We start from the raw sequence: 72,089 nt of genomic DNA on the forward strand, positions 1-72,089 counted from the left end.
TTGTTGAAATATTTGTGAACTCTATTGGTGAAATGTACCTCTGAAATCATCATTCATCACTTCAGTAACCAGTGTCTCCCTCTTATACCCTACAATCACAATATGCCCTTCAAACCTTATTACCCATTGCTGGAGTTTTCTCATCACTTTACAATACATGCATTCTGACAGAGTCAAGACAATCAGTCATCAAACAAAAGTCCTAGCATCCTCAAGTTCATCATAATACAGCCCTGGCAGGACTTCAGTATATATGTTCAGGGTGTGCAGATTAAACATAAAATGTAATAACTTCAGACATAATTGAGATATTTAGTGGCAGTTTTAGCCATGTGGACTCCACAGCAGAAGATGTTCAGTGTACTTTCTCATGGAGCTAAAGTCTGCGACACTGGTACAATGACAGTTTTGGTGTGAGTATGGACTGCAACCCACTGACAGTGTTCCCACTTATGACATTGTTGTGGTCTTCAGTCCTCAGACTGGTTTGATGCAGCTCTCCATGCTACTCTTATCCTGTGCAAGCTTCTTCATCTCCCAGTACCTACTGCAGCCTACATCCTTCTGAATCTGCTAGCAATCAGGAAGTGAGACAAGTGGGTGTGGGAAACTGGGGGTTTGCTTTCAATACTGGATAATCTGCCGAGCACACACTTCCAAGAGCTGTTGTTGAATTAATATGTATGTCCTTCCAGCAGAGCCCTCATGATTCAGATGTAATAGTTGGCAGTCAGTAATCTACCAGATCTGTGCCATCACAAATGTTATGCCAGAATGCTGAAAAACACTTGGAGAGAAGTGAAACACACATTAGATGTCTTTTGCACCATTAACAGGGCATATGATGGTGTGTGTTTGGTGTAAGTGTGTGTATGTGTGTGTGTGTGTGTGTGTGTGTGTGTGTGTGTGTGTGTGTGTGTGTGTGTGTGTGTGTTTATGTAAAAAAAAATTAAATAAAAAAAATATTTCAATTACGATACATACTGAAAAATACTGCCAATAAATATCTCATATACTTCTCACATTATTGCATGTCATACTATTACATGTTTAAACCAGACACCCTGTATTTTTTTAATGCAATGACATATTGCAGTAAAAAAAAAATCAATGAGACCCTTGAAAAATTTTTCATAACCCATGAAACATGGCCTGAGTGGTGGAAAATGATACCAGAAATGGCAATAGGAACTCAACAAGGAGCATACAAAAGTGGGCAGAGCTAGCTTGACAGGAACATTTTGTGTACAGTTACTAAACCTTTCATTCACATCATATGGAAATACAGTTGATAAATCTAGTAGTATCATGGAGCTGATGAGCATCCCCTTATTACTACTTAAACCAGTACAAGTGTCAAAGGAACAGACTACAAATTAATTGCTCCAAGGAGGTGGAATTTGAAATGTGTTAAGAAGAAATTATCTTAGTGGAGATCTGATGAAAGCAGACTGTGAACAAATTGAATATAGTAGCATTTATTACCAATAACATTGTCAATTCAGAATTTCTGGAGGGAATAACCAGCTGTCTGTGTTCTTTTATTTATTTATGTTTGAGTTCCATGTATCCTCGATGTGAGCATATCACTAGTGTGTAGGGAACATCAGATAATTACAGTGATAACTATCTATAAATGGTGATAAGGCTTACAGTCTAAATCATATTTAAGGTGATACATGAAAAATGTGATTCAATTGCTCAGATAACTGCAGTAATAATAATCACACAAACAAATCACAAGTTTTACACTCTAATTCATGTTGTTGTTGTTGTGGTCTTCAGTCCTGAGACTGGTTTGATGCAGCTCTCCATGTTACCCTATCCCGTGTAAGCTTCTTCATCTCCCAGTACTTACTGCAACATACATCCTTCTGAATCTGCTTAGTGCATTCATCTCTTGGTCTCCCTCTACGATTTTTACCCTCCACACTGCCCTCCAATGCTTAATTTGTGATCCCTTGATGCCTCAGAACATGTCCTACTAACCGGTCCCTTCTTTTTGTCAAGTTGTGCCACAAACTCCTCTTCTTCCCATTCTATACAATACTTCATCATTAGTTATGTGATCTATCCATCTAAGCTTCAGCATTCTTCTGTAGCACCACATTTCGAAAGCTTCTATTCTCTTCTTGTCCAAACTATTTATCATCTATGTTTCACTTCCATACATGGCTACACTCCATACAAATACTTTCAGGAACGACTTCCTGACACTTAAATCTATACTCGATGTTAACAAATTTCTCTTCTTTAGAAATGCTTTCCTTGCCATTGCCAGTCTACATTTTATATCTTCTCTACTTCGACCATTATCAGTGATTTTGCTCCCCAAGTAGCAAAACTCCTTTACTACTTTAAGTGTCTCATTTCCTAATCTAATTCCCTCAGCATCACCCAACTTAATTTGACAACATTCCATTATCCTTGTTTTGCTTCTGTTGATGTTCATCTTATATCCTCCTTTCAAGACACTGTCCATTCCGTTCAACTGCTCTTCCAAGTCCTTTGCTGACTCTGGTAGAATTACAATGTCATCGGCGAACCTCAAAGTTTTTATTTCTTCTCCATGGATTTTAGTAACTACTCCGAATTTTTCTTTTGTTTCCTTTACTGCTTGCTCAATATGCAGATTGAATAACATCTGCGATAGGCGACAACCCTGTCTCACTCCCTTCCCAACCACTGCTTCCCTTTCATGCCCCTCAACTCTTATAACTTCCATCTGGCTTCTGTACAAATTGTAAATAGCCTATTGCTCCCCGTATTTGACCCCTGCCACCTTCAGAATTTGAAAGAGAGTATTCCAGTCAGCATTGTCAAAAGCTTTCTCTAAGTCTACAAATGCTAGAAATGTAGATTTGCCTTTCCTTAATTTAAGATAAGCCACAGGCTCAGCATTGCTTCACGTGTTCCATCACTTCTACGGAATCCAAACTGATATTCCCCAAGGTCGGCTTCTACCAGTTTTTTCATTCATCTGTAAAGAATTTGTGTTGGTATTTTGCAGCCATGACTTATTAAACTGATAGTTTGGTAGTTTACACATCTGTCAACACCTGCTTTCTTTGGGATTGGAATTATTATATTCTTCTTGAAGTCTGAGAGCATTTCGCCTGTATCATACGTCTTGCTCACCAGATGGTGCAGTTTTATCAGGGCTGCCTCTCCCAAGGCTATCAGTAGTTCTAATGGAATGTTGTCTCCTCCTGGGGCCTTGTTTCAACTTAGGTCTTTCAGTGCTCTCTCAGACTCTTCACGCAGTATCATATCCCATTTCATCTTCATCTATGTCCTCTTCCATTTCTGTAATATTGTCCTCAAGTACATCACCCTTGTATAGTCCCTCTATATACTCCTTCCACCTTTCTGCTTTCGCTTCTTTGCTTAGAACTGGTTTTCCATCTGAGCTCTTGATATTCATGAAAGAGGTTCTCTTTTCGCTTTAGGTCTCTTTAATTTTCCTGTAGGCAGCATCTATCTTACTGCTAGTGAGATAGGCCTTACAACCTTACATTTGTCCTCTAGCCATCCCTGCTTAGCCATTTTGCACTTCCTGTCAATCTCATTTTTGAGACGTTTGTACTCCTTTTTGCCTGCTTCATTTACTGCATTTTTATATTTTCTCCTTTCATCCATTAAATTCAATATTTCTTCTGTTACTCAAGGATTTCTACTAGCCCTCATCTTCTTACCTACATGATCCTCTGCTGCCTTCACTACTTCATCTCTCAGAGGTACCCATTCTTCTTCTACTGTACTTCTTTCCCCCATTCCTGTCAATTGTTCCCTTATGCTCTCCCTGAAACTCTGTACAACCTCTGGTTTAGTCAGTTTATCCATGTCCCATCTCCTTAAATTCCCACCTTTTTGCAGTTTCCTCAGTTTTAAACTACAGTTCATAACCAACAGATTGTGGTCAGAGTCCACATCTGCCCCTGGAAATGTCTTACAATATAAAACCTGGTTTGTAAATCTCTGTCTTACCATTATAGAATCTATCTGACACCTTCTAGTATCTCCAGGATTCTTCCATGTATACAAGCTTCTTTTATGATGCTTGAACCAAGTGTTAGCTATGTTTAAGTTATGCTCTGTGAAAAACTCTACCAGGTGGCATCCTCTATCATTTCTTAGCCCCAATCCATATTCACCTACTATGTTTGCTTCTCTTCCTTTTCCTACTATCGAATTCCAGTCACCCATGACTATTAAATTTTCGTCTCCCTTCACTACCTGAATAATTTCTTTTGTCTCATCATACATTTCATCAATTTCTTCATCATCTGCAGAGCTAGTTAGCAAATAAACTTGTACTACTGTAGTAGGGTTGGGCTTTGTGTCTATCTTGGCCACAATAATCCTTTCACTATGCTGTTTGTAGTAGCTTACCTGCACTCCTATTTTTTTTTCATTATTATACCTACTCCTGCATTACCCCTATTTGATTTTGTGTTTATAACCCTGTATTCACCTGACCAAAAGTCTTGCTCCTCCTGCCACCGAACTTCATTAATTCCCACTGTATCTAACTTAAACCTAATCATTTCCCTTTTTAAATTTTCTAACCTACCTGCCTGATTAAGGGATCTGACATTCCACGCTCTGATCCGTAAAACGCCAGTTTTCTTTTTCCTGATAATGATAATGACATCCTCCTGAGTAGTCCCCACCCAGAGATCCAAATGGGGACTATTTTATCTCTGGAATATTTTACCCAAGAGGACACCATCATCATTTAACCATACAGTAAAGCTGCATGCCCCCAGGAAAAATTATGGCTGTAGTAGGTACATGTACACACATGGTTTCTGTTTTCAATTACGGAGTGGAATAGAGTGTATCCCGACATGTCAGGCCAATAGATGTTCAATGTGGTGACCATCATTTGCTGCACACAACTGCAATCTCTGGCGTAATGAATGTCGTACACGCCGCAGTACATCTGGTGTAATGTCGCCACAGGCTGCCACAATACGTTGTTTCATATCCTCTGGGGTTGTAGGCACATCACGGTACACATTCTCCTTTAACGTACCCCACGAAAATAAGCCCAGAGGTGTAAGATCAGGAGAACGGGCTGGCCAATTTATGCGTCCTCCACGTCCTATGAAACGCCCGTCGAATGTATACCTCACCCCTCATGGTAATGTACATGTGCGCCAGTGAAAAAGACCAATAAAAAGGTGTTAGCATGTGGACGTAATGTGCTGTTCCAGTCTCTTCTGTACCTAAGGTCCATCACCGCTCTCTTTGGATCTCTACGTAATTCGGTGCTCTCCAATACACACGATCAAACAGTGGAGAAGTGGTACTCAAGCGTCAACTTTAGGTAATAATATCTCCGGATGTAATTAACATTTTACAATGCAACAAATGGCACTGATTACGTATTTGTTTATATGTTCAGATGTGCTAACAAAACTAATTGGGTTCCATTTAAAAAAACGTAGGTTTGTGTTAAAAACCATACTTCCGTGCGTTTTTTTATGGTTTGTATTAACCAATTACACTAGCCCCTCTCCTCACAATCGGTCTGTGGAATCAATTTGTCAGTATATGATGTGGTTTACGAAATACATCCAGCGGTAATGTTAGGTGGCTCACCCTGTATATATAAACATAAATGGTGAACAATAATCTACACAACACAAATGTGCGTAGTGGACTACACAACATTAGACCACATTGAAATAGCATGTACAACTTTGATTAATTACATTAATGTACGAGAAGGACTTTTTACACGGAATACACAGTTGATATTTAGATATAACACATGATAATTCTAACATTTTTGTAAATATTATTTATTTAGATCATAGCAACAGTAAGATAAAAATTACTATTGGCTCAGAGTACATAAATCTAATTGTTTTGTATGAAGCTATTCCAGGTAATCGTTTGCACTATAATAGCAGATGGTCATTAAAAATTTGAATACTGCTTCTTTAAATGAAGACAATTTTTTTATTTCTTTCAACTTTAGCAGTAGTTTGTTATACAATCTACTTCGTTGTATGTTTGTTTGTTTGCACTTTCTTGTGTTGTAAGTATGTTGATCTGAGTTGGATTTGAAATTGTCAATATTTCTTTTTACACTAACTACACTTTTTTGTATATAGAGGCACATTAGGGGTAGAACATTTAGCTGTTGGAATAACTGCTTTGAAGGAGTTAGCCTTGAGCTGTTGGTAATTATTCTAACAGCTCGTTTTTGTAGAGTGAAGTTGGTTTTGAGATTTTTCTTACTATGACCCCAGAAGGTGAGGCCATAGGTAATAGCAGAATGTATATAAGCAAAGTAAACAGTTCTGCTACATTCCCTACTATATATAAGGCTAATAACACGTAATACAAAGCAAGCAGAGCTTAACTTATGAGAGAGATACAGGATGTGGGATTTCCAGTCTAAATTTTCGTCTATATTTACACCTAAGAAGTTTGTGGTAGCAACTCTCACAATTTCTTTATTTTGTATTCTGAGATCCAGATCAGAGTGTGACTCTGTTTTCCTGTAATGGATATAATTAGTTTTAGAAATATTTATGGTTAATTTGTTCATTTCAAACCAATTTGGCAAATATTATATAACTCTAGTTGTCGATGTTGGCAGTACCCGGTTTACGTCAGTTACTACAATGTTTGTGTCATCCGCAAACAGGGTTATCTGAGTACCATTTACTGGAATCTTGATATCATTTATGTAAAGAAGAAATGGGAGAGGTCCTAGAACACTCCCCGGTGGTACCCCAATTGGCAGAGTCTGAATATCCTATCTGTAAACAATACTTTGGTTTTTACTGTTTGTTGTTGCAATTTCTACTACCTGTTTCCTATTATTGAAAAATGACTGAAACCACTTTTTTGCCACTCCTCGTATACCGACATATTCTAATTTGTCTAGGAGGATATCATGTTAGACAGTATCAAATGCCTTTGATAAGTGCAAGTTTATTCCTATTGTACTGTTGTTCCTATCTAGCCCCATTACAATATTTTCAATGAGTTGGGTGATGGTTGACTCTATACTCATTCCTTTGTGAAAGCTGTGTTGGTTTACAGACAATAGATTGAATTTCTCGACGTAATTTGTAATTCTGTTTTTCATCACTGTCTCTATTACATTTGAAAATACCGACAATAAAGCTATTAATCTATAGTTTCCCACTTCATGTATATTGCCCTTTTTATACAATGGTTGAATTTTTGAAATTTTTAATCATTGTGGAAAGATTCCTTCTGACAATGATATGTTTACGATGTGTGAGAGAGGTTCTGATATGACACTATCACATCTTGTCATGACTGAACAAGGTACCTCGTCAATCCCCAAGGACATTTTATTATTCATTGTTTATATTATTCGGTTAACATCCAATTTGTTCACGGGAGGTAGCAATACTGAATTAACATTTTGTTCTCCTGGGATTGATGTTCTAATAATCCTAGAACAATTTTTACTCAGATTGATTGGACTATTTATGAAGTGTTCATCAATGTAAGTTGCTAAACTTTGCCTCAAAGCACAGTTTAAACAGGGTTTGAAAGACTTCTTGCTAGACGTCTCCTTCTACGCTATAGATGAATATGTTAACAGAGAGTGTTAGACCAGTATCAGTAAAAAGGTCTGTTAGATTTCAGTTTTGACAGAACTTGGTCACGACAGTCAAGACTTGGTTTTTGTGTACAAGAGCTTCATTAAAAGTGAATAAACAGGTTTCATTCTCACAGTGTATTAATTCTGCACGTAATAGCAGTTTCAATATACTGTAATTATTCACATATTTTGACAGTCTCCTGACAAGTAATCAGGGAAGTGAGTATGATATTGAAATGTTCTGTTTTTTTATGTTATACTTTCTGCCATGTTCCACACTCATGAGAATCATCTCATTTTTGTCTTAATGAAACGAAAACTGAATTTAATCTAATCTCTAATCATAACTAATCTTAAGAATCATAAAAGGAGATTGCATAAATGGAAAAAATGGAGACACTGGAAGGTTTCAGAATGATTACAAAATTGTAGTACAGAGATTATGGACATTTTCAGGAGCAGATGTGGACTCAAACCACAATTTATTGGTTGTGAATTACAGATTAAAACTGCAGAATTTGCAAAAAAGTAGGAATGGAGATGAACCTGATAAGTTGAAAGAACCAAATGTTGTCGAGAGTTTTAAAGAGTGCATTAGGTAACAACTGACCAAAACAAAGGGAAGACAAACAGTAAATGACGAAAAAGTTGCTTAGAGAAATGAAATTGTGAAGGCAGTTGAGGATCAAACAGATAAAAAATACAAGGCCTAGCAGAAATAAACTGCAAAGTGGCTAGCAGGAATGGGTAAAGGAGAAATGTAAGTCTATAAATGCACATATAACTAGGGGAAAGATAGATACTGCCTACTGATATGCTGAAGAGGCCTTTGGACAAAAAAGAAGCCGCTGTAAGAATATCAACAGCTCAGATGGAGAACCACTCTTAAGGAAAGAAGGTAAAGCTGAAAAGCAGGTGGAATATGTAAAGGGACTATACAAGGGAAATCAATTTGATGGCAGTATTGTAGAAAGGAAAGGGAAAGCAGGTGAAGAGGAAATTGGAGATAAGATACTGTGGGAAGAATTTGAAAGGGCACTGAAAGACCTAATCCAAAACTAGGGCCCTAAAGTCAATGACGTTCCCTCAGAACTGTAGATATCCTTGAGCCACGACAAAACTCGCCCACCTGGTGTGCAAGATATGTATATTATACAGGGGAAATACTCTAAAACTTCATAAAGAATGTAGTAATTCTACATTCAAAGAAAGCAGATGCTGACACACATGTGAATATTACCCAACTACCACTTTAATAAAGCATGGTTGCAAAATATTGACAGGAACTATTTTCAGAAGAATAGAGAACTGTTAGAAGCCAACTGTGGAGAAGACCAGTTTCAGTTCTGGCAAAATGTTGGAACACACAACTCAATACTGACCTTACGATTTATCTTGGAAGATAGGTTAAAGTAAGTTAAACCTATGTTTACAGCTTTCGTAGACTCAGAGAAAACTTATGACAACGTTTAATGGTGCACACTCTTTGAAATTCTGAAGGTAGCAGGGATAAAACGCAGGTAGAAAAAGGTTATATACAACTTGTACAAAAAACAGATGGCAGTTATAACAGCCAAAGCGCATGAAAGGGAAGCAGTGGTTGAGGAGGGAGTCAGATAGGGCTTTAGTGACGAGAAAAAATGAATAGGATCTTCCTTGAAGAAAAGTTAATGCAATTTAATTTTGTACTGGAAAACGTTTTTCTAAATGTCACATTTTGTGAGATTTTCAAGGAAAACCTAAAAAAGTGACCTTTATACTCACACACACACACACACAGCCCACTGCACAGGATTTTTAGTACCTTGTTCATAACACTCACTACCACTGCACAAAAATTTGTGACTACACAATCTCTTTTCTCACGTCATCATTTTATGGACTTCATTAACTTGGCCATGCAGTAATCAGGTTCAAATGAATGTAGGTTACAGAAGTTCTTCAGAGGTGAAGAGACTTGTGCAGGATAGAGATGCATGGAAACCACATCAAACCAATCTTCCACCTGAGGACCACAACAAAAACATAAAATTCCATTCTTAGCCCTAGGCAGGATCACTTTGCCTGTATGAAAACTTTTAATACTTCTAATATTGTAACTCTGAATTATACATTTCATCTTAAATTTAATCTCATTATTAGCTTTCATTACCATTACAGAGAAACTATAGTGGCTGGTTGGTTGATTTTGGGCCAGGGGACCAAATGGCGAGGTCATTGGTCCCACTGGATTAGGGAAGGACTGGGAAGGAATTCGGCCATGCCCTTTCAAAGTAACCATCCTGCTGTTTGCCTGAAGTGATTTACAGAAATCATGGGAAACCTAAATCAGGACTGCTGGATGTGAATTTGAACTGTCGTCCTGAATGTGAGTCCAATGTGCTAACCACTGCGTCATCTCATATGGTAAACTGTATTGGTATGGAAGTGTAAGAATCATGTGGCAGTTGTGGTGAGTATATATCTGCTTATAGTCCCTTTGTCAGTCAAAGTCCATTAATGAAACATTCATTCATCATCAGCATTCAAATGACATGCTTCTGAGTCTGGTGTCTTCACAGAACAACATGCGAACAACTTTGTCCACAGAGGTTACAGTCATAAAAAAGACAAGAGGCAATATATGCTGCCTACAATTATAAATAAAACAGCATTCAACTATGAATTATGTATCGGTTTCTGTGTACAGCATGACAAGAAGACTTAGAATTGTAAGTACATAAACCTATATGGAAATAATTTTCTGGTTGGAAAAGAGAAATAGACACAAGAAATTTGATAAAAAAGCAGACTGGTTTGCTGAAATTAATCCCATATCTTTCATATTTTAATTTTTTGATACATTCCCTTACATAAAACATAGGTGTACAAGGATAAAATGTTAGTAAGATTAAATTAGATTAGATTAGTACTTGTTCCATAGATCATGAATACGACACTTCGTAATGATGTGGAATGTGTCAGGTTAATAAAAGGTATCTATACAAGATATTACATTACACAAAATACTACATGAGACTTAATATTTTTATTTTCTTTTGTGGGGGTTGGGGAAATTACCCACTTACTATATCCAAAAATTCATCTAATTAGTAGAAGGAGCTGCCATTAACAAATTCTTTTAACTTTTTTTTAAATGCTATATAGCTATCTGTCAGACTTGTGATGCTATGAGGTAAGTGACCAAAGACTTTTGTGGCAGCATAATTTACCCCCTTCTGAGCCAAAGTTAAATTTAACCTTGAGTAGTGAAGATCATCCTTTCTCCTAGTCTTGTAGCCATGTACACTGCTATTACTTTTGAATTCATTCGGATTGTTAATAACAGATTTCATAAGTGAATATATATATTGTGAGGCTGCAGTGAAGATCTCTAGCTCTTTAAATAAGTGTCTGCAGGATGATCTTGGATGAGCTCCAGCAATTATTCTGATTACACATTTTTGTGCAATGAACACTCTTTTACTCAATGATGTGTTACCCCAGAATATGATGCCATACGAAAGCAGAGAATGAAAATAGGCATGGTAAGCATAAGTAGGTGAACTGAAACATTTCAGCAGATCCTCAGCGTGTTTTTTCCAGTTTGTAGAGAGGCAGCCTACTCACGCTGTAGTAAATTCACATCAGTTTCCATTGTGTGCCAGCCAGTCTGCTGTAACTAGCTCTGACGTCATAAATGTTGTGCAATACCTTAAAAATCAAGCAAATGACCTAAAACTTTTCTAGCAGGTCAGGAATAATACTAAATTAATGTGAGTTAAATATCAGTTCGATAACATTAGCCATTTTCGAAATTTGGACGTTTTTCTGAAAAAATCATTGGCGCAGCAGAAAAGAGATAGAGACTTCAAAATTTATATTTAGATTCATCTTTCATAATGATTTAATAAAAACAGTACTTTGGATTTCACAAATTAAGATTTTAGTGGAAATTCATGATTTTCTGGTTTTCGTCTCAAAACTGAAGGAAGCAAGATTGATTAAGTAGGCTAATAAATAAGGCTAGGATGTTTAGATTTAAATAGGTTGGAGGTCCGCTATGACTATGAAGATGTGAAAAGTTTCTTTTGAATACCTATAAAATTATAGCGATAGCGGATCTCAAAAGGGCCAGTTCAGAGCTCATCTACTGCGTGCAGTGTAATTTAATTAATTCTCTCGCCCAAAATATTTAACTTAGCCACGTCAAAATTTTATTATCAATACTTACCTGCGTGCTGAATGCACGTTTAAATTAAGAGCTTCATCGGCCATCAGCAAAAGAAGCTATAAATTATTATGTAACTTGAAGTGGTGCGTTACTAGCCCAGCGGCTAGTCGGGAGAACCGATTTGATCAGGCGTTCCCTTAGCCGTCCGCACCGCGGCTTTATATATAAGAACGCTGCGCGAGGAAGAAAGGCCCCAGTTCTCTCCAGACGCTGAATGACACGCCATCTGTGTCGGGAGTCGCGTCGCATCGGTATCACTGCTACAAACAGCCTCGGGTGCCGTATTAAGTTACTAGAGATATGCGGAACCATGAAATCATTTCAAGTGAAGGGTTAATTCTGGGATGATTTTCATTATCTAGCTTCAGTTTGCGTATTGTCGTATTTTCACGTGCCGTCGCGGGACAGACATTCTACCAAATATTTAGCGTGGCGTTTGATGAAATATTTTCATCAAATTATGGCGAGCATTCATTTCAACATTTAATTCGGACATTTATAGTTGCATCAGCGCATTAGACTCTGAACTGCTCTGTTAGTTAGGTTGTAGGGATACTTGTGTTTTTTATCAGTGAATTTCAGAATATACTCAACTATTTTGGAAAATCGTTTTTGATTAGAAATCCCGGACAATCTCCTAATTCCTCAGAGCTATAAGCTGCAGCTATAATGGTATTCTCAGATGAAGTGGGCACTAGGAACTCTAATTACAGGCTTAACGTTTGTTAAATCACTTTCTGGGTGCTAAAAAGTAAATAGAGAGCCAGTGTTGAGAACGGCGAAAGACAGCATTAACAACATTCTAAAAGCCAGAAACTGATTCAACATGCAAGAATTTATGCAGCAATTCATTATTCATTTTTTACAAATTATTCGCCGCCCCACAAGTTCAACCCCTCATCAATGCATACACCTAGAAATTTTGAATATTCTACCTTAGCTACCAATTTCTGATCGAGGTCTATATTTATTAATGGTGTCATGCCATTTACTGTGTGGAACTGTATATACTGAGTTTTGTCAAAGTTTAATGAGAGCCCATTTGCAGAGAAACACTTAATGATTTTCTGAAAAACATCGTTTACAATTTCACCAGTTAATTCTTGTCTGTTGGGTGTGATAGCTATACCTGTATCATCGGCAAAAAGTACCAGCTTTGCATCTTCATGAATATAGTATGGCAAGTCATTAATGTATATTAATAACAGCAGAGGACCCAAGACAGAACCTTGCGGCACCCCATTCTTGATTGTTCCCCAGTTTTTTGCATATTATGTGAACTGCATATTTCAACTTTCTGCATCTTCCAGTTAGGTATGATTTAAACCATTTGAGCACTGTCCCATTCATACCACAGTACCTGAGCTTATCTAGAAGTATTCCATGATTTACACAATCAAAAGCCTTTGATAGGTCACAAAAAATCCCAACGGGTGACTTCCGGTAAACAGCAAGTACACTGATGACAAATCACCCAAGTGGTCATGTGGCAATTTTTTCTCAGAGAAACGGAAATACATGTTACACAAATAAAATTAAATGCTTATCTTTGTTTCTGACTGGCTTTAATCACATTCTTCTGAAGAACATGCAAAATTCCTGTTTAATGCTTTCTTGATTATTCCTGCCATCTTCTTTATTCTGATAGACAGTGTATTATGTCCACTACAAATTAAAATTGATTTGAAATCTAACGGTAGTTGGCATACAGTACTGTTACTACAAATGTTGTTCCCCTTTTAGATTTCAGAGTAGTTCATTTGAGATTCATCATCTTGAGTGGGGCATAAGATCTGCTGATTAATTAATCCTCTTTGTCCTGTTGTGTCTACTCAACAAGGAGCATACAAAAGTGGACAGAGCTCACTTGACAGGAACATTTTGTGTACAGTTACTAAACCTTTCATTCACATCATATGCAAATACAGTTGATAAGGCTAATAGCATCATGGAGCTGATGAGCATCCTCTTATTACTACTTAAAGCAGTACAAGTGTCACAGGAACAGACTTCAAATTAATTGGTCCAAGAAGGTGGACTTTTGAAATGTGTTAAGAAGAAACTATCTTAGTGCAGATTTGATGAAAGCAGACTGTGAACAAATTGAATATAGTAGCATTTATTACCAATAACATTGTCAGTTCAGAATTTCTTTTATTTATTTATGTTTGAGTTCCATGTATCCTCAATGTGAGCATATCACTAGTGTGTAGGGAACATCAGATAATTACAGTGATAACTCTCTATAAATGATCATAAGGCTTGAAGTCTAAATCATATTTAAGGCGATATGTGAAAATTGTGATTCAAGTGCTCAGATAACTGCAGTAATAATAATCACACAAGCAAATTACGAGCCTTACACTCTAATTCATATATAAAGTTCACTGTGAATAAAACACATTCCTGTAATATTGCACACTGTCAAACTATTACTATAAAGAATTGTAAGAACTCTCCAAAAGTGTTTTTACTTTGGTGGGATCACCAATGATTGATTTCATGTGCTGTGCTGAGATTTTTTATATTTTTGTGAAGATTATGTTCACTTCTTACATTAAATCATGATATCCACTGTTTATTTTGTGGATTATTTAATTCTTGTTGACAAATCACAAAAGTGAAAGACATGCATTGGCACTGATGGTGACAATCCCCACAGCTGTTTCAATATATTTCTGTAAGAGCATAATTTTGATGATCCTATTCTGTAACATAAGAATTTTATTTGCTTGGGACTTGTTTTTCCAGGATATGATGTGATATGTAATAAGTGAATGCAAATACCAAAGGTATGCAGCTTTGATTGTTTCCACATCAGAAACAGATGCTATCAAGTGAATGGCAAATGTTCTCAGATTCAATGTTTTGTACACCATAAGCTGGGGTTACATTACCCTTTGCAGGTAACTTTGGCCCACTGGTCGGAAAAAGTTTTAAATTTTTAGTCCTGCTAAAATTACACCATTAGCATGAAATAAGCGCATTAGTGCTCTCGGCCAACCTGGTGGGTATTTGTGTAAAATTAAATTCAGGCAATTTATTTTATACTTCTGAAAAATGTTGCACATTTTTGCACCATACTATGTGGCTAATGAAGGGTTTCAAACAGTTCAGTGCAGTAAGGCACAGTACTGCTCAGGCACTGGAACAAGCTGAGGAATCAGTGCTCATCACTACAAACAGATATAACACTCTAGCTGATGCATCGGTGCAGGGGCCTATGAATACCGACTACGTTATGACAGCACTGTTCAATTTTAGAAAGTTGACAAGTAGAGAGCTACCACAATGAGAAAAAAAGTACACTAACATTCAGGAGGAAATTTATAACCATGCAGAGTATAGATGGACTACACAAAGATATTCAGAAGCAGAATAACTACAATTCATTGATACTGAATGACTGACTATGATGTGCTCGGCCAGTAGAAAGTAGAGGACTAACTCAGCCTCCAGCAAGCACCAGTTTTTCAGCTGGCCAACTCTTCAGGTACACAATTCACCCAGCAGATGGGGCTGGGCTAGGACTGGATGTGGTTGGTCTGTTTTCTTTTTTGTCTTTATTCTCTTTGTTCAAGTAAGATAATGAGCACCAAATTCATAAAAAATATCTTATGATATTCTTCTCATGTTTCTCTTGGCTAGGATGCAATGAGCAGCTCGTAAACTACTATAAGGGTTTTTCATTCTCACTTGATGCTGCTACAGGAGTCCTGTATATAGGAGTAGAATGGTAGAATTGCTCACTGCCAATGCTGCCTCACGTACAACGACCATGTTACCTCTGCCTGCAAGAACCCCCCCCCCCCACCCCCACCCCCCACCACCCGTACTTGTCCCCACTGAAAAGCTTCCCACTTCCTCAAGAACTGCCCCAACCTCATCTCTCCCCCCTCCTGCAACACCTGTAATGAACCACATCCTACCTACTCCTCAAAGTGTAAAGCGAAACCACCTCCAGTCACCCCTGAGCTCACCGTCCCTGTCTGTCCTGTTGATGACCCCATCCACCCCAACAACTCGCTCCGCCCTCTGCTTACTGCAGAGGCCATCATCCGTTTCATCACAATTGTGCTCCAGAACATCCACCCCTTCCAGCACTCCCACACCCTTTCCCAAATCGCCCTCGCTGCCCGTTCCATCTTCCATCTTACCACCTATGTCACCTACTCCCACAACCAGGCCCACTTCACCTTCACCCCCCTCACCACCCTCGTCTAACTCTCCCCTCCCATGGTCAACAACCCTACCGTATCCTGTACCACAATATTCGCTCCCTGCCAAACCCACAAACTCCTCTTCCTCCACTCCCTCCATCAGCACCGCGTGGATGCCTTCGTCCTAAATGAAACCTTCCTTCAACCCCATATCTCCATCTCCACAGCTCCTTACACCCTTCACCACACCGATAACCTGTACCCTCTGGGGCATGGCATAGTTGCTATAGGCCACCTCAAGCACCTCCCTGTCGAGCCCCAACCTCTCCTTAGCAATCCTGCCGAGCATTTCACCCTCAGCCTCTTCTTCCCCACCCTTACCGTCACCTGTACCACCATTTAAGTCCACCCTCGCACCCCCATCCTGTACAATTTCCTGGCCCACATTGACCACACCTTCTCCACCTACGTGATTGCCGCTGACTTCAATATCCACAGCCGTGATCCTGATAACCTCCAGCAGTGGAATAGGTTTATCACCACCCTCCAGGGGGACCTGGTTCCCCTCCCCCAGCACACCCGACCCGAATCCAACACCACTTCTGATGTGGTCCTTGCCTCTCCCAACCTCCTTGGGCGCATCACCGCTGATGTCCTTGACCTCATTGGCAGTGACCATGCTCTTGTTCTCCTCACCATCTCTAGTGGTCGCCATCCCCGCCCCACTCCTCGCTATGACATCCCACCTAAACTTGTCCAAGATTACTCCCGTGCCAATTGGGATGCCTACCGGGACTCCATTCACACCCAGCTTGAAGGCCACGACCTTACTCTCCACTCTCCTGATGACATCTCTCAAGCTGCTGCCTTCCTGCATCAGACCTTGTCTGACGCCGTCGCCACCCATATCCCCACCAAAGCCATCCACCCTCACCGCCCCGCCCTGCCTCCACAGGCCATCCTTCTCCTTCAGGAGTCCTGCCGCCTCTACTGCTCTTTTCTCTGCACTCATGATCGGAACACACTTATCCGCCACCATCAATTACAATGACACATCTGCAACCTGTTTACTGCGAAGAAATGCCACGCCTGGCACCAGACATGTACACAACTCAACACCACACTCCCAATAAACTCTTCCAAGTATTGGCCTGCTTTCCACTGCCTTACTGGAAACTGCTCCACGCCCCAGTACCCTCTCATCCTTGATGACCGTCCCTTTCCTGACAACCTCAGTAAGGCCAACCACTTTGCCTCTCACCTCTCTGATGTTTTTTCCATAGAAGATAATCCCCAAGTTAATTATTCCCTCTTCCCTGACGCCATGGACCGTACGAATACCTCTGTTCCTCCCCTTGCTCCTAGCTTCCAGTACTTGGGCCTCACACCACCATCTGAACTTAACACTCCCATCACTACACAGGACATCAGCCTCACACTGCGCACTAAACGCAACACTGCTCCTGGCCATGACCACATTACCTACCGCCACCTCACACACTGCCCTCCCTCCTTCCTTTCAGTCCTTGCCACACTGTACAATGTCATCCTTGCCACTGGCTTCTACCCCGACCTGTGGAAAACCTCCCATATCCTGATGTTCTCCAAACCCAACAAGCCTCCATCTGATACCTCTTCCTATCATCCTATCTGTCTCACATTGGTGTTCAGCAAGCTCTTGGAATCCATCCTTATCCGGCGCATCCATCACCACCTCCACCAAAACCACCTCCTCCTCAACACCCAATGTGGCTTTCGACCTTCCTTCTTTGCCGATGACCAACTCCTATGCCTCACTCATCTCCTCTCCCTCCGGCTTAACTCCTGTTGCTCCGCCATTTTTGTCTCCCTTGGCCTCAAAAAGGCCTACGACTGTGTCTGGCATCCTGGTCTCCTGTTTAAACTCCTAACCTATGCCCTTCCTGTCAACTACATCCGTCTGATGGCCTCCTTCCTCTCCCACTGCCCCTCCTATGTTACCATCCATAATGCCAATTCCCACACCTTCTACCCCTCTGCAGGTGTGCCCCAGGGCTCTGTCCTCTCCCCTCTCCTCTACCTCCTGTACACGGCAGATATGCCCCAAACCCCCCCTCCCCGCCACCATCCTCCAGTACACCTCTTGCAATATGCCGATGATACCACATTCCTCGCCCTCACTCCTACCCTTCAACGGTCCCAACGCCATCCACAGAATCACCTTGACCTTTTTGCAGCCTGGTGTAACCAGTGGCTCCTGACAAACAATCCTTCCCAGACCCAGGCAATCATCGTAGGTCATACCACTTGCTCCGTCCAGCTCCTGGATTTCTCCTTTACCATCTGCACTCATCCTGTCCGCCTCTCCCCCACTTTCACCTACCTTGGCCTCACCATTGACCATCACCTCAGCTGGATCCCTCATCTCTGCTCCATCCAGTCCAAAGCCCACAACCGCCTCTGACTCCTCATACTCCTCTCTGGCCGGACATGGGGGTTGCACGCCACTACCATCCTCCACATCTACAAATACTTAATCCATCGCATCCTCTTTTATGCCAGTCCTGCCTGGATATCCACCCCTCCCCCCCCTCTCCCCCAATTCTGTAAGTCCCTCCAGATCCTCGAGCACCATGCACTCCACCTCGCCTTCTGTACATGCCTCCCGTCCCCCATGCGGATCCTCTATGACCTCATTACTTTCCCCCATCTCCCCATCAGCTCCTTTTCCTCGAACATGTCCACATACTCTACACCTCCTACCGCCTTGATCCCCCTCACCCCTTGGTTGCTCCTCTCCTCTCCTGTCCCCACCCCCTGCCACGCCTTCACTGTTCTGTCCCCCTACCCTCCAACTCCACAACCTTAACCCTTTCCCAAGGTGGCTTCCACCAACTCCCCCTCCCGGATGATGCCCTCTCTCCCTCCATCTATCCCTCCTATCAACTGATCCTCAGCCCCCCCCTCCTTTCTTCCATCCTTTCCCTGGGCTCCCTCTTCCCCCCCCCCCCCTTTTCCATCCTGTTTTCTCCCTGCCAAACCTCTCCCTACCTCCCTTCTCGCCTGAGTCCTTTTGTATTCCCCTTCTCTGTCTTCCCCACTCCCTGTTGCGTCTTCCCAGCACCCCCCACCCCTCTTATGGGTCCTCATCCCCCATCGGCTCCTTTCCACCCTCCCCCCTTCACTTTTCCTCTCCTTCCCCCCTTTTTTATTTTCCCATCATCTGTCCAGTTTCCCCCCATCTGCTCTTGGCTGTGGTATGTCACATTTGCCAACCTTTTAGTGCAGTGTTCCAGTGAATGTTCAGTGTTGTTCGCCTTTCTAGTGTTGCGAACAGAAACCAGGCTGTCGCTGGGTGTGAATTTTATGTCTTTTGCGAACAGAAACCAGACTGTCGCCGTGTTTTTTTAATTGTCTGCCTATTATTTTACCTGTCTGCTTCGTATGTATTTTATTCGCATCATCATCCCTTTGTTCAATGTTTTAAGTTCCACGAATTTTTCGCCATGTTACTCTTTAAGTCTCCAATTGTATTGCCTGTTTTTATTATTTATTCTCTTCATCTTTTTAAAACAAAGTCTGTAGGCTGAAGAGTGGCATACTTAGCTGCTGCCAGCCTCAAATTCAATAAAGAAAAAAGAAAAAACAAGTGCTAACCCCACCCCCTACTACCCTCTCCTTCATGATGACCACCCCATTCCTGGTAACCTTAGTAAGGCCAACCATTTTGCTTTTTACCTCTCCAATATCTTTACCCTCCCTGACAATCCGCAATTTGATTACTCCCTCTTCCCTGATGTCTGCAATCAAACTGACACCTCAGCTCTTCCACTCACTCCTGGCTTCCAGTACTTGGACAACATTACACACACCGGACTCAATGCCCTGATCACTACTCAAGATATCATATCTACACTCCGCACGAAACACAACACCACTCCCGGTCATGACAATGTTACCTATCGTCACCTCCATGAAGCTCCCACCTCCTTCCTCTCCACCCTGGCCAGACTATACCCAGCTAGCACTCAAGCTTATTTCAAGGTGGATATTGAGTTTAGGTTCAGTTGAAAATTCAAGATTGAAAAATCGACCTGTTACACAGCTTATTTCAGGGTGGATATTGAGTTTAGGTTCAGCTGAAAATTCAAGATTGAAAAATCAACCTGTTACACAGTTTACATCAAGCTGTAAAAATTTTGCTTGAATTAAAATAATTTTCCCAAGCTTAAAATAAACTGTAATTTCCCTGGAAGGCTGTACAGTAGATGCGCGTGCAGCATAGCTTCCATAGATGTCAACGGGAAGCGCCACAAATGTTTATAAGCCTTGCACTGACTCTGCTCGGTGTACGGCCATTTTACCTTTGTGACACGCGTTAATGATTGTTGACTGTTGTGAAGTTTGTTTTACACTGGAAAATAGTTCGGTAAGTGTGTGGCATCTCGTGCCTTACTGCTACACCTGGTCTGAAGATGATATATAGTGTATTACAGGTATGTTGGTGCATTTTTTTCTAGTGGTACGTTAATATTACAAATGTTAAGTACTATTACGTAACATAAAGAAATATCATATTCTTTTATGTAGAAAAATTGAGCCTGGATGAAAGTGAAATGGATTACAAGCTAAGAATATATATTACAAGTTGTTCAGCAAAAAGAGATCATTTTAAACTAGCTCTCTAGTACGTGGCACCAATAAATTAAAACTTAATGTTATTTTTAAAATCTCGCCTTTTTATATAAATCGCCCTATTACATTTGTTTACTTGTAAGTACTCGCGTGTGTCACACCATGAATGAATAATCGTGAAGTGCGAAAAGTTTCTTTGTGAATACAAATAGTAATGACATGGTGAACGGGAAAAAGTACATCAAGAACCAGTGATTACATAGGTGTCAGTCTTTTATATTTACGTAGGTTTGACTGCTCTTCAATTGTGGTAATATGAAATTTCTTCCCGTTAGCATGACACTCTTGCACAAAGTAAACATGCTCAAAAAATTCAAGTCAAAGAAGTCTTAAAGTTGGGGCAACAGTAAAATCAGAGTTGCAGTCTGTTATTACGCCATCAGTCTTGATTTTGTTGAAGCTGTTAATTCTTTCTGTGGTGATGGACACAAAATTTCTTGTGACTCATGCTTGGCAAAAGTTAAGCATATTCATAATAAGCATAACATTACTTTTCGTATTTAGGTTGATCAGTTTCAACTTTTTACATTTGTTATGTTTAGGTGTGGCTAACATTTTCTTTTACCTGTTACAGGATCATTATACCAGCAGAAGTCAGCGAAATTTGATCCTGCTCTGGTCTGTGTGCTGGGGCCAGAGGGGCGTCAGAATAAGTAAATTTTGAAATAAAACAATTTTAAACACTTCAAAAATAAAAATTTTTAAACATAAATGTCTTGATAATTTTTTCACACCATTTCCATTCTGATATTTATTTAATTAATTAGGTTCAATAAATTCAGATTAATAATTATATAGCTTGAAACAAGCTGTGAATACCAGGCTGTATTCCACGTGTGTAGATACAGCTGGAGCCAAACTTGATAAGTCAAGCTTGAAATATAGGTTGAGCTCTGCCAACTTTGATGTTTGTTTCAAGCTCGAGTCTAACTAACAGGCCTGAATATTCCAGCTTTGATCAAGTTTATATACTTGAACTTTACATCTGGAAACAAGTTTGAAATCGGCTTACTGTACTATCTGGGTACAATGTGGTCTTGTCCACCAGCTTCTACGCTGACCTGTGGAAAACCTCCTGGATCTTGATGTTCCTCAAAGCCAACAAACTGCCATCCACTGTCTTGTCCTACCATCCCATCAGCCTTACCTCGGTCCTCAGCAAGGTCCTAGAATCCATCCTCACCTGATGCATCCACCAGCATCTCCACCAGCACCGACTCCTTCCCGCTACCCAATGTGGCTTTCGGCCGTCCTTCTCTGCCGATGATCATCTCCTTCACCTCACTCATCTCCTCTCTGAACAACTCAACTCCCATCGCTCCGCCATCTTCCTCTCCCTCGACCTTGAACGTGCCTACGACCGTGTATGGCAGTCCAGTCTCCTCTTCAAGCTGAAAACCTTCACCCTTCCTCTTAACTATGACCACCTGATTGAATACTTTCTTTCCCACCATCCTTTCTATGTCACTATCCATAACATGGATTCCTACACCTTCTACCCCTCCGCCGGTGTGCCCCAAGGTTCTGTCCTCTCCCGTCTACTCTACCTTCTTAACACGGCAGACATGCCGCCACTTTCACCTCCCTTACACCTTCTCCAGTACACCGATGACACCACCTTCCTTGTCCTCGCCCCCACTGTGCAACACTCCCAGCACCTTCTCCAATCCCATCTTGACCGGTTCACCACTTGGTGTAACCAGTGGCTGCTCAAGGTCAATCCTTCCAAGACCCAGGCAATCATTGTAGGCAAAACCGTCCCTTCCTTCCATCTCCTCGATTTCTATCTCACTACGTACAGCCGTCCTATCAACCTCACCCCCACCCTCATGAACCTTGGCGTCACCCTTGACCGTCGCCTCTCCTGGACCCCCCATCTCTGGACGAGCCAAGACAAGGCACCCTCCTGAGTGCACCTCCTCAAGCTGCTTTCTGGCCGTACATAGGGTCTGGACCCCTCCACTGTCCTCCGCACTTATAAATCATTCACCCTGTCCTCCGTTATGCCCATCCCGCCTGGATCACTGCCCCTCCTACCTTCTACAAATCCCTTCAAATCCTGGAACACCATGTGCTCTGCCTCACCTATCGCATCCGCCTCCCCACCCCCATGCGGATCCTCTATGACTTAATTCCGCTCCCACACCTCTTCCTTTTCCTCAAACGAATATGGATCCTTTACACCTCCCACAAACTTGAACCCCTCACCCATTCGTCTCTCCCATCCTTTCCCACCCCCGTCCACTGCCGCCCCTGTACTCCCACATCCCACCCACTCTCCATCTCTCCACACTCCATACCCTTGCCCAGGGTGGCTTCCGCCAACTCCCCCTCCCTGATGATGCCCTCATCCCCTCCATCTACCCCTCCTACCAACTTTGATCTTCCCCTTCCTCCCCCTGTGTTTTTTCTCCAGGGCACCCTCTTTCCCTTCTCTTCCTCCTCTCTTGCTACCCCCTCCTCAGGCTTCTACACATCCCCCCTACCCTCTCCCCTCCCCCTCCCTTCTCATCTCCCACTGGCATCAACCCTCCTCTCCCTCCTACCCTCATCTCTTCCCTCTGGCAAGCCCCCAGCTTTTTTGTGTGAACGGTGCTTCGTGCCCCAGAGATCGTAGCCAGTGCTCATGTTTGTCGTTGTGTTGGTGCTTCAGCGTCTCTCCGTTTGTGCTCCTCCGTTCACATGTTCATGTTTTTATGCAAACAGTGCGCCTGTGAACGGCTTCATTTATTTTACTATGTCTGTCTCTCATTTTTATCCACCATGTTTGTTTGTTTTTCTGTCTTTCTGTTTACTGTATGTGTTTTCTATGGCCGAAGAGCGGCATAGACAGGCCACAGCCAGCCTACCTTTATTGTAAAGGTATCAAAACAACAATAAAGAAAAAGAAAAGAAGTGCTCATTCCCCTCCTATGTTAGCAACCATAATGCCGATTCCTGCACCTTCTATCCCTCTGCCGGTGTGCCCCAAGGCTCTGTCCTTTCCCCTCTCCTCTATCTACTGTACACTGCCGATATGCCCAAACCTCCCCCGCCTGTTCATCTCCTCCAATTTGCTGATGACACCGCCTTCCTAGCCCTTTATCCTACTCTTCAACAGACCCAACATACTACCCTCCAAACCCACCTTGACCAATGTACTGCTTGGTGCAACCAGTGGTTCCTCTGTATCAACCCCTCCAAGACCCAGGCGTTTATCATAGGCTGCACCACCCACTCATTCCGTCTTCATGATTTCTACCTCACCATTTATGGCCGTCCTATCCACCTCACTCCTATGCTCACATACCTTGGCCTCACCCTTGACCGCCACCTTACCTGGACTCCCCACCTCCTTACAATCCAACACAAAGCTCACAACAGACTCCGCCTCCTGAAACTCCTGTCTGGACAGACATGGGTCTGCATCCTTCCACCATCCTTCACACCTACAAATCCTTGATCTGCCCCATTCTCTGTTATGCCAGTGTTGCTTGGATTTCTGCCCCTCCCAGGTTCTATAAATCCCTCCAAATCCTCGAATACCATGCACTCCGCCTTGCCTTCCACATCCGCCTTCCGTACCCCACGTGCATCCTCTACAACCTCATCCCCTTTCCCCGCCTTCTCCTTTTCCTTGAACACATCCACACGCTATATATTGTCTGCTGCCTTGATCCCCCCACCCCCTTGTGTCTCCCTTCCTCTCCACGCCTAGCGCGTTGCCGCGCCTTTACCATTGTGTCCCACCCTCTCTCCATCTCCACACCCTCCACCTCCTTTCCCAACGCAGCTTACACCATCTACCCCTCCAGGATGATGAGCTTTGCCCTGACATCTACACTTCCTACCAACTCTAACCCCATCTTCCTCCTGCCTCCTCCTCAGGATTCCCTCTCCTCCCCCTCCCTTCTCATGAGCAGCTTTCCCCTCCTACCCCCCCCCCCCCACCTCCCTCTCTTGTGCTCCCCTTCAGTGTCACTGCATTCCCTCCTGTCTTGTCTTCCCTCTTCATCTCCTGCCCCACCTGTCTCCTGCCTCTTGGTGCACCCGCTGACGCCCCTATTCTTTTCATCCTGCCCCCTCCCCTGCTGCACTTTGCTCTCCCCTCCTTTTCCATCATCTCTGGCCTCTCCCTCGGCAAGTCCCACCTGGCAGTTTTATTCTTCATTGTGTGTGCTCCAAATGGGTTTTTCTGGAGTGTTTCTGGAGTGTTTTTAATACTGTGGCCAACTTTTAACCTGTGTGTGTGACTTCCCAGTGTCTTTTTTGCATTCAACAAATCACCAACTGTGTTTTTTCAGTGGCTCCTGAAAATCAATTCTTCCAAGACCCAGGCAATCATCGTATGTCATACTACTCGCTCTTTCCGGCTCTTTGATTTTTCCCTTACCATCTGCACCCATCCTGTCCGCCTCTCCCCCACCCTCACCTACCGTGGCCTCACCATAGACCATCACTTCACCTGGATCCCTCATCTCTGCTCTATCCAATCCAAAGTCAACAACCGCCTCTGACTCACTACACTCCTCTCTGGCCAGACATGGGGGTTGAACCCCTCTACCATCCTCCACATCTACAAATCCTTAATCCGTCCCATCCTCTGTTATGCCAGTCCTGCCTGGATATCCACCCCTCCTCCCCCCGATTCTGTAAGTCCCTCCAGATCCTCGAGCAGCATGCACTCCGCCTCGCCTTCTGTATACACCTCCCGTCCCCCATGCGGATCCTCTATGACCTGATTCTTTTCCCCCATCTCCCCATCAGCTCCTTTTCCTCGAACATGTCTGCATCCTCTACACCTCCTGATGACTTGATCCCCCTCATCCCCTGGTTGCTCCTCTCCTCTCCAACCCCCACCCCCTGATGTGCCTTCACTGTTGTTCCCCGCCCCTACCCTCCACCTCTACACTCTTCATCTCCTTTCCCGAGGTAGTTTCCATCAACTCCCCCTCCCAGATGATGCCCTCACTCCCTCCCTTTATCCCTCCTATCAACTCTGATCCTCACCTCCCCCTCCTTCCCTCTGTCCTTTTCTGGGCTCCCTCTCCCCCCCCCCTTTTCGTCCTGCTTTTTTTCTCCACCTACCCACTCCTTGACTCCATTTTCTCCACCCCCCCCCCCCCCAACCAAGTTCTATTTCTTTCCCATTCACTGTCTTCTTCACTCCTTTCTCATGTCCACCCTGCCCCCCCCCCCATTTTTCTGTGCTCTCCCCCTCCATCGACTTCCCCTTTTCTCCCAGCTCATCTGTCAGGGTCCCCCACTCCCCCGCCCCATATACTCATATGCCATCTCATTCTTATCTGAAATGTTTTAAACTCTGACTGTATAACATGTGTTGCTAACACAATTAATCCCTGTGATAAAAAAAGAACAAATTTTCTAAAATTACAGTACTACAAAAAGATAAATATTTGTTTAAGTGAATATATATTACCATAATTGTTCTATTGTGCTGCTGAGTGAATTTCATTTTCTGTCAATTATTTTCGATTTCATGTTGTAAGTTTCAATCTTAGTATGAATATATCTTAACCGATGTACTTTGGATTGATGTTAACTGGATGCCAGTTGGTTGTATGTAGCCTGGCAGGAAGGAAGGAGAAATGTAAAGTTTTTTTGGAGTTGCGTACAAATGGGATGTATTTTGCTGAGTGAACATTGTAATTGATTGCAGCAAGGCATCTAGGACTATTAAAAATAGAAATTACATACAAATCAGTTTGTCATCTCTGTTATTTCGAGAAACACATCAACCTGTAGGGTTTCCAACCTACAAGAGAATCTTGGTTCCAGACAGAAGAAATTAAAGCAACAGATTGAAGGAGATCCTTAAAAAACAAGATGAATAATTTTTCTTTAAAACTACTGCTAAACTTGGCCAATATTTTTATTTCATGAACATTTATTACAATTAGTAGCCATCCAATTGTGCATAAGAAAGGAGGTTATTGAACTGTTGACTCTGTGTTATAAAGCAACTTGTAAGGTACATATTCTTATAATGAGGTGCATTCCCTTTTTAACTGTCTCAACATTTTAGTTTAGTCCCCTACACCTCTCATACATCCATAAAAATTTGTTAAACATGCACACTATTGCTTCTTCCCTCTCTTGATCTTGGGAAATGTGATCAAGGTTATAATATAGATTTAAGTATGTATAGAGACATACTGAGAGTTGTTCTTCACAGGTACCATTCATGAATGCAACAGGAAAAGGAGATGTGAAATACCCTCTCCAAAACAATATAAGATGACTTCCCAAGAATACATGCAGATGTAGGAACTTCCATTAATATACAAAAGCAGTACAGGTTTCTTATTTTCAATATGTGTTGATCACATAAAAAAAAACTAGCCACACTTGACTGGATTTTAGCAATGGACTATACATAAATATGACAGATTTTGTAGAACATGTGCGTTGGTGGAGGCATGATTTGCAGGCCATTACCTGCAGTTCTCAGAACTGGTGATCCCAGCACCCACACTGGGCACATACATGGAGGCTTCTGTGACAGGCGATGTTCAGAAAATCCATTGGTTTTCCTGTGATTTATATGTGATAGTAAGTTTTAGTTGCTACAGGCAAAATGAAGGAAGAGCCCTATGATAAAAAAAAAAAAAACTTACATAATACCTTGTTTGTGGAATTTGACCCATGAACATTACATGAACAAGAATGTAAAACATTGGTCATACAGAGAGATGGTTGAAACAGTTATAGATGGTATTCCAACTGCAGACCAGAATGTAATAACACATAGCAAACAACATTTTAAATTAAGTTCTTCAGTGTATGCCAATGCTGTCAGTTTTTTTGCCTTGTAATTATTAAAGATATCTGTCTTTCCATTTTCAATAAAATGCATTTTGGCACAAACCATGTTATGTTTCACTGAAATAAAACATCCTCCATGGTCTGTATTGAAATATATTTACAATTTGGCTTGCTGTTTAGATCTAAAAACAGGGTGATACAAAATGTGACAACATTGCACACAAACAACTGTTGTCTGCCATAATTTTCTTCTTAGTATCATGTAAATTAATCAGTCTGAAAATCTAGAAATGTACTGCAATAAAATAATGGCTACAATGTTTCACTGTACGATATACTTTTGGCAGCACAAAAAACGTAACTTATAAAATCTTATGCCTGTGGTGTATTGCCTATCAAACATGCATTACACATATGGGTCTATGAATAAATCACAGAAATCCACCACTTTATGTCATACATGAAGGGACCTGACATCCAGATAGCTCTGAGACACTAGAGCAGATGGACAGGGCTTCCATATTTAGTGGAAAACAATGGGCCTGAGATCGATAACCGAATCTGTCAAAAATATCCACAAGATTGGCCCGCAGCTCTGGTTCGTCATCGCACAGAACTTGAGTGGGCAGCTAAATCCATGTCAGAGCATACCTTCCTTCAATAATCATTTCATACCATCATTAACAGTTAAATCTTCCTTCAGTCATTCACATCATGAGCTTTCCCTGTATGCATACTGGAACAGACAACCCAAGAACTCACTCTCATTGGTTTAGTGTGGTGTTGCAGTTAGACATCTGAAATATATCCCCACTGTGCCTATATTAGCAATAATCTTTGGATTCCCTGTTACTCTCCAACCCATATAGACTGAACCTTCTCCATGTCTAATGCTGTATCTGATATTAACAGCTGTACCTGATTCCCAGTAAAGGTGCCACTTTACTAACACCCTCTGGGCTGAATTCCTTCTCACCCAGTGAATAGATAAATTGTTTTAAATGGATATGGATTATCAGAGGAACACTGTAATCACTACACAAGGAAACACACTTTTTATCTGAGTTCCACAAAAGTTGTGAGACTTTGCAAAAAACTGTTCTCTTGTGAAATAATTCTAAAAAATTCCTAAGTGAAAACAGAAATTGTGACTATTCTACAGAAATCATCCACAATTTGCACTTCTTTGACATTTGTGAAATTATTTTGTCAAAGAGTGATAGAAGAATCCACTAATACACAGATACATAACTCAGTTCTTACTTATCAGTGCAATTTCTGTCTTAACTACCATATAAAGTACCATGTGCAGTATGTAACCAATCTCCTATTGTATCAGTGCAATAACTACAAATCTAGCATGTTTTAACCTTGACCTCGAGAAAGCACAGAAACATATACAGCTTTCCCACTTCCTTTTCATAGCGCAGAATTATACATGTACAATCAATTTTACCCATTTCACTGCATACATTACCCAGTTGTTTTTAATTCTACATACATACTCTGCTAATAGTGTGAAACATACGGCAGAGGATATTTACAATTGTATCACCTATTGTGGTATCTTCGTGTGTACTTGCATATTGAGTGTGAGAAGAATGCCAGGTTAAATGCCTCTGTACATACTATAATCAGTCTAATCTTGTGTCTGTGATCTCTTCAGGAGCTGTACACAAAGGGTAAAGTATATCTCTGTATTCTTCTCCTTGGTTAAACATCATAAGAAAGGTTTTCTGAGGCAGTTGGAACCTATTCTCAGGTGCCTGTTAATTCATGGTTTTCAGCATTTCAATAGTGCTCACCCATGAGTAAAATGAACCTATGACCGTTTATGCTGCCCTTCTTTGCATATTCTGAACATCCCTTCTCAGTGCTGTTTGGTTATGTGTCCCACGCACTTGAGTAATAGTCTAACATGGGTGCATAAGTGTTTTATAGGATTCTCCACACAGACTCACTGAATTTTAAAGTATCCTACCAAAGAATTGAAACCTGCTACCTGATTTATGTATCATTTAACTTATGTATTCATTCCATTAAATTTCCCTTTGAAATTGTTACAACAAGGTATATGTGTGACTTGACTGATTCTAGCTTTGTCTCACTGTTATTGTTCTCATAAGGTGCTACTTTTCTGCATTGTCCATCCTATATCTTCATAACCAATACTAACTCTCAGGCATCAGGCATTGCTCCCCACAGGTATGCTCTAAGGCTCGGTTCACTTTCAAATATGTTCTACAACAATGCATACACTCACCAATACAAATCTTCCACTTGCTCCTCAAATTTTCTTCTGATCTCACACAAACTTATCCCATATGCATAACCTATATGTCAAAGTAATCCACTGAAAAATGTTAACGGCAGAAATACACAAATCTGCTGTATCTCACTGCAACATGGTAGTCCATGTCACCGGTGTGTGTGTGTGTGTGTGTGTGTGTGTGTGTGTGTGTGTGTGTGTGTGTGTGTACACTACTTTCAGACCACAACATCTACCTCCAAGCTTTGAAATAGATTCAAGCTACTATCCCCATCATTTCTTGTATTATGGTTCCCGTTCTTTCCACTCCTTTCCCTGACTTTCCTCTCCAAAACCATAACTTAGGTTTCATTCATTCATCTACTGGTACATACAATACTAAATCACATATGTCCTTAAAATCAAGCCCTTGACAACAGACACAATCAAAAATCACAACTTTTCCATTCTGCCCTGTATCGTACATATTCCCCAACAACTCAATTGTAATTCTCACCCGTTATGTATTCTTGAGGCTATATTCCAACTAGTGCAGAACTTTATTCACCACCATAGTATTCACTGTTTTATGGCACACATATCTGATCTGGTTCAGTCTCTTCTCCCTGTCTTGGCCAGAAATAATATTAATTCTATGAATGTTCATTTAGATTTCTTAATTTCTCACACTTTGTCAGAAAGTTCCTTTCGATGTTACCAGAATGTCCAATAACCACTGTAGTTCTCCAGCTGCTATATATCTTCTTGTACAGAATAAAAAGTCTGCTCCTGATGTACTAAAATGGAAGCACTAATATAATACTTTCTAAAATTTAAAAGCTGTGTAAGATACGGATCTAAGGTGTAGCAACAGAACCATTCCACCACTTAAAACTTCTAGTGTGTTTCCTTATTTATAAATAATTTGACTCAATTTGGAAGATTTTGTTTTTTCTTCTGGCTGAAGAGCAGAACATCTGCAATAAGATACATTTTGGTGTTTTGGTTCAATAGCTCTTAGTCCAAGAATCTTTTTTGTTTCAAGCAGTTTCTTAGTTTCCAAGAAATTTATAGTTTCCTAAAAGATACTCTGTTACAGGAAGATTGTGGTGTGTAGCATAATTATATAATGACGAATTGTAACATTGTGAGACCCTCCCCAATAGCTGGTATGTCCACCTTTGGCACAGATAACAGCATTGATGCATCATGGCATGGAAGCAATGAGGCCTTGGTAAGTTGCTGGGGGTAGTTGGCATCACACATGCAAACACGTCACTTAACTCCCATAAATTATGGGGAAGGGGTGATGAGTTCTGACACCACATTCAATTAGGTCCCAGATGCATTCGATTGGGTTCAGATCTTGTGAGCTAGGGTCCAGCACCTCAATTGGAAGTCACAACTGTCTTACTTGAAGCATTCCATCACACACCTGGGCTTGTGCTGCGGCACATTATCTAGTTGAAAAAATGCCACTGCCGTCAGGATACATGGTCTGCAACCAGTTCAAGATACTCCTTGGCAATCATAGTGTCTTGCTTGAGCTACACTGGGCACATAGAATCCTCCACATGAATGTTCCCCAGAGCATAATGAAGCTTCAGCCAGCTTGTCTCCATTCCACATACAGGGTATCAGGGAGCTGTTCCACTGGAAGACAGTGGATTCATGCCCTCCCATCAGCAGGGTGAAAAAGGCATCAGAATTGATCAAACCATGCAGTGCTCTGCAATGCCCAGTGTCAATGGTCATGTGTCCATTTCAGTTTTAGTTACCAATGTCATGGTACTAACATTGATATATGCATTGGTCATCTGCTGCAAAGGTTCATTGCTAGGAGTGTTGGATGCACTGTGTGTTCAGACACACTTGTACTCCGTCCCCCAAAACTGAAGTCCGGTGTTAGTTCCTCCACAGTTTGCTCCCTTACCACGATGTCTGTATGTGGTTTTGCCCTGTTTTCACCATGTGTTGAAGATGCTCACCACAACATTCCTTGAAAACACATCAAGTCGTGCAGTTTCTAAAATGTTGATACCATGGCTTCAGGTCATGACAATTATCCTTTGGTCAAACTCTGGTAGATCACGCCCCTCCACCAATTCTACACATGGACAGCATTCTCACATTCACCGTGGGTGTCCCTGACTAGCAGTAATTCCTCGGTGGATGATACTGCTATTGCCTGGATGGGTTTATATCAACAGCGTGTCAGTAGTCATAATGTTGTGCCTGATGAGTTTAGCTTTCAAGGAAAATTTAATTTTTTAGCCTTGCAATTAAATCCTCCTACAATCTTTCACATCTCCAGTGCTTTTTCCTGTATGCATAATTGTACAGACAATCCAACAACCCACTCTCATTAGCCCAATGTGGGGCTGCAACTGGCCATTTGATATGCATCCCTATTTGGGCAAAACCCCACTCAATTCTTGCATCATGGATCTCCTCTTCCATTAGATTTTCAAAATAAAAATACAATTCACCTGCACAACCACAAATGTACATCCACAATAATCACTGAATCCCCTGTGATAACCTAACCCATATAGACTGAAACTTCTCCATGTGTCCCGTTGTACTTGTCATTAACACTTGCAGCTGATCCATAGCAGCAGGTCAGTTTACTAAGACCCTCTGGGGTGAAATAGCTCCCACACCACAGCATGCTCATGTCTAAGTCTATTCATATTGACCAGTGTACAGCACTCTCATGTCTAAGTCTATTCTTATTGACCAGTGTAATTTCTATCTAAACTATTATATAAAGCACCACCTGCCGTATGTAACCAATTTCCAATTTCCAATTGTTTCACTTCTATACATGGCTACACTCCACACAAATACTTTCAGAAGCGACTTCCTGGCATTTAAATCTATACTTGAAGTTAAAAAATTTCCCTTCTTCAGAAATGCTTTCCTTTGAACTGACAGTCTACATTCTATATCCTCTCTACTTCGACCATCATCAGTTGTTTTGCTCCCCAAATAGCAAAACTCATCTACTACTTTAAGTGTCTCATTTCCTAACATAACCCCTGCAGCATCACCTGACTTAATTTGACTACGTTCCATTATCCTCGTTTTGCTTTTGTTGATGTTCATCTTATATCCTCCTTTCAAGACACTGTCCATTCCGTTCAACTGCTCTTCCAAGTCCTTTGCTGTCTCTGACAAAATTACAATGTTATTCGCGAACCTCAAAGTTTTTATTTCTTCTCCATGGATTTTAATACCTACTCTGAATTTTTCTTTTGTTTCCTTTACTGCTTGCTCAATATACAGATTGAATAACATCAGGGAGAGGCTACAACCCTGTCTCACTCCCTTCCCAACCACTGCTTCCCCTTCATGTCCCTCGACTCTTATAACTGCCATCTGGTTTCTGTACAAATTGTAAATAGCCTTTTGCTCCCTGTATTTTAGCCCTGCCACCTTCAGGATTTGAAAGAGAGTATTCCAGTCAACATTGTCAAAAGCTTTCTCTAAGTCTACAAATACTAGAAAAGTAGGTTTGCCTTTCCTTAATCTATCTTCTAAGATAAGTCGTAGAGTCAGTATGGCCTCACATGTTCCAATATTTCTTTGGAATCCAAACTGATCTTCCCCAAGGTCAGCCTCTACCAGTTTTTCCATTCATCTGTAAAGAATCCGCTTTAGTATTTTACAGCTGTGACTTATTAAACTGATAGTTTGGTAATTTTCACATCTGTCAACACATGCTTTCTTTGGGATTGGAATTATTATATTCTTCTATACTATCAATTTTACCCATTTCATTGCGTTTTTTGTACCCAGGTGTTTTTTATTCTACATACATTCTCCAGTAACCACTATGAAGCATATTGCAGAGGATATTTACCATTTTACCACATTTTTACATTCCTTCATGTTATTCTTGTGCATTGAGCGTGGGAAGAATGACAGCTTAAATGTCTTTGTGCATACTGTAACTAGTATAGGCTTATCTCTGTAGTTCTTTGAGAAGCTATTCACAAGGGAGTGAAGTATATCTCTGGAGTCTTCTGCTACCAAAATTTGCTGAAACATTGTAAGTAATGTTTTATGAGGCAGTTAACCTCTATCCTCAGGTGCCTACTATTTCATATTTTTAAGCATTTCAATAATGCTCTCTCATGAGTCAAATGAACCTATGACAATTTGTCCTGTCCTTCTTTGCATGTGTTAAGCATCCCTTGTTAGTGCTCTTTAGTTATGTGCCCTATGCACTTGAGTAATATTTTAATGTGAGATGCATAAGTGTTTTATAAGATTCTCCATGGAGACTGTGTGCATTTTCCCAGTATCCTACCAATGAATCAAAGTCTACTACCTGATTTATCGATGACATAGCTTCTATATTAATTCAGTTTCATGTCCCTCTCAAATGGTGTCACACAAACTTATGCATGAGTTGGCTAAATCCAACTGTGACTGTTTGTTATTGTAGTCATAGAATACTAGATTTCTTCATTGTACATCCTCTATCTTAATTAACAATACTAACTCTTATATATTCTTCCCCACAGATGTACCCTGTGGCATTGTCTCACCAATACCAATTTTCTGCTTGCTCCCCAAGTTTCCTCTGATCTCTACCAAACTGAACCCATGTCCACAACCTACATGTCCCAGTCATTCACTGAGGAATGTTAAGAGCACAAACACACAAATCTGCTGGATCTCACTGCCACATGATACACCATGTCACTGGGGTGTGTGTTTATTGCATGGGGCACCTCATTCAGTGGGAAACTATGGAATGGAGTGCTGCTGATCGTGTGATCTGGTAAACCTGTCCATTGAAATCATTGTCACAGTAGCTGAATTTTGCAGCACCCTCCACTGCCACATAATTTCTAATCATGGTGTACTGTTGTACCTCCATCCATACATTCCATTAAGCTTACAACTATGTTACCTCCAATTTCCCTTCAGATATGTCATCTTCAGACCACAAAATCTACCTCCACAATTTGAATTAGATCCACCCCAATATTCCCATTCCTTCTCGCATTATGGTTCCCCTCCACCCAATTCCTTTCCTTTTCTGTCCTCTCCAAAACCATGTCTTAGGTTTCATTCATTCAAGCACATGTGGACACAGTACTAACTCTCACATCTTCTTAGTATCAAGCCCTTCACAATGGATGCATCCAAAACTCACAACCTTTGCATTCTGCCCTCCATCATACATATCCCCCTAACAACTCAATCATAACTCTCACCAGTTATGTATTCTTGGTACTATACTCCAACTAATGCAGCACTTTATTCATGACCAAAGCATTCACTGTTTCACAGCACATGTATCAGATCTGTTTCTGTCTCTTCTACTGGTGTTGGTCAAAAATAATGTGTAATGTCATGAATGCTCATTCAGATTTCTTAATTTCTCCCACTTTGTCAGAAAGTACCTTTATATTTTACCGCTACATCCAAAAACCATTGTAAGTGGTTTTCATTGTTTCCCATCTGCCATATATCTAATATTTCATTAAAAAAAGCTCAAGATGTTTGCAAGAGTCCTTGGCTGCTGAAATTGATGGGAATAGACATATATCAAGAATGGATTGTTATTGGAAGATCTCATTGTGACTGTCTTGGCAAAGATAAGAGTCCTGATGTCTACTAATGCTAAAAGCAATTTCAAGATTACTTGAAATTTAGTAAATGTTTGCAAGTGTGGATGGGTTCAGAAAGTTATGTGTTTTGGCGAGTATTAAGGAAGAACCACAATGTTTTTATAGCTGGCTTGCCTATCAATTTTGTAGCTCCCATGCTAACATCTGGAGGATACAGCACCCACCATTTGCACATAATTTCTAATTGGGGTGTACTATTCTCACATATCTACTTGATCTTACAACTATGTACCCTCCAAATCCCCTGTGACTAGTTAACTTTGTGTGCCAGACAGGCAGCCAAACTCAAATCTGGTAAAGAGTAGACAAATGTTTTCTCTGAAGTGCAGGAATTTGTACAATTGAGAGATAAAAAAATGCCACATGTACAGTAGCATAACTTGTTAATAGAAATAAAAATAAATTTATGCAAACACATCATTACATTCTGGAGCTGATGTACTAAAAAGAAGGCATTAAGATAATGCTTTCTCAAAATTTTAAAGCAGCGCCACCTAGAGATCTAAGCTGTAGAAGCAGAACTATTCTACAGTACAAAATGTCAAAATTGTGTGACTCAACTTGCAATTTTTTGTTCATCCTTCTGATTGCCCCCTCCCCCTCCCCCCCCACCCCCCCCCCCCCCACACCCTCACACCCTGCCCACCATGAACCATGGACCTTGCCATTGGTGGGGAAGCTTGCCTGCCTCAGTGATACAGCTAGCCGTACCGTAGGTGTAACCACAACGGAGGGGTATCTTCCGGGATGCAAGGTCGTGGTCCATGAAACTCTTCAGCTCCTAACGTTTCGTCCAGAGCTGCGCTGGACATCTTCAGAGGGGTGTTTCTCCTCCGGTGTCTAAGGTAATCAAAAAATTCGTCTAAGGCTTCTCTACCATGTGGCCAGACCACAAATGTATTGTCTACATACCGATACCAGTCAGATGGTTTCTTATCTGCTTTTTCCAAGGCTGACTGTTCGAATTTCTCCATGTAGAAATTAGCTACTGCAGGACCCAATGGGTTACCCATTGCTACGCCATCAAGTTGCTCATAAATTTCATGGAAAAAGCGGATAAGAAACCATCTCGCTGGTATCGGTGTGTAGACGATACATTTGTGGTCTGGCCACATGGTAGAGAAGCCTTAGACGAATTTTTTGATTACCTTAATAATATAAATCCAAGAATCCAGAGTACCATGGAGAGAGAAAATGATAACAAAATACCGTTTTTGGATGTTTTAGTTATGAGACAGACAGATGGAAGATTGAAGCAACAGATTTTTAGAAAAATAACGCACACAGACAGATACTTACATAAAAACTCTAACCACCATCCACAACAAAAGAGAGGTGTGATTAAAAGTCTCGTTGACAGAGCCAGACGGATTTGCACGCCGGAGTATCTAGACGTCGAATTAAGACATCTGAAGCACGCTTTTGAGAAAAATGGCTACTCAAAGAAAGAAGTAAGCAGAATTCTGCACCCAAACAACGAAAAGCCTAAGGACAAGCCAAAAAAACGATGGAAGAATACAGTCTCTCTGCCTTTTATAAAGAAAGTAACGGATCAGATTGGAAAGATTTTAAGTAAACATGATATTAGACCTGTTTTTAGACCAACGAAGAAAATTTGTCATGTTCTCCGGTCTGTAAAAGATAAACGCACTCCTCTATCAGCCAGTGGCATATATAAAATTCCGTGCACATGTGGTAAAGTTTATATTGGAACAACAAAAAGAAGCGTAAATAGACAGATAAAAGAACACAGAAGTCTTTGCCGATTAGGAAAAACAGATAAGTCGGCTGTAGCAGAACATGCTTTGCAGTCAGGAAATCATCAAGTGAAGTTTACCGAAACAAAAATTTTATCTATGATGACGAACTATTACCCACGGCTTTGTAGAGAAGCAATTGAAATATATAAACATAGGGATAATTTTTATCGGAAAGATGAGACAATGAAACTTAGTGATATTTGGACAGTAGCACTACAGAATTGCTAGACAGTTTTACCCATGACGAGATTACGATCGATAGTTAAGTTTTATCTCTGACAAAGATTATCTCTGCATATCACGTGTAATTCTGGTCAAACCCACTTTCTACGATGTATAAATCGCTCTCAGACGTCCGACCCGTCAGTCAGCAAGACTCACCAGAGGAGAAACACCCCTCTGAAGACGTCCAGCGCAGCTCTGGATGAAGCGTTAGGAGCTGAAGAGTTTCATGGACCATGACCTCACATCCCAGAAGGTTTACCAGAAGATATGTCATCCGATTGTGAAAGCCTTCATACTATAGTCATAAAAGAAGCTTGTATACATGGAAGCAGCCTGGAGATACTAGAAAGTATCAGATAGATGATATAGTGGTAAGACAGAGATTCAGGAACCAGGTTTTAAATTGTAAGACATTTTCAGGAGCAGATGTGGACTCTGACCACAATCTATTGGTTATGAACTGTAGATCAAAACTGAAGAAACTGCAAAAAGGTGAGAATTTGAGGAGATAGGACCTGGATAAACTGACTAAACCAGAGGTTGTACAGAATTTCAGGGAGAGCATAAGGGAACAATTGACAGGAATGGGGGAAAGAAATACAGTAGAACAAGAGTGGATAGCTTTGAGAGACGAAGTAGTGAAGGTAGCAGAGGATCAAGTAGGTATAAAGATGAGGGCTAATAGAAATCCTTGGGTAACAGAAGAGATATTGAATTTAATTGATGAAAGGAGAAAATATAAAAATGCAGTAAATAAAGCAGGCAAAAACGAATACAAACGTCTCAAAAATGAGATGATGACAGGAAGTGCAAAATGGCTAAGCAGGGATGGCTAGAGGACAAATGTAAGGATGCAGAGGTGCATATCACTAGGGGTAAGATAGATACTGCCTACAAGAAAATTAAAGAGACCTTTGGAGAAAAGAGATCCACTTGTGTGAATATCAAGAGCTCAGATGGAAACCCAGTTCTAAGCAAAGAAGGGAAAGCAGAAAGGTGGAAGGAGTAAATAGAGGGTCTATACAAGGGCGATGTTCTTGAGGACAATATTATAGAAATGGAAGAGGATGTAGATGAAGACAAAATGGGAGATATGATACTGCATGAAGAGTCTGACAGAGCACTGAAAGACCTGAGTTGAAACAAGGCCCCGAGAGTAGACAAAATTCCATTAGAACTACTGACGGCCTTGGGAGAGCCAGTCCTGACAAAACTCTACCATCTGGTGAGCAAGATGTATGAGACAGGCCAAATGCCCTCAGACTTCAAGAAGAATATAATAATTCCAATCCCAAAGAAAGCAGGTGTTGACAGATGTGAAAATTACCAAACCATCAGTTTAATAAGCCATGGCTGCAAAATACTAACATGAATTCTTTACAGATGAATGGAAAAACTGGTAGAAGCTGACCTCGGGGAAGATCAGTTTGGATTCCATAGAAATGTTGGAACATGTGAGGCAATACTGACCCTACGACATATCTTAGAAAATAGATTAAGGAAAGCAAACCCACGTTTCTAGCATTTGTAGACTTAGAGAAAGCTATTGACAATGTTGACTGGAATACTCTCTTTCAAATTCTGAAGGTGGCAGGGGTAAAATACAGGGAGCAAAAGGCTATTTACAATTTTGTACAGAAACCAGATGGCAGTTATAAGAGTTGAGGGGCACAAAAGGGAAGCAGTGGTTGGGAAGGTGGTAACGCAGGGTTGTAGCCTATCCCTGATGTTATTTAATCTGTATATTGAGGAAGCAGTAAACGAAACAACAGAAAAATTGAGAGTTGGAATTAAAATTAATGGAGAAGAAATAAAAACTTTGAGGTTCGCCAATGACATTGTAATTCTGTCAGAGACAGTAAACGACCTGGAAGAGCAGCTGAACAGAATGGACTGTGTCTTGAAAGGAGGATATAAGATGAACATCAAGAAAAGCAAAACGAGAATAATGGAATGTAGTCGAATTAAATTGGGTGATGCTGCAGGAATTAGATTAGGAAGTGAGACGCTTAAAGTAGTAAAGGAGTTTTGCTATCTGGGGAGCAAAATAACTGATGACAGTCGAAGTAGAGAGGATATAAAATGTAGACTGGTAGTGGTAAGGAAAGCGTTTCTGAAGAAGAGAAATGTGTTAACGTCGAGTATAGATGTAAGTGTCAGGAAGCCGTTTCTGAAAGTATTTGTATGGAGTGTAGCCATGTATGCAAGTGAAACATGGACGATAAATAGTTTAGACAAGAAGAGAATAGAAGCTTTTGAAATGTGGTGCTACAGAAGGATGCTGAAGATGAGATGGGTAGATCGCATAACTAATGAGGAGGTATTGAATAGAATTGGAGAGAAGAGAAATTTGTGGCACAACTTGACTAGAAGAAACGATTGGTTGGTAGTGCATATTCTGAGGCATCAAGGGATCACCAATTTGGAATTGGACGGCAGTGTGGAGGGTAAAAATCGTAGAGGGAGGCCAAGAGATGAATACACTAAACAGATTCAGAAGGATGTAGGTTTCAGTAGGTACTGGGAGATGAAGAAGCTTGCACAGGATAGAGTAGCGTGGAGAGCTGCATGAAACCAGTCTCTGGACTGAAGACCACAACAACAATAGCCTTCTGGTTGAAGAGTAGAACATCTGTGCTGAGTTAAATTGGTGATGAGGATTGGTCACTGAACCCCACGACTTCTGGACATGGTTTCACCTTGTTTTTGTGTTAAATACACTCACCACAGCACTCCTTGAATACCTGACAAGCTGTGCAGTTTCTGAAATGCCTGTGCTGAGCCTCTGGGCCATCACAGCATGCCCTCAGTCAGACTCTGATGGACAGTGCACCATCCCCATTCTAAACATGCATGCTCACTGATACAGCATGCAGCGTGCTTTCCTCTGTCTAGCAGTCATTCCTCAGCAGGTGATGCTGCTATTGCCCAGATGGGTTTATATCAACAATACATTAGTGGTCATAATGTTGTGGCTGATCAATTTAGTTTTCAAGGAGAACTTTAGTTTTGAATCCGGAAAATAATTTTCATGAAGTATTTCTTAGTTTTTAAGAATTTTTGGGTTTTTAGGATTTTTTAAAGTTTGCAGTTAAATCTTCCTACAACCTTTCACAACATCTGAGTTCCTCTTGTATGCATTATGGTACAGACAACGCAGCAACTCAATCCCATTGGCTCACTGTGGGATTGGAACTGGCCATTTGAAATATATCCCTATTCGGCCAAAACTTTTGCCCAGTTCTTGCATCACAGTCCTTCTCTTTACCAATATTTTCAAGATTAAAAAAAAAAACATATCACCTGTTTTAACATATGGGTACAGCTTTAATAATAAAAATAAATTCCCTGTAATTATCTAACCCATAGAGGATAAACCTTCTACATGTATGTTGTTGTACTCAACATTAAGAGCTGCATCTGATTCCTAGCAGCAGTGCCAGCTTACTACACCCTCTGTGGTCAAATAGCTCTCATATGACAGTACTCCCATACAAAAGCAGATGAGAGTAAACAAATTTTGTCACTGAAGTGGAGGAATTTGTACTATTGAGAGGTAAATAAATGGAATGTGTATGGTAGTAAAACATTTTAATAGAAATGAAATTATATGTATGCAGTAACTACTTCCCTATATTCTGTTGCTTGATGTACTAAAAATAAACACTAAAAAAATGATTTCTGAAAGTTATAAAGCAGTGTCAAATAAAGTCCTAAGCTGTAGAAGCAGAACCATTGCACCATTTAAAACTTCTTATTTACAAATAATTTCACTCCATTTCCAATTTTTTTTTAAATTCTTGTAGCAGAAGAGAATTTTAGTTTTGAATAAGAAGATTGCTGTTAATGAAGTTTTTCTCAGTTTTTAAGAGGTTTTTGGTTTTAGATTTTTCTTTTTTTTTTTATATGTGCCATTAAGCCTTCTTACAATGTTTGACATCTCTTTCCTGTATGCATCATTGTACAAACAATCCACCAACTCATTCTCATTCACTCAATGTGAGATTGTAACTGGACATTTGAATTATAACCCTATTCAACCAAAACCCTTGCTCAATTCTTGCATTATGGACCTCCTCTTTACCAACATTTTGAAAATAAAAAGAGAATATTGCCTGTGCGAATGTATATGTACATCCACAATTATCATTGAGTCCTCTGTGATTATCTAACCCATATAGACTGTACCTTTTCCATATGTATTTTTGTATCGATCATTAACGCTTGCTCCTGATTCCTAGCAGGGCTATCATAGGAGCACCTAGTTCAGCGCCTGGTATACAGTGTTTCCTAGTACCGACCGGCGTGCTGGTGAAGGTGTACGCCAGCACATTCCTCCCAACCCCGAAACGCCGCACCAATGTCGTGTACTGGAGATGCGAACCACAACGGGCGGCAAAAGGGGGGGGGGGGAGGCAGGAAGCTGGACATAGAGATTAGCCGGGAGTCGTAGCTGTGGAAGACAGTGTACTTCGCTACGGTCACAGGTTCGAATCCTGCCTCTGGCATGGGTGTGTATGATGTCCTTAGGTTACTTAGGTTTAAGTAGTTCTAAGTTCTAGGGGACTGATGACCTCAGAAGTTAAGTTCCATAGTGCTCAGAGCCATATGAAACATTTGAACAGTGTACTCCCAGCCGTACCTCAGTATCTCACCATCTGGCTTGCGAGAGCAGAGGAACGTCCACCCGAAAACACTGCTCATGGTAAATGTCCAGTCCTGAAGACGTTTCCTGGGGAGATGATGGCAATGGCGGGTCCAGGTCCATCGGGTCAGAGAGTGGCGACGGCGGAGGCGAGGGTTCGACGTCCATTGGCACGTCGTGGGGTGCTGTGGCGGCACCAGCAGGCGTCTGCGAAAGATGGGCGTTCCCGTGAGGCCGTGATTCTGGGGGAAGAAAAGTAGGAGAATCTCGCGGCAAACGACCAATGCGAATTTGATTCTGGCGATGGCGCTGCGAGCCATCGGGACCTGCTATTAGATACATATGTGTGCAATTGCGTTTCTGGATCTCGCCTCCCTCCCAGGGCCAAAACCCCTGTAAAGAACAAGATCACGTGGTGCACAGCGATACTTGCAGACCATGGGAGGCGCCAGATGCTGCGTTCGGTTGCGGCGGCCATGCAGAATTGCCACCGGTGATGGTCCGTCCCTTAGGCGGGAGCGATAGGAGGCGAGAAAAAATTGCAGTGCCTGTTCCAGTGTGTGTGAAGTGTGAAGCTTGACCATTTGTTGTTTGAATGAGAGAACAAAGCGTTTCTCTTCTCCGTTGGAATGGGAATGAAACGGGGCACTTGTTAGATGACAAATGTCATTTTGTTCACAAAATTATTCAAAGTCATGTGATGTGAACTGAGGTCCGTTGTCCGCAACAACGACTTCAAGCAATCCTTCAACCCAAAAAATTGAGGACAACACTTGACTGGTGCTACGTGACATGGTAGTTCCAGAATGGTCCTGGAAAGTCTGTGTCATGGGGTTTGAGTTTTAAGCCAAGCTAAGAATATCTGTGACGGAGCGAATTGGTTTTCCGCCCATGCGCCACCCTGTGACGTCATCTGTTCGGTATGGGCGTCCATGCCCTACCAAGTGCAGTGCCAGCGCGCTAACTGTTTAGTGCGAACAGTTCCCTAATATCCCTGGTGAAGCAGTTTTAACACATTCCTCTGCAACACTGTGGAAATGAGCACACGTGATTGTGCGCTGTCAGATTGTACTAAGATCACATCGTGTTGTGCTGAAACGTTATGCCGACGAGCAAAGTCTCGGCGCACTACTGAGTTCTGAACACTGTTCAATGAGCGAGGCCAAGACTTGCGAATGTAATACAACAAAATCTTCAGATAAGGGTCCGCTTCCGCGGCCTGTGCAGTTTTTCTGTAATTCAATGGAAAAGATTGCAGCAATTTAGAGTCCTGCGCATCGATCTGGCAACAAGATGCGTCAGAGGAATCAAAACCAGTTCGGGGCCGATCGGAAGGCGAGAAAGGGCGTCAGAATTTCCATGCTGTGCCGTAGGTCTGTACACAATTTCGTAATTTCTTACTGATACTGGGATAGAAGCGAAGCCAAACGTCGCAATTTTTGAGCGGTACGTGTAGCAACCGGCTTTGATGGATGAAACAAGCACTGCAAACGCTTGTGATATGTCACTAGACTGAACTTGTGACCAAACAGATAGTGATGGAATTTTGTTACATTCACAATAGCGTGAGCTTTTTCAATTTGTGAGTAATTGCAATTTGTCTGAGTTAACAACTTTGAGGCAAAAGCAATAGGTCTGTTTTGTGCACCAATTCTGAGCGAAAGCACAGCGCCGATTCCGTAAGAGGAGGCGTCTACTTGCAAAAATCACTGGTTCGGCAGGATCACGATGTACTTAACATCTGTCACCGAGCAAGGCATTTTTGAAATGTGTCATGACACTCTTTGGTCCACGCGAAACGCACATTTTCCCGACCCAAGCGATGCAATGGAGACGCGGTCTGCGAAGCGTTCGAAATGTAACGAATGTATGTCAACTTGCCTAGTACTGACTGCAGTTCAGATAATTGCGAGAAATAGGGAGGTCACAGATTGCAAGCAAATGACATTGGAGGGGCTGCACACACTGACTATTTATCCCATGACCTAAGTACTGTAGCTCGGTCTGAAAAGTCACTTTTCGAGAGGATACTTCAGTCCTGCATCTTACAACACTCTAAGAAGAGTACGTAAATTGGCAATGTGTTCCTCTGGCGTACGACCTGAAACGAGAATATCGTCAAGATAGTTCGAACAGAACGGCACTTGAGCAGTCAGCTGTTCCAAGCCGGCCGGTGTGGCCCAGTTGTTCTAGGCTCTTCAGTTTGGAACCGCGCGGCCGCTACGGTTGTAGGTTCGAATCTTGCCTCGGGCATGGATGTGTATGATGTCTTTAGGTTAGTTAGGTTTAACTAGTTCTAAGTTCTAGGGGACTGATGACCTCAGATGTTAAGTCCCATAGTGCTCAGAGCCATTTGAACCGTTTGTTCCAAGTAACGTTGACAAATGGTGGGTGCGGAGGCACTGCCGAAGGGCAAACGCAAATGCTTCAACAGGCCTAAGTGTGTATTAACAATAAACACTTTGTGACTCTTCATCTAGTGGTAATTACAAATAAGCATAACGCAAATCTGTTTTAGAAAAGTAACAGTCTGTGCCAAGCCTGTCCATAAGTTCCTTACGGCGACGCAATGAATAAGTGTCAATTATTGTCTGGATTGACTGTAGTTTTGAAGTCACAAATGCGAATGCGACCAGAAGTCTTGGGCATCAAAACCAATGGGACTGCCCACTAACTAGATTGCACTGGAGTAATCACGCCATTGTCTTTCAATTCTTTTAATTCACTGGCTGCTTTGTCTCGTGAAGCAATGGGAATGGTCCGATCCCAGAAAAACTTAGGCTGTGTATTGTGGCTCAGGGTAATATGCGCTACAAAATTATTAGCTTTTCCCTGTTCATCAGAAAAGGGTTCAGGAAATTCCTTAAGCAAACTAGCTACACTGTATTTTTATTAAAAGCAGTCACTGGAAGTACATTGTCTTGGATTCTAAGGCCAAACAAGTCAAACGAATCTAAGCCAAAAATATTTTCACTGGCTCTTGATTGCAACACCGTAAATTTCACTGTCCTAGTGTGGGACCTGAAGCCTAACAGTTCGTACGTACCACGATTAAGTAAAGTTATAGAAGCACCTATGTCCAATTGAAAGTCAACACGACGGCCAGCAATTTGTAGTGTTACAAACAGTTTGTTGGAATGGCGTGGCACTGCACTGGAACGAGATGACGGCACAACCTTACTTGAGTTACTACTAGAACCTGTAGTCGGTTTTGAAAACACTGCATTCACAGAACGTGCATAAGACCTGTTATTGCGAGAGCGGGCAGAATTGGTATTCTTTTGCCATTGCAAGCAAACTGCCCGGGCATGGCCTTTCTTCCCACGTGAGTAACATGTTGCATTGCGCGAAGGACAATCTTGCCGCTTATGGCGAGCAAAACAACGAGGACAAGACTTCACTCGGTTTACAGGCATGCTACTTTTTTTTACAAGGCCGTCTTCGCATCTGTGTGCCCGCTCGTTGTGGCTGCTGAGTGGGGCGATCGCGGGCAAGAGGCAACTCGACACTACAAATCGGGTACAAAAATGACTCTCAGCCCTATGGGGCTTAACTTCTGAGGTCATCAGTCCCCTCGTAGCGGTCGCACGGTTCCAGACTGTAACGCCTGGAACCGCTCGGCCACCCAGGCTGGCTACAAATCGGGACCTGATCAAAATTATCGGCTACTATGGCGCCGAAATCGAATTGTTATAATATTTTCAATACTTGATGGAGCGAAGGATCTGAGTACTTGAGAATCCGCTCTCTAATTCTGCTATCAGGGACATTGTATGTGATCGCATCACGGATCATCGTGTCACTATAAAAGCTGCCACAACTGCACTTGAATCAGAAAGCATGTTGAGACCCTGTAAGTCGGTATACCACTGACAGTACGTCTGATCCGGTTTTATCTTAAGTCGAAAGAACTGAAATCTGGCCGCCGCCATCTGAATCTGCTGTTAGTAATACTGACTTAAGGCATCTACTGCTTGGTTATAGGAGAGTACGTAGGGAGACGACGTAGGGAAGAGTTTTTTTAACTAAGCGAAACACAGGGGTTCCCGCGACGGACAGGAAATAACGAGATTTAACAGTGCATTGAATTCGATGGACTCGACTGTGGGCCTGCAACTGGGTGAGATATTCGAGCCATTCCTCTTCTTTTTCATCGAAGTGTCGAAACGCTGGAATGTTATTTGGTGGCACTTGTTGGATCGGTTGGTTGGTCGGTTGGGCAGTCGACACAGCTTGTGCGGCAGTAGACAGCAATGTGGCGATTTGCTGGTTCTGAAACTGATAAATCTGATTTAGCTCTGGAGCAGGAGCAGAGGGTGGAGGTGGTGGGGTAGCCATTCTAACGCTAACACATTACAGCAAAATATGAAAAGACAAACAGGAAAGCAATGTGCAAAGCCTCTAAAAAGAGAAATAGATTAGTTCTGCAGCTACCCTCCTGAAATACCTGCAACAACAAGAACAAATTAGCAAATAGAATCACAAATGACAGCTCCCGCACAGCAACCTGGAGCACAAGAAAAGCAAACAAAACTTGTTGATCAGACTCGTCGCCATTTGTTGCGCCTGTGTCCTCTTGTAATGTTTTGTGGTTCCTGGCTGGATGAGGAAAGGGTGGTATGATAGGTGGGTGGCTGGTTTCTCTCACTACAACACAAAATCCACACGTGGTTATAATACACTTTATTACAGGAAACAACTGAGTACTTAACTTCAATGATGCCCATTATGAAGTTCTGTGGTTAACAGCAATCAACTAACATCTAATTCTTGAATCTTGCCCATATCCGTATCACAACTATATACAATGGCTAACGTTCCCTGCGAGGTGACGACTATCACTGTGGAAGACTAGAGCACAATGCGACGTTCAAGGTGCAATACGAACAGAGTCCCGACGCAACGTACTGAGGTACTAGATGGAGAGATTGAGACAGCTGAGTCGTCGGCGGTGGTCTATATGCACGCTGCCCAGGAGGCGTTATCGGCGCGTCGCCTGGGGGCGTTTCTTGGTCTTCTTTTGTCACAAGCGCGCTAAGTTCAGCGCCTGCTATACAGTGTTTCCTAGCAGCGGCCGGTGTGCCGGCGAAGGCGTACGTCATCACATTAATGAAATATTTCTCTCAATCACCAGTCTCTCACTGGACACCACTGGCCCCCACTCCACTATTAACCTTATCGAGTGACGCCAGAAGCCGTCCTCACCCCTATAGTAGTATGGCGTTTCGCAAGCGTCTTCAGTATTACATCACCAGTGATGGAAGTGAATGGTGGAAGGACGATAAACTCAATTCCTGCAACGAAACGTATCCAGTATAGATAAGACAAGACCTCAGAGTCTCATTTAAAAGAAAATGGAGAGTGTGTGAAAGATTACAAGGCAAATAATCTGGAGCAGCTCATTACACAGAATACTGTAAGATCTAAGCAAATATTAGACAGGCTATGAGTACGAGATTTTTGCAAATGGTGTACAAATCATAGTGTAAAAATAAAAACAGGGCCTACAGTATATCTTTTGCTAACTTTGACCTGAGCACTTTTGCGTTCGTTCAAAATTCGCATAATCTACATTTCAGTAGCTTCAATGCAAGTGGGAGAAGACTTTAATGGAGACATTCTGGGATGATACGAAACGCAGGTAATTCACTTGTCTATAAAATAACTTTGTTTAGTGCTTGGAGGACTAATGAAAGATTGTTTAATAAGCAAGGGAATGCCCAACTACCTTGTCCATCCGAGACACATGACCCAGGCTGCATACAGTGCACTACCACAGTGACATTGGCTAATAAGCAGTACTCAATATAGTACAGACAATGTAACAAAGCTTACTGTACATGTCTTGCCCCAGAGAAAATGTGTAAGAGTGATAATGCCTTATTTTTTGAACTGTCCCCAATGACTAAGAGACAAGTTATATTTTAAAAATAATACCATGTATGTGTGTGTGTGTGTATTAAGCCCAGTGGCTCTGGCTGGCCCTGCAGCAGCAAGCCACAGGCTGAGTGCTGACTCAAGACAGAGTCGAGCATGTGTGCATTGGTGGAGTGTAGCGAGGGCAAACGCCTGCACCAGCACTGTAGTGGCAGTTGCTGGGAACACAGTATACAGCACAGCAGAGATGTTGGAATATTTTTGAGCGCACTACAAGGAAGTAGAAGAGATGCAAATACGCACATTCTCTCTGCTCATATATGTTTTGTAATTAGAGGCCATTTTGTTATATCATTCTCTCAAGAATATGAGACTCATGGTATAGGGCGCTCTAGCTGCTGGCGTGGAGCAGCCAAATGTTTATTGTTCTGGTCAGGTAGTGCTAGTGTGCATGTGAGTGAACATTCAGTACTTAGTCCACTCCTCCACCCTCAACACGCTATCGCAGACAGTGGCTGTTGGCTGCATCTTTACATGTGGATCGACTCTCGGAGCAGCTGGACAGGATGTACAGTGGCAGCAGCAGTGGAGGCTGTGATGGCTACAGACTTGGAGTGCTGTGAGTTGTGCAGGGACAGGCCGCTCTTGGCCGAGTGCAGTGCTGGGGTGGGCGGTAGGTATGACATACAGCATTTTTTACGTGTTTTACATAAAGGTGTAACTACCTCCCCAGTCATATCCCAATGGTAGTGGCACAAGTGTGGAGTATTAATGTAATTAAACAATGTACGGTAGAAATGTTCCAATTGTCACGTCCAAGCCCACAATATTGCTATGATGTCAGAGTGCTCTTGGGGGGACTGTTAGCGATGTCACTGTTTTCTTATGTCCTGATGGGGTTCCAATTCGGTTTTACAGAGAGTACTCTACTGCATTGGCTCCTTACTTAGCTTGCATTTATCGCGACACTCTTGCCCAACGTAAAGTCCCAAGCGACTGGAACAAAGCGCAGGTAACGCCTGTGTATAAGAAGGGTAGAAGGACGGATCCTCAAAATTACAGACCAATATCCTTAACATCGGTTTGTTGCAGGATTCTCGAACATATTCTCAGTTCAAATATAATGAATTCCTTGAGACAGAGAAGTTGCTGTCCATGCATCAGCACTGCTTCTGAAAGCATCGCTCCTGCGAAACGCAACTCGCCCATTTTTCACATGATATCTTGCGAACCATGGATGAAGGGTATCAGACGGATGCCATATCCCTTGACTTCCGGAAAGCGTTTGACTCGGTGCCCCATTGCAGACTCCTAACTAAGGTACGAGCATGTGGGATTGGTTCCCAAATATGTTAGTGGCTCGAAGACTTCTTAAGTAATAGAACCCAGTACGTTGTCCGCGATGGTGAGTGTTCATCGGAGGTGAGGGTATGATCTGGAGTGCCACAGGGGAGTGTGGTAGGTCCGCTGTTGTTTTCTATCTACATAAATGATCTTTTGGATAGGGTGAATAGCAATGTGCGGCTGTTTGCTGATGATGCTGTGGTGTACGGGAAGGTGTCGTCGTTGAGTGACTGTAGGAGCATACAAGATGACTTGGGCAGGATTTGTGATTGTTGTAAAGAATGGCAGCTAACTCTAAATATAGATAAATGTAAATTAATGCAGATGAATAGGAAAAAGAATCCCGTAATGTTTGAGTACTCCATTATTAGTGTAGCGCTTGACACAGTTACGTCGATTAAATATTTGGGTGCAACATTGCAGAGCGACATGAAGTGGGACAAGAATGTAATGGCAGTTGTGGGGAAGGCGGATAGCCGTCTTCGGTTCATTGGTAGAATTTTGGGAAGACATGGTTCATCTGTAAAGGAGACCGCTTGTAAAACGCTAATACGACCTATTCTTGAGTACAGCCCGAACGATTGGGATCCCTATCAGGTCGGATTGAGGGAGGACATAGAAGCAATTCAGAAGCGAGCTGCTAGATTTGTTACTGGTAGGTTTGATCGTCACGCGAGTGTTACGGAAATGCTTCAGGAACCTGGGTGGGAGTCTCTGGAGGAAAGGAGGCGTTCTTTTCGTGAATAGCTACTGAGGAAATTTAGAGAACCAGCATTTGAGGCTGACTGCAGTACAATTTTACTGCCGCTAACTTACATTTCGCGGAAAGACCAGAAAGATAAGATAAGAGAGATTAGGGCTCGTACAGAGGCATACAGGCAGTCATTTTTCCCTCGTTCTGCTTGGGAGTGTAACAGGGAGAGAAGATGCTAGTTGTGGTACGAGGTACCCTCCGACACGCGCCGTATGGTGGATTGCGGAGTATGTAGGTAGATGTAGATGTTTTTTAAACGCTTACATTGCATGGTAAGTTCCTTGCAGTGAAATGTAGACTTGACACGTAGCAAGAGCATTTTGTTTGTGTCAAAATTCATCTTAATTTCTTAAGACACGATCAACTAGTTGAAGAGACATGAACAACCAAAACAAGATCACAAGCAATGGATGATTACCAAAACATTATATGACAAGACATTGTCCCCACAACTCAACAAATCTGCAAAAATATCGCGAATATACTCCTGTGGGGATAAAAAATAAGGAAATCGTCAGGTTTAAGAAAGGAAATAATAAGCCACGGCTGCAAAATACTAACACGAATTCTGTACAGACGAATGGAAACACTAGTAGAAGCCGACCTCGGGAAAGATCAGTTTGGATTCCGTAGAAATGTTGGAACACTTGGGGCAATACTGACCCTACGACATATCTTAGAAAATAGATTATGGAAAGGCAAACCTACATTTCTAGCATTTGTAGACTTAGAGAAAGCTTTTGACAATGTTGACTGGAATACTCTCTTTCACATTCTGAAGGTGGCAGGGGTAAAATACAGGGAGCGAAAGGCTATTTAAAATTTCTACAGAAACCAAATGGCAGTTATAAGAGTCGATGGGCATGAAAGGGAAGCAGTGGTTGCGAAGGGAGTGAGACAGGGTTGTAGCCTCTCCACAATGCTATTCAATCTGTATATTGAGCAAACAGTAAAGGAGACAAAAGAAAAATTCGGAGTGGGTATTAAAATCCATGCAGAAAAAATAAAAACTTTGAGGTTCGCCGATGACATTGTAATTCTGTCAGAGACAGGAAAGGGCTTGGAAGAGCAGTTGAACGGAATGGACAGTGTCTTGAAAGGAGGATAAAAGATGAACATCAACAAAAGCAAAACGAGGATAATGGAACGTAGTCGAATTAAGTCGGGTGATGCTGAGGGAATTAGATTAGGAAATGAGACGCTTTAAGTGGTAAAGGATTTTTGCTATTTGGGGAGCAAAATAATTGATGATGGTCGAAGTAGAGAGGATATAAAATGTAGACTGCCAATGGCAAGGAAAGCGTTTCTGAAGAAGAGAAATTTGTTAACATCGAGTATAGATTAAAGTGTCAGGAAGTCGTTTCTGAAAGTATTTGTGTGGAGTGTAGCCATGTATAGAAGTGAAACATGGACGATAAATAGTTTGGACAAGAAGAGAATAGAAGCTTTCGAAATGTGGTGCTACAGAAGAATGCTGAAGATAGATGGGTCGATCACATAACAAATGACGAGGTATTGAATAGAATTGGGGAGAAGAGAAATTTGTGGCACAACTTGACTAGAAGAAGGGATCGGTTGGTAGGACATGTTCTGAGGCATCAAGGGATCACCAATTTAGTATTAGAGGGCAGCGTGGAGGGTAAAAATCGTACAGGGAGACCTAGAGATCAATACACTAAGCACATTAAGAAGGATGTAGGCTGAAGTAGGTACTGGGAGATGAAGAAACTTGCACAGGATAGACTAGCATGGAGAGCTGCATCAAACCAGTCTCAGGAATGAAGACCACAACAACACTAACAACAAGGGAAAATTATTATTTTCTCGTATTTCTTGCATACAAGCTTCTCTGCTAACTACTGATCACTATTTCAAACACTGGTGACAAAATGAGTAGAATTACGGCCCAGCGAAGAACAAAGCACTGGTGATAGTTTGGTTGATCCCAAGGTCATTATGAGGCGTATGAATGACCCCAGCAATCTCCCTGACTTGACTGAATCAAGTAACCAAAAACGAAAACAATAAGAACGTGATATATCATGGCCTAAACTCGGTCCTGCTAAGAACAGCAGGAAATGTTGCACACTCGCGTCGGCGGACGTACTGACAACAATCAGATGCCGCACCAGTGTCCGCATCTCCTCTGTGCATCACGGCCCCGTACTCGCTTCTCACTTTGGCGGAAACACTTCCGAAACTGAGGTAATTCCGCGGTCCTTAGGCTTGGTGGAAAGCAAAATGAGTTAAATTTGGAAATGACGAGTCACACTCTCCCGGTCTGTCGTAACTTTCCTACTCTGAATGCATCCCTTACTCTGTCATCTGCTGCACCCACCCTTTTGCAAGTGCTGATTCGCATCCTGATGGAGGGGATAAAAGGCTCGTTAAATTTTAAAATGCCCAATATTTCCATGGCTTATGACTCTGGTATCTTCCATACTCCTGAAACGGAGCTCTGTCCCCCGTAGGGAGGTGAGATGTCCGGTACATTTGAAACACTACAACCATGGGTCGTGCGAGGCTATGTGTCTCTCTGTCCGTTTACGTTCTGAAATTGTCTCTCATGTCCAAAACTGGCTCCGTCTATCGAGTGGTAGGGCGCTGTTTTCGTTAGAAAGTAAATAAATCAGTGGTTTCCTCGTTGCGCGTTTCGGGCTTTTACCATCTCCCTCATGCAAGGAGCTCTTTTACACTTCCAAAGAAACATTCTCTTTCATATGGTGGGGAGAGATTTTCCTTACGCAAAGCACTTCTCTGTCACGCTCCAAGTAACGTTCTCTTCTGGGATAGGACTGTTTTCTCTAAGGTTTAAAAAACGAAACCGACGTTCCTGCCCGTATTGCATCTTTCCTTCCTCCGCCACGATGATGCGTCAATTTTCAACTAACCACACAGTCACACAACTGAGTCGCACAAAAAATAAGGAATATTGGAACTTAAATAAAATAAAACACTTGACCCATCTTTCTTCCAGCAGGGCCCAGCGCAGTGTCGCAACAGTAAAATTAGTGTTCGAGACTCTATGGTGTGCCATCAGAATGACTCACAGATAACCATTTCATCAACCTGTATGAAAGGGATCAATAGTCGCCTTTAAATGAGATCCAGTTTCTCGCTGCGAAACGTTCCATTTACTGGACGACATAATTTCCTAATAATCTCAACACCTGTCTCAAAAATCGTGTTGTTCAGTAACTTAAAAATAACTTTTTCGGAATTTCGCACTTCGGACGAAAACACAATTTCTCATCCAGGAGCGCTAACTGAATTTAACTGCGTGGTTCTGTCTAATGGACTACATTTGCTGCTTAAGAGACTGTTACAGTTTCCTGTAATCCACCCTGTACATCCCCTGCTCACCCAGTGTCGTCATTCTGGCGCTGCAGTCCGGAACCGCGGGACTGCTACGGTCGCAGGTTCGAATCCTGCCGCGGGCATGGGTGTGTGTGATGTCCTTAGGTTAGTTAGGTTTAAGTAGTTCTAAGTGACTTATGACCTAAGATGTTGAGTCCCATAGTGCTCAGAGCCATTTGAACCATTTGAACCAGTGTCGTCAACAATTTGGGGAGACAGCCATTGCACATAACATGGTACTCTGGACATCATGGCAAATCAATGTGCTTCTCATGCAGACTATTAAGATATGCTAAATGTACACACAACACATGTTTTATCTTTACGAGAATAAAATTTAGCCTTACGCAAATTCTAGTGGGAATATTAATAGGATAACCTTTTTTTGAATGCTTAGTGACTGTGAACAGAGGAGCACGCCAACGCTGATGTCTTATTGCACTTCTTTAGTTATTCCTGTACCGACATTTCTGCTGGCGGGACCACCCGCAAAATGTATAATGTAAGGCCACAGTACTGTCACGGTATAACTCTTAACTGATAGGAAAAGGACGTAACCCTCTTCAAAATGTATTGTCAGAGTTAGAAAGGGAAAGAGGATGGGGCTGCATCAGTGTAAAATTAAATAAAGACACACATTCGCATTATTTTTACTCGAGGATGCGTAAATACTTATTCAAGAAAAAAAGTATGGAAGTGAGAACCCACTGAGAATAAGTAATAAGACAAGGGGTACACAGTTACTATAAAAGTGGAATTACCGCCAGCTTTCAGCATTGGGCGATAGACAAAAAGTCGAGAAGGGCTCCAGAATATTATTTTACGTACATGAATTACTAGAAAAGTCAGAAAGCATGCTCTCAGCATACAAACATGAGTGCTGAAAAAAAAGAAAATCCTGAGAAGTGGGAAAAGCCGGTTCTGGTGCAATTTTGACATAAAAATGATATCAAATTAATTATGCAAAGTAATTAATTGATCAATTAATTACCCAATTCCCCCACCCCCAAAACCTGATGACATCTGGGGTTATCCCCAGCCGACACGTGGGTCCCCCTGAGGGAACTCCCAGCCCCTTCCCCTCCCTCACCCCTCTCATGACGTATGGTAATGCAAGATGGCGGCCTGGAAAAAATGCGGGAAATTCAAATTTATTGGAGGGAATATAACATTTTGTGTGTGTTCCATTAAGGTTCAGGGACAAACTGACCTAGTTCACAACACTGTCACCATAGACTTTTGTTGGCCCTCCCCTACTTCCCTCTCCCTCTTCCTCTCCCTCTCCCTCTCCCTCTTCTCTATCTGGAAATTGGTGGAAAAAGGATCAGTCTGAGCTAGGCTGCCAAATAGGATGGACACAGTCCTTATTATTTTGTATTCAGTGCAGTACACTGTTTAAGTAAACAATTTGACTTCCAGTTTAGTCAACAGCTGCTGGATGTGAAGAGCATATTTTCACTATTACTGTAACACTGCAGAGTTACTCCATCCAGACTAGTCAAGGGCATTATATAGGAAATAGTGACAGAACAGCAAATTATCACAGAAATACAGGAGAGTATGCTTAGACCAATCTACAAGTGAATAACTGCTGCTGGGAGAAACATATGGATGGGTAATAACAATATTATAACAGCGATCCACTGTCCCACTGCTTTTTCTTTCTTTCTAAACGTAGGGAAAAGACAACATCGATGTACTCTAATAATAAACAACACGGTTGATAGTGCGAACAATTTGAGCAATTTTACACTAATTTCAACACCAACCAATGATGTGACATCATGTTTCCCAATTTCAGTATCATAGCTAAAGCACCCCTTCTCCACTTTACGAGTATCATTGCGAGTGTAGATACATGACTGTGCAGTACGTCCATTCAATGTTAATTCTGGAGTACAAACATCATCAAAGTATATCAGACAACGATCTACATATTTCTAACACCCCGAGCATAGTGTGTAATTTATGCTGATGAGAGTCACAGAGTATTCTCGCTGTCTTAGGGTAAAATTAGACGGTGAATGACCCTCTCGCACTGTCATTGACCAGCCCACCCTGCAGTACCGCTACCGATTTAATCTGCATCCGACCAGAAATAGGTCTCTACATTCCATGTCTCGTGAATGAATGGAGCTTACCAAGTCCTCGCCCATCCAAGTGTACAATATTTCTCGAGATGCGCCCATGTCGAGGAGCTTAGCACTCCTTATCGATGTATAGTAACAGATATCAAAGTGTCGTGATGTAATAGCAGACGGTTAAGAAGAATAAGAAACGAATGATTTTTATGCGCGATGGAGCGCGAGCTAGACGGAGTTCGACGCATTTTTATGTAAATCAACCAAGCCATCAACTCTAAAGTATTGTACTAGAGTCTAGGATCGGTACCTGGAAGGTATCCGACCTATCAGTCGTATGGAATGTAGCGCTGTTAATATTCCAATGTAAGAAATATATTTCAAGCGGATGACATACATCCTTCTTCCTGGTTTCTCTACGATAAACTACGGTATCGATCCGTAGAACGAGAAAACTACTTCTTTAAAACACTGGCTATGTGTGATACATGCGCAATATAACTTTCCAGAGATGTATAGCGCCCACTGCTCACATCCGATTACAGCTCAGAAATTATACGATGCCTGTATCAGGTCTATATAAAATGATCGTTATTAGCGGGGGATACCTCCTACAAGGAAATAGATAAACGCATAGCAGCAGCGTCCGACATGTGAAAATTACGAGTCATTCCATCACTAACTCTGTAAACAGCCCATCTGCCAGGCAGATGCGTACACGGGGATTGCAGCACCTCACAAGCACCTATTTCTATCTTAGTAATGAAGTTGAAGTCTCGATATTACACCCAAGATGCGACAGGGGTGATGGAGTACATCGCATAAGTCAAAGATCATTTAGAGGAATGTGTCAAACGTCTTCACACATGAGATGGAAGTCGTCTGATGACCGACAAGTTTACCGTTAGCGATCGCAAGTAGACAGTGTTTTAAACCACATACAGAACCAGTGGCAGTATACGACAAGAACGCAGGCTATGTCACGCGACTGATGCATCCAGACAGAACAGTTGAAAAATTGACCTGCAGCAACTTCTCCTTCTCTAGACTGCATCAGTCAACCATTAAATCGTACCTCGTTACAGCTCCATCTCAATCGATCACCCCGTCCACTCTCTGTTATCCTTTAATGCAGACGCAAGTAAGTTTAGAGGTGAATGGTCCTGGGTATTCCTGAAAAGCATCAAATACAGTACTCAACTCGCATGTGTCATTGGTACCTCAATAGACATACAGTATAATGCTGCCTCAAAGGAAAAAAAATTGATTGCCTCCCTGATTCCCTTCATTTCGATGTTGACGTTTTCTCGGATTCCTCTTGTTGCCGCATACTTGTTCCCACGTACAAATTGTTCATCGCGAACCAGAAGATACGCAAGTACTTCCTCAATTTTCCATCATTTCGGTATATATTCGGTCAATTTATACTTATTTCCTCGTCATGTTTCGCAATTCTATCGATTTTATGTCAGATCTATCCTTGCGAATATGACATAATCTCTCGTTCTGTGTTCTAAAATTGCTTGTAAATGTAGCACAGCTGCCAACACCTAGCCCAAATGCACTGATCGAGAGGCGTAATATAGCACTGTACTCGACTGTATCCAGTCCCCTCTACATTCAGAGAGCGTTTGCTCTGTTTTCTGTATGTCTGAGTATATGCGAGCCTCGCTAGGCTATACCTTCTGGGGTGGATAGCACCGAAACAGTGATCGTGTACATGACTGCAATATGAGGAATCAGTCGAAACGAAACGTAGAGTTATCAGGTATTCCGTCAGTGTGAGAGACGAGTCTAAATGTAGAGGTCGTGACTCACCTTCAGGCTGTAGTTTGGAGACTCTACACAACGCGAGCAAACGCTTCCGGTTTCCTTATGTTGTAACTGTCTTTTATTTAAAATCAGCCGGTGTGGCATGTTATGGTATCCGCCATAAGAACATGATTTACCCTGTGCAATGTCTAGTTTTCTGCGAAAGGCCGTGGATCAGAACTTCTTAATGTCAGTTTAGAACCTGGCACAGTGTTTCGAACAACTAAACTAGACCAGAGGGAGCGTCATTTGCGATTTAGTATAGTCTGTGGGATACGATCATTCACCTAGAGTATAGGTGATCAAACTTTAAAGCGGCTTCTGCAGTGTATGTGTATTTAATAGCATAGTGCCACATAGGCAGCAGCAGTTTGAGGTGTAAATTCGATGAGGGACGGGGTATACCGTTAGGAATGCTTGGAGGGCTGCACGCTGCGCTATTCTGGGGAGCATTGCGAAATCCCAATCTCCGCGTTGTGGAGCCCCACTGCAGCTTTGTCATTGCATGAGCAATGGTGCATAGGTGAGTTCTATATCTGATAAGTTAGTGGAGCTTCTATAGTTCTTAATTTTTCTCTGTTTTGGGGTAGAGAATAACGATGATAGATTTGAATGGAGGCGGATCTGTAGTAATTGTATGTAGTTTGGGGACGCACCACTACGCGCGCATTTCCACCGAATGGTCAAAATATGCTCCTGTCGCACTAACTCAGGTCTCTCTATTTCTACACGGGTTGCAGAAGGTGGCGGATATGGTTTTCTCCGACTTCTGCTCAATTCCGACCTAAAATGGAACGATCACATGCGCAAAGCTGTAGAAATGGGAGCAGTTGCAAGATGCTTAGGGACTGACTAAAACCAGGTTGTAATTTTACTGTAGCAGACAGGTTCGAGGAAGGTGACCCGTTGCGACATATGAGAGAGCCAGAAATATGATTCACTTGTATCCGTGATCCAGTACAGGTATGCGGTTGAATGGGAGGACTTGATTCCAAATCGCAGACAGCATTTCTAATTTCTAGCGGATAGCGTAACACTAAAGATCTGAAAAGCTAGTGTACATTTCTTACGACCTCAATAATCATGTGATTTACTGATGTTTGCGATCCTTACCTGTCATCGCGTATAGCTCAGTGGATATATAGCAGAACCTCTGACGTGGTATCGAGACAGAATACGTTACACATACTGGATAAATATCTAGCAGTGTGAGGGTGTCGCAAATACCTGTTTCATACAGCATTCCTTAGCTGAACAACTTTCAGCGATTTTATCACGAGGTTGCGTCGTGGCCTACGTGTAAGCGTACTGATGGTCCGATAATATACACTCCAGTGATCACCGTCTCGGTATTTATCCGGATAGAAAAACCATCTCATTCAAAGGTAATGTCATACCTCGATTTATAAAGCTGGTATAGCTTTTCACATGGATACTTGTGTGCACCTGTAGAACCATGACCGCTTGTGACAGTAACATACAGTAGTTGTTGGGATTGAGTTTATTTAACATCTGGCCTATTACATCTCTCTTTCTAGGACACGGTGCTGGCACTCGCAAGAAAAACTTATGAGACATGTCCACCCATGGTTGATTTCCTCTCAGTATTATTTCGTATCGCCAGCAATCAGTTATTGACAGAGTATTATACTTAGTAGTAGGGGGTGCGTGATAGGTTCTTGTTGAGCATCAGGCTTATAAAGTATGTATTTGTGCAAAGGAAATGACTATGTCCATTCGTAAGCAAGGTATGAATTTGACGTGGAGTACTGTGATAACATGGGAAGAGTATGTGAAACCATAAGAGTGGTACTAGTATTTCTATTTCCAGAGCCACAGCCGTCAGCAGAGTGTATTTCCGATACTTCGCTCATTGTCGAATGTCATTCAACTGTGATCGTAACATTTAGTTGTAAGTACAGGGGTAATATATATATGTGACAGATTTCTGGGGATAAACATTCTACCTGTGCGTGTTCGACCTGCAGCGCTGGTAACCTGTGCGGGGGTGCTTCACATTTCCTGTTTATGGTAGGATCTGTCAGACTGGAGATACCTGTTGGAGTGTAGGAATGTAGATGAATTAACCGTGTTGTACTCTAGACGACCGAATAGCGAACTAATACTTAGTATGTGTTGGACAGTTTCGCGATTCTGTGGAAATTTGAGATGATTAAATATGGAGGTACGTTTGCACTGGATTGCTATTCCCTCTCATGCAGTTTGTTTGGTTGCCTGCTTCTGCACATTTCACGCCTTTATTTAGTTGAGAGAAGATCGATTGTGGTGTGTGCATGTAGTGTGTGGAAGACATGTTTGCCGGTTCTCTAGACATGAGAAACACTTTAGTTGACCTTGCAAATTATAGGGATGATCTGGAATCTACTACCTCACCGACACTGGTATTCGAGAGTGGAAATATCAGTTTTCTCTATTTGTTTCGAGTTGCCGAGTAAATGTCTTCGCATACGTGACAAGTTTCTAGGTAGTCAGTGGTTTACAGCACCCCCCCCCCCCCCCCCCCCCAGCTAAAGATTAAGGTTTGTAGAGAAATAATTTCCAGTCTATATCTTGGGAATTACGTTGCATGAGCAATTGATAGGACGCTACCCAGTGCTTGATATCGAGAAGTACTGCGAAAATGGTATAATATTATGGCGAACCATGTGAAAATACTTGTGTTCTTGTAATCCCCGAGTCTGGTGATATGTGTAGAAAAACGAGCAAGCAAGGAATCAGGTTTGGACCAGAAACAGTAACGTGTTTGTGCTGAGTGGAAACGAGCCCGAATTTGTAGAACAGTTCTGAGAGCGACTTTGGTCTGCTGAGGGTGCTCTGGTCGCATACTGGGGGTGGATGACTTGTGATCATTGGCTGTGGGAAAATATCTAGTGCTGTGAGGAGTATATATGGTACTATCCGTCTTCACGGTATATGTATGAATGATGTGAAAGGGATGATTTTCTTTGGTGCAGGATGCGAATTGTATGTTTACTACATCGACACTGTACGTGGTGATATACTGCTGGGTTGGAGATCGGTTTCGTGCACTAATATTCAAGCTCCTGTCCTTGGTAGGAGAGCAGTGTAATTGAGTAGGAGTCTTTCTGTACTTGACGACATGTATAGTAGTTTGTAAGAATTAATTGCCAGTGAAATATGGCGATCTGTGTAAAATAACTGCTGAAAGTCTCGTCTGCAGAAGGAAAGAAGGCAGATGGTGCTTTGATACCGGCGGCATCAGTAATTCGGCAGGTAAATTCCATAAGAGCCAATCATAATGCTCGATTCATTCATATCCTTTGTGCTGGGCTATAGGAGCCTCTACATAGCGGAGGGAACGTTTGTGAGTGTTGGAAGCATGAAGCGTAACACATTATGGACTGGATACCACGTTAGGTCCGTGAGAAAGGCTGCATTCGACGTTATTCTGCGCTATTTTCGTAAACAGGTTCTGTTAGGGCAAGAATTTCTGTGTATACAAGCTGAGACATTAAGAAAGCGAGTGTTAACTGTTGCTGGAACACTATACAATTTCCGCGAGATCGACTCAGTTCTCATTTTTACATAGACATGTGATATCAGTATAAGATTGAGAACCTTGTCAGATGCGCTTGCAACGGTTTGTAGCTATGCGCGCACACTTTGTGGCGTTGCGTCAGTCACTCTGGGCAGTTAAGCACGGTTAGATGTGTCTCTCATGTTGCACTAGGAACAATGCACCCTGTGCCACTCTATCATCAATGGTAAAGACACATGCTGCCCAGAGGCATCTTGCGTAAGATATTGGCGTGAGTGAGCCTTGGAGTTCTGTGATGTCAGTGTAATACTGACTCTATACTCGGAAATAGAAACAACTTTCACCTGCATCTGGTGGCGGCTCGTGGCAGTGATGGTGTGTGTACCCCTGGAGCAACTGCACTCCCGCCCGGTCACGTCAGCAATGGTGTCTAGGTGAACACGTATTTCGAGAGGGATTTCTCAGGTATCAAGTATGAAAGGGATGTCGTCGCCTGATGCTTGTGGGTAGCTGTGTGTGTTTTGACAGCTGATGGATGCGTTACTGTGCTGGGGCTGCCTGTAGCCTCTTGTGCTGCCTAGTGAACAGGTGGTGGCAGAGGGTGCTTGAGCGCATTGATTTTGTGTCTATTGCATTATTTTGCGAGCAGGTCTGTAGGCTGTACTATGTGTTATTTGGACAGTTTACGAGATGATTTCGTGTCTGCACATCAGTGTACTGCATTATTTAGGAGGAGTTTGCATGTCTGTGCTGAAATTATTTCGGTAAATTAGGAGCTGTTTGTGTGTTTGGAGAGCGTTATGTATAAGTAGTTTACAGGTCTGCAGACTGTGTATTGTGACCCCAAGCACATCAGGGCGAGTGTTTTGTGTCAGTGTGATAAATATACCTATCTCTAAATAAAATGTTCCAAAGTAAAAAGAGTACACCTTTTCCTTACTCTCCCCAGCAGCCCAGGGAAGGCTGAGTCCTGTTCGCGCCATTTTCCCCCTCCAGATCACCATCTTGGATTATGTCACAGGAGGGATGACAGGACGCTCTGGTGGCAGTACTATGTACTAGGTCAGCTGGACTCTAGACCTTGTGGTGGAGAGGCTGCCTGCAAAATAAAGACTCATGTCCAGCATAGGCAGAGTCCTTTTCCCACCATTTCCCCCTACCATCTTGGATTACATCGTGAAATGGACGACAGCGCTCTCAGGTGGGAGTACTGTGTACTAGATCTAGACTTTGTGGTGTACACACTGTTTGCAGCCATCGTGGATAACGGTACTTGCATCATCAGCTGACATTATAGCTTCCATCTTGGATTATGTCATGGAATGGATGACAGCGCCCTCTGGTGGTGGTACTGTGTACTAGGTCAGTTGGAGTGCGGACCTCCTGGTGAACACACTGGATGGTGGTGCTGTCTCTAATTGTTTAAATAAAGACTGGTGCATGATTTCGACAGTTGGCGATTAACAAGCATGTTTGCAGAGTCTTTTAGATGGATTATTATTTTGACAATTTATGAGTTGTTTGTCTCTTTGGACGTAAATGCATTGCATTATTTACGAGTGGTTTGCATGTCTGTAGGCTGTACAATGCGTTATTTTGAGAGTTTACAATTAGCAAGCTTGTGTGTAGGGTGTCATACATGAGTTATTTAGGAGCAGTTTGCAGGTCTGTATGCTGTGTGACATGTCAGAGCGTGTGTTCTGTATCACTGTGATAAATATACTCCATCCCTAAATAAATTGTTCCAAAATAAATAAAGTACACTCCTTCCTCTGTCCAGCAGCCCAGTGAAGGCTGAGTCCTTTTCCCACCAGTCCCTAGGAGGAGGTGGCAGGTGGGTGACTTAGGTTAGTGGAGGTAGCCCAATTGTCCTTTCTTTCTCACCATTTTCTTATCTTAGTAGAGATACGCAAATTGACCTTTCTTTACCACCAAAACTCAAACTTGGCGTCAGTTCCCAGGAAGAGATGGTGGTCGGATGACCTAAGTTAGTGGAGGTAGTCCAAGTGACCTATCTTCCCACGATTTTCTTAGGTTAGTAGAGATAACTGTGGTGTGATGCATTATTCTGTTGGAATTTGAGCTTCACGCCATTTTTCTGGGGGAGGGGAGTGGGGTTAGGTTATTGGAGGTAGCCCGATTGACCTGTCTTCCCACCAAAATTCAAACTTCCCGCCAAAAGCCGCCATCTTAGATGACATCACAGCCGCCACCTTGGATGATGTCATCGCCGCCATCTTGGATGACGTCATCGCCTCCATCTTGGATATTGGTACTTTGGGATTGTGTCCCCCTTGCCCCAATACTTTCGTGTTCCAGTCGCCACCTATAAACGCCGTGCCATTTGATGCTAAGATACGATGGACTAGTGCTATGAGCTACACTGCAGACTAGACTGTCTAGACTGAAACCATTGTTGTCTCCAGATCCCGTTGGGTGGGTAGGTCAAGATGTCATTGAGTTATTGTACGATAAAATTCAGCTGTTGAGCCATCAATGTGTGCCTGTCTGTCAGAGCAGTAATGCACCATATTTCGAAGTTTGAAAGTTTGATTTGGCTGTAGATGAGTCTCTGACAAGAGGAATACATCGATCTTGTGTCGGCCAATGAAATATTGCAGATTATGTTTGTTATCGCGAACTCCAGAAGTATTCCATAGACAGATGCGAAGATCCTTTGTATGTGTGGCTATGACATTAGTCTGAGCCCTCAAGCTGAGCCAATGCTTCCACCTGTATAACTATCTTACATAGCTTGTCTTTAGCTGTCATCTTCTTTTCCCCAGCTGTGATGAGTTTGTGTTGAATATTCTGGCTGCTAAGAAATTTGAGAACAGTTGTCAGCTCCATTAGCGCGACATCCACATCCTTGCCTCGAACTGCCCTCATTTTTGAATGGTATTTGTTACACTGTAGTCCCTGCAGTGGTTAAGTAAACAATCATCCCTCCCATGTTGTGGTTGCAGTCCACATCTGGTCCTGTGGTGGCGGACCGGCGGCCGTTTGATCAGCCAGGTGAACCGTGTCAGCCATTATAAATTTCACACTATCGGGAACCCCTTTGTGGTTCTGCAGGACGTGAGCCTAATGGGCGAAGCCTCTTGAGAACTTTCTGAAATTCGCTACAGCCCTTCCAAGAAGCTGCATGTGGGGCCTGGAAACCTGCACGTTTAGGAGTTGACCTTGGAGGTAGAGTGCATTCAGTACTGGGGTGCATGGCCCCACATTTAAACAAGTATGCCGGTAGCCGACAATAATTAGATGTGTGTGTCATACATCAACAATGTTTACACGTGGACAGTTCTTTGTGGGAGTGGTAATCCTTCACCTGCACTTTCGTCAACAGAACATAGCGGATTCCATAGATGGTATCAGATATATCCCCCTTTGGTAGTGTCACAGCTGTGACTGGTGATTTCCGTGCTTCTTACGTTTGAACTGGTGTACATCACTTATGGTAAAGCCTTGCTCTTGTGGGTCTTTGTGCACTTCCATCATAGTAGCTGAAGGTGGTAAATCTTTGACCACCACCTTCATATCCCTGCTGGTGACATCCTGGTAAGAGTGAAATTGTAATGGTTGATTCTTGCAAAAGTCGAGCACCTTCTGGTAATTCTTGAGGGTGTTATCGTAGAATTTTACACCACGTCCTATGTATGCAGCTTTTAAACCACCAGAAATATGTTCCTTATGGTCGCGACACAGCTTAACATGTTTGGCACAGTTGTAAATCACTGTAGGTAGTATCTTCGTCGCGTTTGGGATGAATGGAGGTGAGGGTGGCGGGTCGCTAGTTGTAGGCTCCTACGCCGACTCTCCAGCTTAGGTGTCATATTTGTTTCTAATGACAAGCATTGGTTGCACAGCTCGTCTTCCTGTGGTGAACAGACTGAAATGCCTCATTAGCCACAGTGTCAACAAAAGTTTGGCAATCCATAAAGCCACCATCTGTATTTGTTTCTTACAAGAACCTGTTGCTGTCGCTCCATGGAGTCCATGGAGTTCAACAACGATAATTCCCCAGGATCATCGTCTGTGTCCTCCTGCAGCAGTTGTTTGATATGACGTACCTATTCTAAAGCTTCTTTGCGATTAGATCAGTGATCTTCACACTTCTCCTCCCGGTGTTTGGCCTTTGTGTCTGGTATAGATCTAGCCTTCATGCTTTGTTTCGTGGTGTCATGCTGCAGTTGCGATACATTGTCACCCACTGTAGTGTCCGATATGATGGCTGTGATGTGAGTCATGTCGTCATAAAATGGGGAACCAATAACAGCCTACAATCGCCTTCACACTTCCGCCAATGCGTCCACAAGAAAGACAGTTGATCAGGCACTTCCATGAAATCGTTTGCAAGCACACCAAAAACATTATAACTGACTAAAGACGTACACTTTGGTAAGAACTCTATGATACTATCGAAAACTCTGCTTGACACCACTTCTTTTTTTTCCTTTTTGCATTTCAATTCCGCACTTGGGGCTGGCTGGCAGCAGCATAGGCGCTGCTCTTCAGCCGAAAGACAGTAAGTACATAACAGGGAGACATTTAAAACAACATAAATGAGAAAATATCTCGGATCCTAGATGTAAAAAGGTGGAACATTCTGGAAGAGAGCGTAGGAAAGGGGATGACTGTAAAAATGGGCATAGAAATCTAAAAAAGAATATTACACGAAAAACCACACTCTATAACGATTAGGACACAAGGCAAAGTACAGCCAGAGGATAAAGTCAAGCACGCAGTTAAAACCACAGCACTTGACATCACTGTAGATGCTCACCGAACGTAACACTGAAATAGCACACTGATGACAAAGAACAACCTGGGAGGATCTGCGAGCGCTACGGTTGCAGGTTCGAATCCTGCCTTGGGCATGGATGTGTGTGATGTCCTTAGGTTAGTTAGGTTTAAGTAGTTCTCAGTTCTAGGGGACTGATGACCTCAAAAGTTAAGTCCCATAGTGCTCAGAACCATTTGAACAATTTTTTGGAGGAGTAGGGATACGAGGGAGAAGGGAAGAAAGGGGGAAGGAAAGGTGCTAGAGTGGGAGAGAGAAAGGGAGACGGTACGGAGGTGCTCCAGAGGGGGCCAGGGAGGGAAAGACAGTGGAGGAAAACAGCAGAGGAGAGAGTGCAGAGACTCAAGAGGGGGGATAAGGAGGAGAAACCGTTCTGTGAGAAGGAATGGAGGGGAAGGGGGCCCTTGGGAGGGGAGGGGACAAGGCCAGGCCACAGTTGACAGGAAGCGTAGACGTCATGGCGAAGTTCATCGTCCAGGAGGGGGATGTACTGGAAATTGTCCTGATGAAGGGAGGGAGGGTGTGGAGGTGGAATGTAACAGGGATACGGTGATAGAGGCACGGCAATGGGCAGAGATTGGAGAGGAAGGAGACACATGGGGGTGGGGGGATCAAGCCTGCAAACAGTGTAAAGGATGCAGATAAGTTGGAGAAAAAGGAGGAGGTGGGGGAAGGGGATAAGATCGTACAGGAGCTGTGTGGAGGACAGAAGGCGTATATTGAAGGCCAGGCAGAGTGCATGGCATTCAAAGATTTGGAGGGCCTTATAAAAGCGGGGGGTGGGGGGTGGGGGGGTGAGGGTGGGATGCAGAGATCCAGCAATGCTGGCATAACAGAGGACAGGAGGTATGAGGGATTTATAGATGTGGAGGATGGTGGAAGGATGCAATTTCTATGTCCAGCTGGATAGGAGTTTCAGGAGGCAGAGGCGGGTATGGGCTTCTGCTGGATAGCTTGACAGCACTTCTTTTTTTTTTTCTTTATTGAATTTCAATGTCCCATATGGTGCTGACGTTCATGGATTCTCCACTGGATTCCTGGTTTCCTGCCAGCTGTGACTCTTCTCATAACTGAGTCAGGAACAAGCAGAAAAAACGTTGGTGACAAAATACAGTCACATGATCTGTCAAGACCCATGTTACTTTGTGGCAGTTGCGATGAGGAAACAGTGTACTTCTAATGACTGGGTCATGCTCAGCACTGAAAAATAGATCACATACCCGTAAACCATATATTTTGACACTCTATGCTAAATGTCAGAAATAAGAAAGGAGAGGATGTTGGAAATGAGCATCACCTTGTTTCGACTGAGTTCAGGTTGAGGAAAAGGATGTGGCAAGATTTTTTCCTGGTTACCAAGAATCTTCCACCAGCCATATTAAGAGACTGTGCCTGCTGTCACCCAATCACAGAGAGGAAATAGAAAGGAAAGGATTTTAAAATGGATGTTGTGAAACAAACTTTGTTTGGACCCTCGGTGGAGACTCGCCCAACTTGGGAGATCCTGCAAGCAGTTACCCCACGCAGACTGTATTTAGTTAAAGTAGTGTCTTCTGAATCATAAGTGTACATAATGGTAACGAATAGGTTTGTTAACCATGGTTTGAACAATTACAACAGAAGTTTGTGACTATGATCAAACTGGTTTAGTGCACTGACCTTTGTATCAATTAACCCAAATGAGCAGTTGAATTAATATCTTTAGTAATGGACCAGTTTGTGTGAATGACAGAATTGCGATTTATAAGTGGAGTACGTTTTTCTTCAACCTTTTACGGACAGTATAAACCTAAAATAATGAAATTTAATTTCCAATTTTTTTTCATTTCATAATCTCCCTGTAATATGGCACTGTACTTTAATATTTTATCAGTTACCATATTTGTTTATGGCACACAAGACACTCCTAGATACAAATATGATGAACAGATGTAAGCCTCTCAGCAAATGAATTATCCAGTGGCTGAAACTGGTACATTACAAAGATTATTTCTGGGAGCACCTCTGCGTAGCCAGCTCAGGTGAAACATAGCTCCAGCTATTTTGTAATAACTACCACGCTGCAAGGTAAAACCTCTTCTGCAGCTGTGCGAATTTGGTGATATTTTTATGACAGCTGGCATCCACGTAACTGGGCTAGTTGGTTAATCTGCCAGACGCAATCGAAGGGAGGCACCAAGTTTAATTATCAGCTCAAAAAAAGTTAGGCAGCAACTGTAAAACTTGATGATCATGTTAGCCTTCTCTATATATCGACCCTTCAATATGACACACTTTTTCCAATGATGGGTGACTTCCTGGCGACATTCCACCTCGAAACTCACCTCGTCGTCATTCTGACCTGCCAGATAATGATTTCGTCATCAGAGGAACGAGGAAGAAGCCACTGGGTGTCATGTCAGAAGAACATGGGCTCTAGAAACTACCTCAAAGAAGCAGCATGTGCGACTGTGTCCTGCGGAAAATGAACTGGGTCGTTGTGGATCAAAACCACCTACAGCAGTCTGCTAAATCTACTTACACACTCCTGAAACCACCGTTAGTGGGGAGGATTGCGTGCCTCAGTGATACCGATAGTCGTACCGTACATTCAAACACAACGGAGGGGTATCTGTTGAGAGGCCAGACAAACGAGTGATTCCTGAAGAGGGGCAGCAGCCTTTACAGTGGTTGATGGGGCAACAGTCTGGATGATTGACTGATCTGGCCTTATAACATTAACTAAAACGACCTTGCTGTGCTGGTACTACGAACGGCTGAAAGCAATGGGAAACTACAGCTGTAATTTCTCTTGGGAGCATGCAGCTCTACTGTATGGTTAAATTATGATGGCATCCTCTTGGGTAAAATATTCCGGAGGTAAAATACTCTCCCATTCGGATCTCCAGCGGGTAATACTCTGGAGGATGTCGTTATCAGGAGAAACAAAACTGGCGTCCTATGGATTGGAGTGCGGAATATCAGATCGCTTAATCGGGCAGATAGATCAGAAAATTTAAAAAGGGAAATGGGTAGGTTAAAGCTAGATGTAGTGGGAATTAGTGAAGTTCGGTAGCAGGAGGAACAGGATTTTTGTTCAGGTGAATACAGAGTTATACAGTATATACAAAATCAATTAGGGGTAATGCAAGAGTAAGTTTAATAATGAATAACAAAACAGGAACACAGTTAAACTACTATGAACAGCATAGTGAACGCATTATTGTAGGCAAGATAGATCTGAAACTCACACTCACCACAATAGTACAAGTTTATATGCCAACTAGCTTCGCAGATGAGGAGGAGATAGAGGAAATGTTTGATGACATAAAAGAAATTATTCAGATAGTAAGGGAGACGAAATCTAAATAGTCATGGGGACTGGAATTCGATAGTAGGAAAAGGAAGTGTGGCAAAAGAAGTAGGTGAATATGAACTGGGGCAAAGGAACAAAAGAGGAAGCTCTCTGGCAGAATTTTGCACAGATCATAATTTAATCATAGCTAACACGTGGTTTAAGAATCATGAAAGAAGGCTGTATACGTGGAAGAGACCTGGAAGGTTTCATGTTGGTTATATAATGGTAAGGCAGAGATTTCGAAACCAGGTTTTAAATTGTAAGACATTTCCAGGCGCAGATGTGCACCCTGACCACAATTATGAATTGCAGATTAAATGACTCTGAGCACTATGCGACTTAACTTCTGAGGTCATCAGTCGCCTAGAACTTAGAACTAATTAAACCTAACTAACCTAAGGACATCACACACATCCATGCCCGAGGCAGGATTCGAACCTGCGACCGTAGCGGTCACGCGGTTCCAGACTCAAGCGCCTAGAACCCCATGGCCACACTGGTCGGCTGCAGATTAATTCAGGAGAAACTGCAAGGAGGTGATAATTTAAGGAGATAGGACCTTGATAAACTGAAAGAACCAGAGATTTTAGAGAGTTTCCGAGTGAGCATTAGGAAACGACTGACAAGAATGGGGGAAAGGAATACAGTAGAAGAAGATTGGGTAGCTTTGAGAGACGAAATAGTGAAGGCAGCAGAGGAACAAGTAGATAAAAAGACTAGGGCTAGTAGAAATCCTTGGGTAGCACAAGAAGTATTGAATTTAATCGATGAAATGAGAAAATATAAAAATTCAATGAACGAGGCAGGCGGAAGGTAATAAAAACATCTAAAAATGACATCAACAGAAAGTGTAAAATGGCTAAGCAGGAATGGCTAAAGGACAATTGTAAGGATGTAGAAGCATATATCACAAGGGGTGCGATAGATACTGCCTACAGGGAAATTAAAGAGGCCATTGGGGAAAAGAGAAGCAGTTGTATGAATATCAAGAGCTCAGGTGGTAAACCAGTCCTACGCAAAGAAGGGAATGCAGACTGGTGGAAGGGGTATATAGAGAGTCTATACAAGGGAGATGTACTTGAGGGCAATATTATGGAAGTGGAAGACATCATAGATGAAGATGAGAAGAGAGATATGATACTGCACAAAGAATATGTCAAAGCACTGAAAGACTTAAGTCGAAATAAGGCACCGGGGGTAGACACTTTCTGTTAGAGCTACTGATAGCTTTGGGAGAGCCAGCCTTGACGAAACTCTTCCATCTGGTGAGCAAGATGCATGGGACAGGCGAAATACCCGCAGAATTCAAGAAGAACATAGTAATTCCAAATCCAAAGAAATCAGGTGCTGACAGGCGTGAAAATTACAGAACTATCAGTTTAATAAGTCACGGTTGCAAAATACTAACACGAATAAGAAGAATGGAAAAACTGGTAGAAGTCGACCTCGGGAAAGATCAGCTTGGATTCAAGAGAAATGTAGGAATATGCGCGGGAATACTGACCCTGTGACTTCTTATAGGAGAAAGGAAAGATAAACCTACGTTTTTAGCATTTGTAGACTTAGAGAAAGCTTTTGACATTATTGACTGGAATACTCTCTTTCAAATTCTGAAGGTTACAGGGGTAAAATACAGGGAGCGAAAGGCTATTTACAATTTGCACAGAAACCAGATGGCAGTTATAAGAGTGAAGGGCATGAAAGGGAAGCAGTGGTTGAGAAGGGAGTGAGGCATGGTTGTAGCCTACCACCGATGTTATTGAGCAAGCAGTAAAGGAAACAAAAGAACAATTTAGAATAGGAATTAAAGTCCAGGAAGAAGAAATAAAAACTTTGAGGTTCACTGATGACAGCAAATGACTTGGAGGAACAGTTGAATGGAATGGACATTGTCTTGAAAGGAGGATATAAGATGAACATCAACAGAAGGAAAACCAGGATAATGGAATGTAATCGAATTAAATCAGGTGATGCTGAAGGATTTAGATTATGAAATGAGACACTTAAAGTAGTAGATGAGTTTTACTACTTGGGAAACAAAATAACTGATGATGGGCGAAGTAGGGAGGCTATAAAATGTAGACTGGGAATGGCAAGAAAAGCACTTCTGAAGAAGAGAAATTTGTTAACATCGAGTATAGGTTTAAGTGTCAGGAAGTCTTTTCTGAAAGTATTTGTATGGAGTGTATCCATCTGTGGAAGTGAAACATGGACGATAAACAGTTTAGACAAGAAGAGAATAGAAACTATTGAGATGCTGCAGAAGAATGCTGAAGATTAGATAGGTAGATCACGTGACTAACGGGGAGGTACTGAATGGAATAGGAGAAAAAAGTAATCTGTGGTACAACCTGACTAGAAGAAGGAATCGGTCGGTAGGACACATTCTGAGACATCAAGGGATCGCAAATTTAGTACTGGAGGGAAGTGTAGTTGTAAAAATCATAGAGGGAGACAAAGAAGTGAATACAGTAAGCAGATTCAGAAGGATGTAGGTTGCAGTAGTTACTCGGAGATGAAGAGGCTTGCACAGAATGGAGTAGTATGGAGAGGTGCATCAGACAAGTCTTTGGACTGAAGACCACAACAGGGCAACAACAACATTATTACATCGTACACAATACTACTTACCATTACCACAACTACTTCTACTACAAATAAAAACTACATCTACCAGCAAATATATGTCTACTGCTGCTATCGTGTCTGTCACATTCCACAGTGCACTCCATTGCTTCCCGGTCCATTGGCAAACCCCGCTAGTTGCTTGGGCGCTGTGGAGGGTGCTGTGGTTGCATCTGCCTTTTCCGTAGTTTGTCGGCTCCCTGGTTGATGGAGACGACTTCCCTGTTCTGAGGGAGCATTGTTGTTGCCGATGAGGATCGCAGCTACACGCCGGCCTGCTTCAGCTCGGTACCAGTTCCTTCGGTGGCGAGACACGGACAACGACTGCGTTTCTATTCTGGTGTTGTTGCGATCTCCGGGCATGTGGTGTTAGTTGTACGCCTGCCGCAACTGTTCATATCAGCTGTCTTCGTTATGTTGCTTCTGGATCCCCAGTCACAATACCTGATAGAGCACTAGGTGGGGATTGATTGATAAGATATCGCGCTACCTAAACCTTTCTTGAAATAGCGTCGGCAATATTGACCAACATCAGTCATTCTGTCTTGCAACGCAGTATCTGCTCGACATCGAGTCTTTTGTGTCGATTCAGTGTTGCTGATCAATACCAGCAGCATCGGCATACAGTGGATATCCCCAGGCT

Source organism: Schistocerca americana, chromosome X (assembly GCF_021461395.2).
Source record: "Schistocerca americana isolate TAMUIC-IGC-003095 chromosome X, iqSchAmer2.1, whole genome shotgun sequence".
Lineage (NCBI taxonomy): Eukaryota > Metazoa > Arthropoda > Insecta > Orthoptera > Acrididae > Schistocerca > Schistocerca americana.